This window comes from Hypanus sabinus, chromosome 4 (assembly GCF_030144855.1).
Source record: "Hypanus sabinus isolate sHypSab1 chromosome 4, sHypSab1.hap1, whole genome shotgun sequence".
NCBI lineage: Eukaryota > Metazoa > Chordata > Chondrichthyes > Myliobatiformes > Dasyatidae > Hypanus > Hypanus sabinus.
In genome coordinates this window covers 79,956,530-80,028,618 of record NC_082709.1, presented here as the reverse complement: position 1 = coordinate 80,028,618, position 72,089 = coordinate 79,956,530, and the positions used below count along the sequence as shown (strand labels likewise).

Here is a 72,089-nt window from a genome sequence, read left to right as displayed (position 1 = left end):
GCCGCTTCTGTCTGTGGGACTGGGTAGAGTGGACGATGGCGAGGTAACGGTCAACACTGATGCAGGCCAGCAACAGGATGCCACTGTAAAAGTTCACCTCCTGGAGCATGCTGACAACCTTACACATGGCATCGCCAAACACCCACCCAAACATGGCATCCACTGCCCAGAAGGGCAGAGAGACGGCAAAGAGCAGGTCAGCCGTGGCCAGATGGAGCAGGTAGATGTCCGTGGATGATGTTGAGCGCCGATTGTGAAGAATGACGATCATCACCACCAGGTTCCCTGTCACGGCGAGGAAACACACCAGGATGCAGACAATGGCCAACATGACATTGACCCAGTTTCCAAAATTTACAGTGCGGCAAGGACTGGAGTTCTGATCAGTAAGTACAGGTTCTGCGTTTGTGTAATTATCAAACACATCCGCAAAGTCTATATAATCAAAATCAAAGTTCAGGACATCCATCCCTGAAAGAAACACAGAAATACATCATAAATACAAGCGATTCTGCAGAGGCTGGAAATCTTGGGCAACAACACACAAAATGATTGAGGAACTCAGTAGTTCAGGCAACATCTACAGAAGGGAATAAACAGTCAATGATTTGGGCTGAGCCCATTCGTCTGACTGGAAAGGAATGTGTTGAACAAGTATTAGAAGGTGGTGGGGGGAAGGGAGAGGAGTACAAGCTGAGAGCAAGTGAGGGGGAAGCTGAGGGAGATAGGTGAGACCAGGTGAGGGGGAAGCTGAGGGAGATAGGTGAGAGCAGGTGAGGAGGAAGCTGGGTGGTAGGGGATGGGAGATGAAGTAAGAGCTAGCAGGTGATAATGTGAAAGAGGTAAGGAGCTGAAAATGAGGAAGATATCTGATAGGAGAGGAGAGAAGTGAGAAAGGGAAAGAGGAGGGCCACCCATGGGAGATGATGAGCAGCTGAGGAGAAGAGAAGAGGTAAGAGGGGAGCTAGAAAGGGGACTGGAAAGATAGAGATAGGAGTGGGGGAGAAATTAGTGAAATCAATGCTTTTGTTCCAGTTGCTACCATCTGGGAAATAATACTGCAGCATAAAAGCCAGGACCAACAGGACAGCTTCTTCCACCAGGCCAACACGCTGTTCAGCTCATGCTGACACAACTGTGTTTCTATGTTATATTGACTATCCTGTTGTACATACTATTTATTATAAATTACTATAAATCGCACATTTAGATGGAAACATAACGTAAAGATATTTACTCCTCATGTATATGAAGGACGTAAGTAATAAAGTCAATTCAATTCAATTGTGCTATCAGGTTGGAGGTTACCCATATAGACTGAGAGTTGTTGGTCCTCCAACAAGAAAGGGTGAGAAGATGGCATAACTGCGTAATGGTTAGCACAACACTTTACAGTACCAGCGACCCAGGTTCAATTCATGCCGCTTCCCATCAGGAGCTTGTGTGCTCACTGTGTGGGTTTCCTCTGGGTGCTCCAGTTACCTCTCACAGTCCAAAGACATTCTGCTTGGCAGGTTAGTTGGTCATTGTAAATTTTTCCATGATTAGGCTAGGATTAAATTGGTGGGTTGCTGGGTGATGTGGCTTGAAGGGCCTATTCTGAGCCGAATCTCAATAAATAAGTAAACAAACTTGTCTTATCTTGGTAGTAGAGGAGGTTGTGGACCAACATGTCAGAATGGGAATGGGAAGTCAATTTGAAACGGGTAGCTACTGGGAAATCCTGCCTTGCGATCCTGCAATTGACATTGGATCTCATTGAGGTAGAAGAGACCTCACCAAGAGCACTGGATACAGTCGATGACCCTGACAGGCTCGTAGGTGAGGTGTCTCCTCACCTAGAAGGAATGTTTGGGGCTCTGAGTTGTAGTGAAGGAGGAACTAGAGGAGCAGGTGTAGCCTTTCAGAATCAGAATGAGAATCAGGTTTATTATTATTTACTTGTCGGGGAATTTGTTATTTTGCGGCAGCAGGACAGTGCAACACATAAAAAAAATTACTGTAAATTATAAACACTAGAGGTTCTGTAGATGCTGGATATCTAGAGTAGCACACGTCTGCGGAGAGGAATAAAAAATCGACATTTCAGGCTGAGACTGGAAAGTAAGGGGCAGAAGCCAGAATAAGATGGTGGGGGAGGGGAATGAGTACAAGTTCTCAACACCTCGACTGTGGTCTGACCAGTGCCTTATAGAGCCTGGCTCTTCATTTCACTTTGACACTTTTCTCCTCTGCATAGATGCTGCCTGACCTGCTGAGTTCATCCAACAATTTGTGTGTTACCATAGGTTACAGTAAGAAATTCTGTACGAACAAAATGAATAGGTAGGGCAAAAAGAGAGAGCAAAATAGTGAGGAGGAAATCTGACGGCGGAGGGAAAGAAGCTCTTCCTAAAATGAGTGTGTGTGTGGATTCAGGCTCCTGTACCTCTTCTCTGATGGTAATAATGAGAAGAGGATATGCCCTGCATGGTGGGGGTGCTTAACGGTGGATGCTGCTAGTTTGAGGCATTGCCTCAGTAGTGGGGAGGCTACTGCCCATGATAGAGCTGGGGGACTCAACAACCGTCTGCAGATTTTTCTGATCTAGTGCATCTGAGCCTCCAAACTAGACAGTGATGCAACCAGTTTGATGCTCTCCAACGGTACATCTCTAGAAATTTGATGGAGTCTTTGGTAACATAATAAATTTCCTCAAACTTCTAATGAAACATAGATTCTCCCTGTGAACTGCATGATGATCTGGATTCCAAAGTCATGCGGGCAAGGGTTACTAGGTTGTGGGAGTGCTATGTTGGTGCCGGAGATGTGACAACATTACAATGTTACAACATTACAGCTAAATCTTCACTGATTTGATTTGACACATGTGATGCATTTCACTGTATATTTTGATGTGCGTGTTTTTAAATATTTTTTTTCCATGCTGGATAGGATAATAATGAGATGGAGTACAGAAAGAAGACAGAGTGCCCAGTGACAATGACCTTACCCCAATGACAGCAAAACAAAAGAGCTGGTCATCGACTTCAGGAAGGTGGGTGGGGGAGAGGTGGTCAGGGGCGCAGAATTTGCTCCACATTTACATCAACGGTACTGAAGTTAAGAAGGTTTAGAGTTTCTACTTATCTCATGCATCGCCGTCATTTACTGTAATATACTTTCTCCAAGTATAGGGAGTGGTGGGTGTGTGGAACGTGTGTGATGGGAGAGGCAGATACATTAGGGGACATTTAAGAGACTCTTAGATAGGCACATGGATGATTAAAAAAAATTGAGTGCTATGTGGGAGGGAAAGTTTAGATTGAACTTAGAGTAGGTTAAATAGTGGCTGAAGGGACTTTACTGCGCAGATATGTTTAATGAGCTATGTTCTTAAGAAAGTAATCAATTTAACTTTGACCGTAACTCTGCATCACAGTAACCTGGGGGAGTAAGCAAAGGGAGAGCACAGTGGAACAACAGGTAGATCCAGTGACCCAGGTTCGATCCCAATCTCTGATGCTCTCTCTGTGTGGAGTTTGCATGCTCTGTGAGGGCTCCTCCTATCCTGAGGGGTCTGATTTCCTCCCACATTCCAAAGCCATGCAGGGTAAATTGGCCACTGAAGTTTGCCCCCTAATGCATAGGTGAGGGGCAGAACTGATGGGAAGACTGGAAGCATTTGTGACATGGAAACTAATTGGAGAGTGGCTTGCTCTGTGAGCTAGCACAGCTTTGATGGGCCGAACAAGAATCCTACAGAAGCAAATCAAAAACCTTTATCACATTGCTTTACAAAACTCCATCTGCCTCTGACCTAAAAATTAAGGTTTAAGGTCTTTGCTTTAAAAAAATAACTTGATTTGTTACATGAACATCAAAACTTACGGTGAAATGTGTTGTTTTGTATCAATGACCAACACAGACCGAAAGCATGTTGGGGACAGCCTGCAATTGTCACCGTGATTCACGGGCCAACATAGCATGCCCACAAGTCACTAACCCTTACCCGTATGTCTTTGGAATGTGGGAGGAAACCAGAGCACTCAGGGGAAACCTTCATATTCATAGGGAGAATGAACAAACTCCTTACAGGCAGTGGCAAGAATCGAACCCAAATCAGTGATCGCTGGTGCTGTAAAGAGATTGTGCTAACCACGGCACTATTAGGAATTTGCTGAGGTGTGCTGGTCAGGGGACGAGATACAACAGATAACAACAACATTTGAAATGATAACAAATAAAGAAATGTTTTAAAATGAACAATAAAGTATTACATTAATAGAAAAGCTAAAAAAGTTAGAGGTTAAAGGTTGGATGTGGAATAACATGTGCATAAGTAACACACATTATAGGCAGGGGCTGAGGGGAGATCTGATTAGATTATGAGAGGCATTGATGGAGTAGATAGAGAGTAACTTTTCCCTACGGTTGAAATATCTAATAGCAAAGGGCAAGCATTTAAACAAAGTTGGAGTAATTTCAAAGGAGATGTGAGGGGCAAGTTTTTTTCACACAGAAAGTGATGGGTGCCTGGGGTGGAGGTAGACACATGAGAGTTTGAAGAGACATTGAGATAGGCGCATGAACGTGAGGAAAAATAAATGACATGGTCATCGTGTAGGCAGAAAGGATAAGTTAATTGTTTGATTACTCATTGAATTGGTTCAGCACAACATTGTTTCTGATGTACTGTTCTATGTTCTAAATGAATGCCAGCGTGTATTTACAATGTAAACAGCATTATAAAATCATTGCTTTATAGATTTCACAGAAACTCTCACAAATCTCTACAGAATGCTGAAGAGGTCTGTCAATGAGTGGGATGATTAAAATCTGCTTACCTTCGCGACAGGTATTTAATGTTTCCGACTTGCTGGTGTGAGGGTTAACTTATTCCTTTGCTCATCTCACCGGTAAGACACACACCGAGCCTTTGACGAGGTTCGTTTACAGGAATGTGTCAGTCGAATAGTAACGACCGTCTGTAAACTGGTGAGGTGTTGTAAGAAATGTTGAGAAGTGTCTACCTACGGGAAAAAAAACAGGCAAATTTCACAGACTGGGAACTGCAAGAACGTGTGTCATCTGTATGGGTGAAATCAGGTTGTGACAGAACCAACCCAATTTGCAACATTATCTGTCCTTCCTGTTGTGTTCCTGTTGAATTGGGGTCATTGGTCAAAGCTGTTCAAATGTAAGTTGTTTTTTTTATCAGAGACTCACATGCCCAGGGTGGAGCTGCATTACCACTGAAGAAAACAAACTTAAAATTGTTTATTTTATACATAAATTACATGTGTACAAAATAACCAACAAAGTAAATGACAAGTCTGGATAAGGTTCTTGATTAGTAAGGCCATCAAATGTTATGGGAAGAAGGCGGGAGAATGGGTTGAGAGGGATAGTAAATCAGTCTTGATGATGGAATGGTGGAGGAGAATCGATGGGCCAAATGTCCTAGTTCTACTCCTATGTTAAATAATCTTCTGTGCTTATGATCCATCAAGACCTGTGTGGATGAGCATGTGCCATCACGTACATACCCAAACCAAAAGCCATGGATGAACCAGGAGATTCATAGTCTGCCAAAAGCTAGACCTGTGTCATTCGAGATTGGTTATCCAGAACTACACAAGAAGTCCAGGCAAGACCTACAGAAGGCTATTTTCAAAAAGCATTTCTGATTGCGGTTAGGGACAGAATTGGACGCACGTTAGCTCTGGCAGGGTTTGTGGTGTATTACTTCCGAAAGAGTAAAAACTAACACCGTGAATGGCTGCGATGCTTCATTCCCAGGCGAGTTCAATGCTCTTTACACACACTTTGAAAGGGAGAATTAAAGTACACCTGCCTGATTCCCTGTAGCATCTGGTGACCTGTGATCTCCGTCTTGGAGGCTGACGTCAGATCTTTCAAGATGGTGATCCCTTGCAAAGCATCAGGACGCTGATGGTGTAACTGTGGGGCTCTGAGAACCTGAGTCAACCAGCTGACGTGAGTCTGCAAGGACGTCTTCAAACCATCACACTTATATATTGGTGAGACCTGATGCAGACTGGGAGACCATTTCGCTGAACACCAACGCTCGGTCCACCAGAGAAAGCAGCATCTCCCAGTGGCCACACATTTTAATTCCACGTCCCATTCCCATTCTGATATCTCTATCCATGGCCTCCTCTACTGTCAAAATGAATCCAAACTCAGGTTGGAGGAACAACTCCTTATATACCGGCTGGGTAGCCTCCAACCTGATGGCATGAACATTGACTTCCGTTAATGCCCCTCCTCCCCTTCTTACCCCATCCCTGACATATTTAGTTGTTTGCCTGTTCTCCATCTCCCTCTGGTGCTCCCCCCTCCCTCATTCTTTCTCCTGAGGCCTCCCCTCCCATGATCCTTTCCCTTCTCCAGCCCTGTATCACTTTCGCCAATCACCTTTCCAGCTCTTAGCTTCATCCCACCCCCTCCGGTCTTCTCCTATCATTTCGCATTTCCCCCTCCCCCCACTACTTTCAAATCTCTTACTAATTTTCCTTTCAGTTAGTCCTGACAAAGGGTCTCAGCCCGAAACGTCGACAGCGCTTCTCCCTATTGATGCTGCCTGGCCTGCTGTGTTCCACCAGCATTTTGTGTGTGTTGTTTGAATTTCCAGCATCTGCAGATTTCCTCATGTTTGCTCTTCAAACCATCACTGTTGTAGTCAGAGGCTCCCACCTGCTTCAAATGGGTGGTAACGTTTCCGTACCCAAGAAGACCACGGTGAGCTGCGATGGCTATCACCCTGTGGCACTCATCAACTGTGATGACGTACTTTGAGAGGTTAGCCATGACAAGAATCAACTCCTGCCTATGCAAGAAGCTGGACCCACTGCAATTTGTCTATCGCCACAATAGGTCTACAGTGGATACAATCTCACTGGCTCTCTACTTGGCCTTGTGTCACCCGGACAATAGTAATACTTACGTCAGGCTGCAATTTATGGACTACAGCTCAGTGTTCAACACAATCATACCCTCAGTTCTAATCAATAGGCTCCAGTACCTGGGCCTCTGTACGTCTCATTGTAACTGGGTCTTTGATTTCCTCACCAGAAGACTACAGTCCGTGTGAATTGGATGTAACATCTCCACCTCACTGATAATCAATACTGGTACATTAGGATATGTGCTTAACCTCCCTCCCTCAGTGCCACTCCCTCAGTGCCACTCCCTCGACACCCATGATCGTGTGGTTAGGCACAGCTTAAACGCCTTCTATAATTTCCCAATGACACAGCTGTTGAGTGGTGTCACAGCAATAAACTTGCACTCAATGTCAGTAAGACCAAGGAATTGACTGTGACTTCAGGAAGAGAAGTCAAGGGAACACACACCAGTCCTCATTGAGGGATCAGAAGTGGAAAGGGTGCGTAGTTTCTAGTTTCAGGGTGTCAACATCTCTGAGGAGCTATCCTGGGCCCAACATATTGATGCAATTACAGAGAAGCCTTGACAATGGCGATATTTCGTTAGAAGTTTGAGGAGAATTGATATGTCACCAACAACACTCACAAATTTCTACAGATGTTCTGTGGAGAGCAATCTGACTGGTTGCATCATTGTATAGGGAGTGGGGTACTGCACAGAATCTGAAAGAGCTTCAGGGGGTTGTAAACTCAGCCAGCTCCATCATGGCCACTAGCCTCACAGTCATCAAAGACAACTACAAAAGGCGATGGTGCAAAAAGGCGGCATCCGTCATTCAGGACCTCTTTCACCCAGGACATGTCCTCTTCTCATTGTTACCATCCTGGAGGAGGTACAGGAGCCTGAAGACTCACACTCAACATTTCAGGAACAGCTTCTTCCCAGCACCATCAGATTTCTGATTGAACACTGAACCCACGTCCACTGCTCCACTAATTTTGCTCCCTTTTTGCACTGCTTATTTAATTTTTCATTTTTAATACATATTTCTTATTGTCATTTACACTTTTTATTATTATGTATTGCTAAGTAGTGTTACTGCAAAATGACAAATTTCCTGACACGTGCCAGTGATATTATCTGATTCTGAATCCAATAGGAACCTACTCCCTGCAGTGTCGGAGAATGACGGGACATTCGATAGAGGTACGCACAACTATGAGGGGTATAGATAGGAAATGCGAACAGACTTTTTCCATTGAGGTTGGGTGAGACTGGAACCAGAGGTCATGGGGTTAGGGTGAAAGGTGTAATGTTTAAGGGGAACATGAGGGGGCACTTCTTCACTCAGAGGGTGATGAGAGTGTGGATTGAGCTGCCAGTGGAAGTTGTGGATGTGGGTTCAATTTCAGCATTGAGGAAAAGTTTGTATTAGTACATGGATGGGAGGGGTGTGAAGGGCTATAGTCCAGAAGCAGGTCGATGGGTCTCGGCATAATAACTTTATGTCACAGACTAGATAGGCCAGAGAGCCCGTTTCCATGGTATAACGCTCTCATACAAAGGCACGTCTAACCATTTGTGTATTCTAGTCTTCCACCTCCTCTCTGTAGGCTGTCTCATTATTGTTGGTTAAAAGCCCCACCACTCTCATGCCATCACCGAACTTGTTTATGCGTGCTTGGGTGTTTAGCCGTGCAGCCATGTGTGAGCAGAGAGTACAGCAGTGGGCTCAGCACATGGAACTGGGAGAGACCCATGTTGAGGACGATGGGGAGAAAGGAGACGTTGTATGTCCTGACTTTCTGAAGTCTGTTCAGTAGGAGGTCTAGCACCCAGTTGTATTGTGGTGTACTGAGACTGAGGAGCAGGAGCTTGTTCAGCAAGGTCTGTGGGACGATAGTGCTGAATGTGGAACTGAAATCCAGAAACAACATTCTGACATGTGTCCTTGTCCTTGTGTTTGGGACAGGTGGTATGCCAGCTGTTCTAAAGTGGTTCTGTCAGTAAGCATGTCCAACGCGGCAGGAAAAGACGTTGTGATAAGTGCCAGTCAAAGCCCTTCATGATGATTGGTGTCTGTGTCACTGGGCAGTAGTCATTTAATTTGGGATAATTGAGATCTTGGTGAAGTTTTGTGCAAGTATGTTTGGGGTGTTACAGACCAAGGAAATAGCATATGTTTTTATGGCCCTTCAGCCCAACTTGTCCAAGGTGATCTGACCTGTATTTCTCTAAATCTCCTCACAAACAGGTTTATTATCTCTGACACATTGTGAAATTTATTGTTTTGTGGCAGAAGCACAGTGCAATACATAAAATATACTAAAAATTACAATGCAAAATAACTACTATAGTTATGTGTAACCCTCTCATCATAGGCTAACAAAGCAAAAATGTTTGAGTGTTTTTTCTCAGGGAAAAAATAAGACTATTACTTGTATGAATACTGATACACCCATCAAAATTTACTTGATTGCCAGGAAGTTACAACTTAGTATAAACCTGGAGGTCATTGTCACATAATCAATCCAGCTTGCTTCACTTCATTTTCTCACGGTACTGAAACAGTTCTGAACCAATCCAATAAAAAAAAGTACCTATGCAACCCATCAAACTCCCTCCAATGTCGTGTGCAGGCTAGGCATTGTGAAACCAAAGTCTGCCTGAGGATTCTCTGGCATTGATGTCTGTCCTTCCAAATGGGATTCTGTGAGCATTTCACCATTTCCACTGTTCATTGTCCGGTTTCATTCTCCCTCTTTCTCCTTCTTCCCTGAAACTCCTTCGATCCCACGCTGTAGAAAAAAATGGCTCCCCATTCCTTTTCCCCTGCACTCTCTCTGGAATGTTCCCAAGACAAATGACCAAGCCTAACTTATTAATCAACTAAATTTTAAACAGCAAAAACTGAAATACCTGATTGTTTAATGTAATTAAAGAAACAATCATTGCATTTTGAGAAAATCTACAGAAAATAAAATACCCGAAAGCATAACTTTATTAATGAAATAAAGCATGGTCTGTAACTGGGGATTTTACACATGCGCACACGCACACGCACACGCGTACACACACACATACACACACATAAAATAAGCAGTGTAAAAAGAGCTTAAAACAAGTGAGGTAATGTACATGTCAGAAATCTAGTGGTGGAGGGAAAAAGCTGTTCCTAACATGTTGAGTGTGTGCCTTCAGGTTCCTTGACAGTAGCAATTCAAAGATGGCCTGTCCTGGGAGCACGGTCCTTAATGATCTTCTCAAGCTCCTAATATTGTACAGCCACTGGCATGTCTTCTTTGTAATCGCATTTGCCCATGTTTAGCCTGTATCTCTAAGCCTATCTGATCTATGTAACTCTCTAAATGTCTTTGAAACATTGTAAGTGTACCTGCCTCAACCACTTCCTCTGGCAGCTTGTTCCACATACCCAGCTGTGTGAAAAAATTTGCACCTTATGCTCCTTTAAAGCTTATCCTCTCTCATCCGATCTCTGTGCTCTCTGGTTCTGGGATCCTCTACCATGGGGAAAAAATTGCTGCAATCTACCTTCTCCATGCCTTTCATAATTTTTTGTATAAAGTCGCTCTGATTCTCTTACATTCCAAAGAATAAAGACCAGGTTTGCACAGCATCAAACTCTTAATGAAGTATAGCCACTGTCATACCTTCCTCGGTAATGAGGTTCCCCTCATCCTTCTTAACTTCAGTGAGCACCTCAGGGGTGTGTGCTTAGCCCACTGCTCCACTCCCTCTACACCCATGACTGTGAGGCTAGGCACAGCTCAGATGCCATCCATTGGTTTGCTGCTGATACAACCATTGTTGACAGAATCTCAGATGGTGACGACAGGGCGTACAGGAGTGAGAGATACCAGCTAGTTGAGAGGTGTCACAGCAACAAACATGCGCTCGAAGTCAGTAAGGTGAAAGAGCTGATTGTGGACTTCAGGAAGGGTAAGACGACGGAATACAAACTAAACCTCAGAGGGATCAGGGACGTTGAGCAATTTCAAGTTCTTAGATATCAAGATCTTTGAGGATTTAACCTGGTCCCAGCATATTGATGCAGCTATAAAGAAAGCAAGACAGTGTCTATACTTCATTAGGACTTTGAGGAGATTTGGTTTGTTACCTAAAACACATCTCCTCCTTGCCCTGCACCTATTAACACCTCCACACACAATCTTTTGTCCCAATCTTCACCTGCCCCGCATGCACCTTCCACCAACTCCCCAGTCATCATGGACTCACCTTCACTACTGAGCAGGTGAGAAGATCTCTGGGGAAACTCAGACACGGCAAAACATTGGGAACAGATGGTGTGAACCCTGAGGTCCTGAAGGAGTGTGCTGAGCAGCTGTGTGGAGTTCTCCAGCTCATTTTCAATCTGAGTCTCAGCCTGGAAAGGGTCCCGACTTTGTGGAAAACATCATGCATGGTCCCAGTACTCAAGAAGGGCTAAACAGCCGATCAAAAACCTTGAATGACTACCATCCAGTGGCCCTGACCTCACACATCATGAAGACCCTAGAGAGGCTGGTCCTGGCTCACTTCCAACCCCTGGTCAGATCAGCCCTCGATCCCCTGCAATTTGCCTACCAGCAGCCCATTGGAGTTGACGATGCTGTCATCTACCTACTGAACAGAGTCTACTCCCATTGGATAAACAGGGCAGCACTGTGAGAATTGTGTTGTTTGATTTCTCAAGTGCCTTCAATACCATACAGCCCTTGTACAGCTGGGGGAAAAGCAGGTTGGAGTTTCCATTGCGGATAATGGACTATCTGACTGTATCATCTGCAACTCAACATTAGTAAGATAAGGGAGATGGTGATGGACTTGAAGACTAAGCCTGCATTGCTCCCCGATACTGTTGATGGTGAGGACGTGGATGTGGGGAGGACCCACAAGTACCTGGGGGTGCACCTGGATGACAGACTTGAGTGAAGCACCAACACAGAAACTCTGTACAAGAAGGGCCAGAGTCACCTCTACTTCTGTAACAAGAGCGTAGGAAGCGAACCCAAGTGCAGGACACCGACACGAAGGTAGCATTAACAGAAGTGTGTTTATTAATCATTGCAAGGGAGGCTGGGGAGCGAGGGTTCGGCTGAGGGGAGCCAAGCTGGACCGGGGATCAAACCCGGGTCACTACAGCAGGACTCTGGTGTTTAGTGGTGGGACTTGGGCAGAGCAGGGATGTGGACCAGGGGATGAGCGTGGCTGGGAAAGAACAGAGGGCAGAATGCCCTACTCCTGTTAACACGGGGGGAAATTAGCACAGGCAACCAGCGTGGGAATGGAACTTAGAATATAGCACACGCAATTCGTATCTTGACTTGGAGTCGTGGCAAACGGCTGGCAATACTCAGCTGGACACAAGACGACAAAACCAAACAACGACAGACAATTTGTATTTTGACTCGGAGTAGCAGCAAAGGCGATCACTTAGCTGGACACGAAAGGCAGAATCCACCATTCTCGGCGGCCCGGAACATGCATTACCGCACTGGCTCAGGTGACAGTCCAGCGCTGAGTAGATGTAAGCCGGACACTTTATGCTGCCGGTTCAGATGAGAAACAGGCGCCTTAATCAAGGAGTCCGGTGGAACACGGGGAAAAGGGAATTAAAAGAAAATGAGGAGTCAACGGACCGGACCGTGATAGTACTCACCCCTCAAAGGGAGCCTCCAGGCTTGCCCGGATTGTCAATGACCCGGACGGGTGGAGGGGGTTTGGCAGGGGGGCACAACGACTGATGCAGGTCCCTCTTCTGTGGAAGTCAGTGAACGCTTTTCTTGCTCAATTACAGACAAATGTTCAGGACTGCTTAGCTGCACGAGTGGTTGACTTGTTCTGACTACTTACATCACTGGTCAGATTTCTTGTTTTAACTTCAGTAGAGAGTCATCGTATCGTGCCTATCACACTAGAGATTTACTTGATGACTGGGCCATTTCTTGTGATTGCGTTACTATTTAGGAAACGGCCAGAAACCGTATCTAAAGCAAAAAAACAAAAATCAGCATCATTGTTGAATGCTGACATCACTAATGCATTATACTTTTTATGACATTCAGAGTTGTCTGTACATACATTTTGGGATCATTCAGAGCAGTTTCTCTACACTTCTCAATGGTAGCCAAGCCCTGGTTATAGTTTTGTGTTTCTAGAAGTTTCTTCAGCTCCTATCAGCCATCTTGGATTTGACTCACTAAGTTATACATTTATCCAAGTCCTCATTTCTATCAGCATCCCAAGTTCTGGAATTTTGTATGAAAAATCTCTAGATGTTGCTCCATAAGTACTTGTTCATATTTACGAGCCAGCTCACCCTGAGTACTTTCATCACAGTCCCGGAGGCCCCAAGGTCGACTGAGGTAGGCAAAGATTCTGTTCAACACTTTCACCAGAAAACCGGTAATCTTTCCACTTGCTGGGCATAAAATTTTAAATCGCTTTCATCCTTCAACTCTTCACCATCCTTAAGAAGGTTTGCCAGTTCTCTGGTTTCAATAGCATGTTTTTCCAATCATTGTACAGCAGGGGATATGCCTCAGAAGTTCAGACCCTGAATTTGATGTGGTTCCACCCTGTGTGGTCACACAGACACAATTTTCTTAGTCATGACTATTTTCTGACCAATTGTAGAATTTCCTTGAAAAAATTCAACATCAATATCAAAGTTGCATGCTGTAATACAGCATGTCATATCATCCCCCACCTTGTCAATAACCCTAGCTCAGAAGTATAATTCAGTTCGTAACAACACATTGGCTTCTTCTATTTGTCATTGTAATTGCACAATTTTCTCATTTGATACCTGGGAGCTCTGAGTCACTCTCTTCAAACCTCCAAGTTGCTCTCTGGGCGGGATTCCAGTAGGGGACTGTGGTTAGTGAGAGTTTGTAAGACGGTGTTTGTGTCTGCTAGGTCCGTGTTTGGCTGGACCATTCTGTAACAAGAGCGTAGGAAGCGAACCCAAGTGCAGGACACCGACACGAAGGTAGCATTAACAGAAGTGTGTTTATTAATCATTGCAAGGGAGGCTGGGGAGCGAGGGTTCAGCTGAGGGGGGCCAAGCTGGACCGGGATCAAACCCGGGTCACTACAGCAGGACTCTGGTGTTTAGTGGTGGGACTTGGGCAGAGCAGGGATGTGGACCAGGGGATGAGCGTGGCTGGGAAAGAACAGAGGGCAGAATGCCCTACTCCTGTTAACACGGGGGGAAATTAGCACAGGCAACCAGCGTGGGAATGGAACTTAGAATATAGCACACACAATTTGTATCTTGACTCGGAGCAGCGGCAAACAGCCAGCTGGACACGAAGAGACAGAATTCCCGAAGCAACCCCAGGCACCGAAGCAACTTAGAATCCACCATTCTCGGCGGCCCGGAACTTGCGTTGCCGCACTGGCTCAGGTGTCGGTCCAGCGCTGAGTAGATGTAAGCCAGAGTCTTTATGCTGCCGGTTCAGATGAGAATCAGGTGCCTCAATCACGGAGCCCGGTAGAACACGGGGAAAAGGGAATTAAAAGAAAGTGAGGAGTCAACGTACTAGACTGTGACAACTTCCTGAGGAGCCTGAGGTCCTTTAGATTATTCAGGCCCCTCCTTCTCATGTTCCACCAGTCTGCTGTCACCAGTATGGTGGGGTGCTGGGGCAACAGTGTCAACATGGGTGATGCCAACAGGCTCAATAAACTGATTTGAAAGACTGTCTCTGTTCTAGGAGTCAAACTGGACACATTGGAGGTTGTGGTAGAACAAAGGACCCTATGGAAAATCCTGGCGATTCTGGACAATGTTCCTCACCCTCTGCGGGCCACCTTGGAGAAACAGAGTCTAAGACAACCGCGCTGCTCCAAAGAGAACTACATAAGGTCATTCTTACTCTTGGCTGTTGGACTTCATAATGAACAAGAGAAATCTGCAGATGCTGGAAATCTGAGCAACACACACAAATTGCTGGAGGAACTCGACAGGCCAGGCAGCATCTGTGGAAAAAGTACAGTCGACATTTTGGGCCGAGACCCTTCAGCAGGACAGGCTCTATAATGAGTCAACCTGCAGCCAGGGAAATGATGACTCCCTCCTGTTAGACTGTTTGAAGTAACTTATTTTCTGCTTTTCACTTCCCTTCTAATATTTGTGTATCTTTATACTTGTAATGCTCCTGTGACACTGTAATCCCTTTTGGGATCAGTAAAGTATCTATCTATCTACCTAGTCCTCATTTATGAATATCACACCACTAATCACAGACCTCCAGCTAAAATAAATCCCTTCAACCACCACCCCATTTCTTCAATGGGCAAATCCATCAGCCAATTCACCATGGATTCCCATGCACTTTAATCTTCTGGTTGAAACTTCCATAAGGGAACTTGTCAAATGCCTTACTAAAATCCTTGTAGCAGCTCTGCCTTCATCAATCACCCTCATCACTCATTAAAAAAATCAATCAAGTTCAAAGTAAAATATTTTCAAAATACACGTATGTCTCAGTGTGCCACCCAGGGAATTATTTTCCTACGGGTATACTCAATAAATTCATGCTAGAATCAATGGAAGATTGCACCAACTGAGTGTTCAACCAGTGTTAAAAAGACATCAAACTGAGCAAATAAAAAAGGAAGAAGTAATAATAATAATAAATAAATAAGCAATAAATATGGAGAACATGGCATGAAGTCGTCAAGTCAAGTCACTTTTTACTGTCATTTCAACCATAACTGCTGGTACAGTACACAGTAAAAACGAGACAACATTTTTCAGGACCATGGTGCTACATGAAACAATGCAAAAACTAGACTGAACTATGAAAAAACAACACAGAAAAAAACTACACTGGACTACAGACCTACCCAGGACTGCAGAAAGTGCACAAAACAGTGCAGACATTACAATAAATAATAAACAAGACAATAGGCACAGTAGAGGACAGTAAGTTGGTGTCAGTCCAGGCTCTGGGTATTGAGGAGTCTGATGGCTTGGGGGAAGAAACTGTTACATAGTCTGGTCGTGACAGACGGAATGCTCCAGTGCTTTTCCCAGATGGCAGGAGGGAGAAGAGTTTGTATGAGGGGTGCGTGGGGTCCTTCATAATGCTGTTTGCTTTACGGATGCAGTGTGTAGTGTAAATGTTTGTAATGGCAGGAAGAGGGACCCCGGTGATCTTCAAAGCTGACCTCACTATCCGCTGCAGGGTCTTGTGATCCGAGATGGTGCAATTTCCGAACCAGGCAGTGATGCAGTTGCTCAGGATGCTCTCAATACAACCCCTGCAGAATGTGATGAGGATGGGGGAGTGGGAGATGGACTTTCCTCAGCCTTCGCAGAAAGTAGAGACGCTGCTGGGCTTTCTTTGCTACGAAGCTGGTGTTGAGGGACCAGGTGAGATTCTCTGCCAGGTGAACACCAAGAAATTTGATGCTCTTAATGATCTCTACAGAGGAACCATCGATGTTCAGTGGAGAGTGGTCACTCCGTGCTCTCCTGAAGTCAACAACCATCTCCTTTGTTTTGTTCACATTCAGAGACAGGTTGTTGGCTCTGCACCAGTCCATTAGCCACTGCAGCTCATCTCTGTATGCTGACTCGCCATTCTTGCTGACGAGACCCACCACGGTCGTGTCACCAGCGAACTTGATGATGTGGTTCGAGCTGTGAGTTGCAGCACAGTCGTGGGTCAGCAGAGTGAACAGCAGTGGATTGAGCACACAGCCCTGGTGCTTAGTGTGATGGTGTTGGAGATGCTGCTCCCGATCCGGACTGACTGAGGTCCCCCAGTCAGGAAGTCTAGGATCCAGTTGCAGAGGGAGATGTTCAGGCCCAGTAGGCTCAGCTTTCCAATCAGTTTCTGAGGGATGATTGTGTTGAATGCTGAAATAAAGTCTATGAACAGCATTTGAACGTATGTGTCTTTTTCGTCTAGGTGGGTTAGGGCCAGGTTGAGGGTGGTGGCAATGGCGTCATCTGTTGAAGACTCCTTGAAAGTGAATCCATGGTTTGTGTAAACTTTTCAGTGATGGGAAAAGTGAAGGTGAGTGAAGTTATTCTCTTTGGTTCAAGAGCCTGATGGTTGAGGGGTGGTAACTGTTCCAGAACTTGGTGCTGTGAGTCCTGAGGCGTCTGGAACTTCTTCCCAGTGGCAGCAGCGAGAGGAGAGCATGACCTGGGTGGAGGAGGACTCTGATGATGAATGCTGCTCTTCTACGCCAATGTCGCATGGTTCTTAATGTTGCTCAATGGTGGGGAGGGCTTTACCTGTGATGGATTGGACCATATCCACTACTTTTTGTCAGATTTCCCATTCAAAGGCATTGGCGTTTCCATGCCAGGCTGTGATACAGCTAGTCAATATTCTCTCCACACATCTATAGAAGTTTATCACAGTTTTAGATGTCATGCTGAATCTTCACAAACTCCTATGAAAATGGAAGCACTGCTGTACTTACTTCATATTGGATACGTACTGGAACGAGGACAAGTCCTCTGAAATGACAAGTCCTCTGAATTTAAATTTGCTGATCCTCTTCACCTCTCATCCTCAAATGAGGACTGGCTCATGGACCTCTGGTTTCCAGCACCTGCAGTCAATAATCAGCTCCTTGGTATTGCTGACATTGAGTAAGAGGTTGTGGTTATGGCACCACTCAGTCAGATTTTCAATCTCTATTTGCTGATTCACCACCATCTTGATTCAGTGGTGTCATCTGCAAACTTGAATATTGGATTGGAGTTGTGTTTAGCCTGACAGTCATAAGTGTAAAGCGAATCGAGCAGGGGACTAAGCGCATAGCCTTGTGGTGCACTTGCGCTGATGGAGATTGTGGAGGAGATGGTGTTGGTAATCTGAATTGACTGGTGTCTGCAAGTGAGGAAATCAGGGATCCAATTGCACAAGGAGGTTCTGAGGCCAAGGTCTTGAAGCTTATTGATTAGTTTTGAGGGGAATGATAGTATTGAATGCCGAGCTGTAGTTAATAAAGAGCATCCTGATGTATGCATCTTTGCTGTCCAGATATACCAGGAATGAGCGACAAGCCAATGAGATGGTTCTGTTGAGAACCTGTTGCACTGGTAGGCAAAATGGAGCAGATATGAGTCACTTTTCAGGCAGGAGTTAATATTTTTCATCATCAAGCTCTCTCTCAAAACGTTTCACTACGGTGGATGCAAGTGCTACTGGATGATAGTCATTGAGGCAAGTTACCACGTTTTCAGTAAGTTAGTAAGACACAACTTGCCCCACACAAAGCCATGCTGGCTCTTTCTAATTAGACCATGGTTTTCCAAATGTTCATAAATCCTATCCCTAAGAATTCTCTCTGGTAACTTCCCTACCACTGTTGTGAGAGTCAACAATCAATAGTTTCCAAGATTATTCTTAGTTCCCTTCTTGAACAATATTGACGTGTTCTTTGGTAGGTCAAATGTAAAGAGATAGTACACTGTTGAAGGCAAAGCCTTGGAATTTCTGAAATTGGCTACACAGATTGAAGGGTTGGTTAAAAAGTCTTATGGCATGATTGCTTTTATTAATCAAGGCATTCATCAATAAAGAGTCAGCAGACAATTTGGTCAGCAGTGACGAGTTGGGTTGAAGGGACTCTCTCTCTCTCTCTCTCTCTCTCTCTCTCTCTCTCTCTCTCTCTCTCTCTCTCTCTCTCTCTCTCTCTCTCTCTCTCTCTCTCTCTCTCTCTCTCTCTCTCTCTCTCTCTCTCTCTCTCTCTCTCTCTCTCTCCTCTCTCTCTCCTCTCTCCTCTCTCCTCTCTCCTCTCTCCTCTCTCCTCTCTCTTTCAGGATCTATTACTCCATATCTCCCAAACTTACTTGCATGAAACTCCAATGGCAGGAATGTGTTCAGTCAAACACCGAACATCCAGAGCCCTGTGGAGAAATACTACATAGAAACATAGAAAACCTACAGCACAATACAGGCACTTCAGCCTGATGCCCAATCAATAACTCTCGGAGACGGGAGATGAATGATAGGCTTTTATTAGCAGCAAAAAGGGAGCACAACATCTTGGAGACTGAGGGAGGAGCAGTGCTCCAATCGCCTTTATACAGGGGTCTGTGGGAGGAGCCACAGGAGCAGTCAGCGGGGGGGGGGGGGGGCTTGTCCAGACAGGTATACATAGTTTACCACATTCACCCCCCTTTGTTTTAAAAGAGAGTCCCCACGGGGCGGAGTTTCTTACAAGTATATTTACAGGTTAAGTTTATCAGGCGGTCAAATCTGTTGCTGCGATCTACGTAGCACCGGCTATGATTGCACAGGAGCCGGTGGTTGTGCTGGCTCTGGCCTGACTTGAGGTGCCAGCCCGTTAGGCGTCAGTAATCCCTCATGCATGTGCGCCTGGTATGGGAGTGTCATGAGGAGTTTGTGTAGGGCTTGGTGTGCACAGTGTCTCGTGGGTATATACATCGGTGGGTACGGGGTTCATAGTCACCGTGGCGTGTTCGGGGTAGGGGTCTGGTGCTCCTGTGGGCGCCAGGTTGCGGACGGAGACCGTGTCCTCCTGCCCATCAGGTAGACCACGTAGGCATACTGGAGGTTCGCATGCGGGGAGTACTTATTGCTCCTCACATGTTTCTGGAGCAGCACTGGCCCTGGGAATGTCAGCCAAGCTGGTAGGGTGGTCCCAGTGGCAGACTTCCTGGGAAAAGAAAAGAGTTGCTCATGAGGGGTGGCATTGGTGGATGTACATAACAGGAAGCGGATGGAGTGGAACGCCTCGGGGAGGACCTCCTGCCAGCGAGAGACTGCCAATCCCTTTGACCAAAGGGCTAAGAGTGTGGCCTTCCACACAGTGGCATTCTCCCTCTCAAACTGTCCATTCCCCCGGGGATTATAGCTCGTGGTCCGACTAGTAGCAATGCCCCTAGCCAGCAGGTACCGGCGCAGCTCATCACTCATAAAGGAGGACCCTCTATCACTGTGGATATAGCAGGGATATCCGAACAGAGTGAAGAGCTGGCGAAGGGCCTTTATGATGGACGTGGCAGTGGTATCGGAGCAGGGGATAGCAAAGGGGAACTGTGAGTACTCGTCGATTATGTTGAGAAAGTAGACATTGCGGTTTGTGGAGGGAAGGGGGCTCTTAAAGTAGACACTCAGTCGCTCAAAGGCCTTGATAAGTTGTGCCTTTTCAGGACGGTAGAAGTGCGGTTTGCACTCAGCGCAGACTTGACAGTCCCTGGTCATCATCCTGATTTCCTCAAGGGAGTAAGGCAGGTTCCGGGCTTTCACAAAATGGTAAAATCGGGTGACCCCCGGGTGGCAAAGATCTGCATGGAGGGCATATAGCTGGTCGAGCTGTGCGCTGGCACACGCTCCCCGGGATAGGGCATCAGGGGGCTCATTGAGCCTTCCAGGCCGGTACAGGATGTCATAGTTGTAGGTGGAGAGTTCCATTCTCTACCTCAAAATGTTATCATTTTTGATTTTGCCCCGCTGTTGGTTGCTGATTATGAACGCAACTGAGCACTGGTTGGTCAGCAAGGTGAACCTTTTGCCGGCGAGATAGTGCCTCCAGTGCCTAATAGCTTCCACTATGGCCTGGGCTTCTTTCTCCACCGCAGAGTGCCGAATTTCAGAGCCTTGAAGGGTACGAGAAAAGAATGCTACTGGCCTGCCTGCCTGATTGAGGGTAGTAGCCAGCGCGAAGTCAGAGGCATCACTCTCTACTCGGAAGGGAACGGTCTCGTCCACCGCATGCATCGTTGCTTTGGCAATGTCCCCTTTAATGCGGCTGAAGGCCGTGCGGGCCTCGGCTGAGAGGGGAAATGCAGTGGACTTGACCGGGGGCAGGCCTTGTCTGCGTAGTGAGGGACCCATTGGGCGCAATAGGAAAAGAAGCCCAGGCACCGTTTGAGGGCTCTGAGGGTGGTGGGAAGAGGGAGTTCCAACAGGGGGCGCATACGGTCAGGGTCAGGGCCAATGACCCCGTTCTCCACAACATACCCAAGGATAGCAAGTCGGGTGGTTCTGAACACACACTTGTCCCTGTTATAGGTGAGGTTAAGAGCTTTGGCCGCTTGGAAAAATCGTTGGAGGTTGGTGTTATGATCCTTTCAGTCGTGACCGCAGATGGTGATGTTATCCAGATAGGGAAACGTGGCCTTCAGTTGGCACTGGTCCACCATCCGGTCCATTTCCCTCTGGAAGACAGAGACACCATTCGTGACACCGAAGGGGACACGCAGGAAGTGATAGAGCCTGCCGCCCGCCTCGAAGGCGATGTATGGGCGGTCCTTTGGGCGGATGGGGAGCTGATGGTAAGCGGATTTCAGGTCTATGGTCGAGTACACCTTGTACTGAGCTATCTGATTGACCATATCCGCGATGCGGGGTAGGGGGTATGCGTCAAGCTGCGTGAACCTATTGATGCTCTGGCTATAGTCCACGACCATCTTATTTTTCTGCCCGGTCCGAACAACAACCACCTGGGCCCTCCAAGGACCTGTGCTTGGCTCAATGATCCCCTCCCTGAGCAGCCGCTGCACCTCCGACTTAATGAAGGCCCTGTCCCCCGCGCTGTACCTCCTGCTTTTAGTTGCCACAGGTTTACAGTCGGGGGTCAGGTTGGCGAACAGTGGTGGGGGAGGGATCTTGAGGGTGGAGAGGCTGCAAGTGGTGTCAGTAGCGCAGCTGTCGGCATGGTGTTGGGTGGGATGTGCGGGTCGGTGTGTGTGGTCAGTAGCAGGTTATGTGACAAAGTCCCACAGGACTGAGGATTTCTGACAGTGATTGGTGGGAGGGGCCCATCATACTCCATAGTCACACTTTCGAGATGGCTCTGGAAGTCCAGCCCTAATAGCACAGGGGCACACAGTTGAGGCATGACCAGTAGCTCAAAGTTCCGATATTCTGTGCCCTGCACCACCAATGTCTCTACACAACCCCCCTGGATGTCTATGGAATGCGATCCAGAAGCCATTGTGACCCTCTGGCTTACCGGCCGTGTCATGAGTCTGCAGCGTTGCACTGTGTCCGGGTGAATAAAACTCTCAGTGCTGCCCGTGTCAAACAGGCAGCTAGTCCTGTGCCCCTCCACCAGGATGTCCATCATTGACCTTGCGAGCTGGTGTGGGGCTCTTTGGTCGAGGGTCATGGAGGCCAGAGTTGAACTGCCATCTTGGTGCCCATTAAGCACCCGTGGGTCAGAGGTGGGGCGAGGTGGCATCGACAAAGATGGCCGCCCCATGCGGGGACTTCATGGACTCGTGACTGGCAGCAGCCGAGGTTGATTCTCTGGCTGGTTGCGGGGACTTCACGGACTCACAACTGGCAGCAGCCGAGGTCGATTCACTGGTGGGTTGCGGGGTCTGCAGCGTCCATGAGGCCGGTGGGAGGTCGCGCACCTGGACAGCGTCAGCATTGTGCAGAGCAGCCTCCAGTGTGTCGGCCAGCTCGATCGCCGAAAATAAGGTAAGATCGGCATGTCCCAGCAGCTGCTGACGCACGTACACTGACCTTATCCCCGTAACGAAGGCGTCTCATATTAGCAGCTCCGCATGCTGTTCCGCCGTCAGTCCCCTGCAGTCGCAGGCCCGCAAGAGTGTCTGTAGGGCCCGGACAATCTCAGCGTTCAACTCTCTGGCCCGCTGCCGCCATGTCGCTAAGCGATGTCTTGCGTAGACGGTGTTCACTAGCCGCAGGTATTGTCTTTTGAGGGCGTCCAGTGCCCCTTGGTAGGTTGGCAGGTCCCTGATCAGGGAGTAGACCTGCGGACTGACCCTGGAGAGGAGAACTCTGTGCATCGTGGCAGGCTCGGTCACACAAATCTCCTCCAGGTACGATTCGAAGCATGCAAGCCAGAGTTCAAAAGCAATGCTGGCTTCTGGAGATTGAGGGTCAATATCCAATCTGGCAGGTCGTAAAATGCTCTCCATGTTTTAAAATTGCTGCTAATAAAATTGATGCACCATCAATAACTCTCGGAGACTGGAAGTGAACGATAGGCTTTTATTAGCAGCAAAATGGAGCACAACATCTCGGACACTGAGGGGGGAGCAGTGCCCCAATCGCCTTTATACCGGGGTCTGTGGGAGGAGCCACAGGAGCAGTCAGCAGAGGGGCGTGTCCAGACAGGTATACATAGTTTACCACATGGCCCACAAAGTTCTGCCAAATATGTCCTTACCTTAAAAATTACTAGGCTTACCCATAGTCCTCTAATTTTCTAAGCTCCATGTACCTATCCAAAAGTCTCTTGAAAGACCCTGTTGTATCCGCCTCCACCACTGTTGCCAGCAGCCCATTCCATGTACTCACCAATCACGGAGTAAAAAACTTACCCCTGACATCTCCTCTGTACCTACTCCCCAGCACCTTAAACCTGTGTCTTCTTGTGGCAACCATTTCAGCCCTTGGAAAAAGCCTCCGATTATCCACATGATCAATGCCTCTCATCATCTTGTACACCTCTATCAGGTCACCTCTCATCCTCCGTCACTCCAAGGAAAAAAGGCCGAGTTCACTCAACCTATTCTCATAAGGCATGCTCCCCAATCCAGGCAACATCCTTGTAAATCTCCTCTGCACCCTTTCTATGGCCTCCAATTCCTTCCTGTAGTGAGATGACCAGAACTGAGCACAGTACTCCAAGTGGGGTTTGACCAAGGTCCTACATAGCTGCGACATTACTTCTCGGCTCCTAAATTCAATTCCACTAATGATGAAGGCTAATACGTCGTATGCCCTCTTAACTACAGAATCAGCCTGCGTATCTACTTTGAGCTTCCTTTGGACGGACCCCAAGATCCCTCTGATTCCCCCACACTGTCATGATTCTTACCATTAGTACTATATTTTGCCATCATATTTGACTTACCAAAATGAGCCACTTCACACTTACCTGGGTACCTCCATTTGCCACTTCTCAGCCCAGTTTTGCATCCTATCAATATCCTGTTGTAACCTCTGACAGCCCTCCACACTATCCACAACCTTTGAGTCATCAGCAAATTTACTAACCCATCTTGCCACTTCCTCATCCAAGTCTTTATAAAAATCACAAAGAGTAGGGGTCCCAGAACAGATCCCTGAGGCACACCACTGGTCACTGACCTCCGTACAGAATATGACCCGTCTACAACCACTCTTTACCTTCTGTGGGCAAGCCAGTTTTGGATTCACAAATAAGGTCCCTTTGGATCCCATGCCTCCTTACTTTCTCAATAAGCCTTGCATGGGGTACCTTATCAAATGCCTTGCTGAAATCCATATACACTACATCTACTGCTCTTCCTTCATCAATGTGTTTAGTCACATCCTCAAAAAATTCAATCAGGATCTGCCCTTGAGAAAGCCATGCAGACTATTCCTAATCATGTTATACCTCTCGAATTGTTCATAAATCCTGCCTCCCAGGATCTTCTCCATCAATTTACCAACCACTGAGGTAAAACTCACGGGTCTATAATTTCCTGGGCTATCTCTACTCCCTTTCTTGAATAAAGGAACAATATCCGCAACCCTCCAATCCTCCGGAACCTCTCCTGTCCCTATTGATGATGCAAAGATCATTGTCTTAGGCTCAGCAATCTCCTCCCTCGCCTCCCACATAGCCTGGGGTACATCTCATCCGGTCACGGCCACTTAACCAACTTGATGCTTTCCAAAAACTCCAGCACATCCCCTTTCTTAACATCTACATGCTCAAGCTTTTCAGTCTGCTGCAAGTCATCACTACAATCACTAAGATCCTTTTCCATAGTGAATACTGAAGTCAAGTATTCATTAAGAACATTTGCTATTTCCTCTGGCTCCATGCACACTTTCCCACTTTCACACTCGATAGGTCCTATTCTTTCACGTCTTATCCTCTTGCTCTTTACGTACTCGTAGAATTCCTTGGGGTTTTCCTTAATCCTGTCCACCAAGGCCTTCTCATGGCCCCTTCTGGCTCTCCTAATTTCATTCTTAAAATCCCTCCTGCTAGCCTTATAATCTTCTCGATCTCTAACATGACCTAGCTCTCTGAACCTTTTGTAAGCTTTTCTCTTCTTGACTAGATTTACTACAGCCTTTGTACACCACGTTTCCTGTGCCCTAACATAACTTCACTAAATGATAGAGAATGCAGGACTCTGAGATCCTCATTGACATAAAACTCCTGAGTTCAGCATTCTAACAAGGAAATCCCTCTGAACAACTTCCAAAATCCAGAACTGAACACACCATCGCAAGAAGTTCAATGGCCTGGCCACAAAATGCAAGGCAATCTCAGTTTTTTTGTTATTGTTACACATCCTGATTGATCCCACATCCTTGGTTAAAGTGGGTGCCAGGGAAGCAAGCATGGCACTTAAGGCAATGCCATTACAGCTCAGGGCATTGGAGTTCAGAGCCCAATTCCAGAACCCTCTGTAAGAATGCTTATACCTTCCCATGAATGCACGAGTTTCCTCCAGGTGCTCTGATTTTCCACCGCAGTCCAAAGATATACCATTCAGTAGATTACTTGGTCATTCTAAATTGTCCTGTGATTAGGCTAGGGCTAAATTGGTCGGTTGCTGGGCAGTGTGGCTCGCTGGGCCAGAAGGGTCAGTTCTGCATCACATATCAAAAAACAAGTTATATTTACACACCACTCATGATGATGTTGCAGCTGAATAGAACTCTGGTTACAACTTTAAATCTAATCTTTGAAACACTCATCTTGAACATTGGACTTTGTTAGGCAAATACACTGGGGGGGGGTGAGCAGTGTATTACAAAGAAGACTGATGGACATAGGCTGAGTACAGACTCAATGGCACGATTCTTAGCACGTGGAGGAACGGTGGGATGCTGGGGTTCACGTCCACAGGTCCCTCGAAGTTGATGCTCAGGTTGATAGGGTTTGTTAAGAAGCTATATGGTGTGTTGGGCTTCATTAGCTCAAGAGTTGTGATGTAATGTTGCTGCTCAATAATCTGCCACCACCCAGGCAGTGCATTACACACACCCGAAACTTCCATTTGTAAAAAACTACTGCTGACACCCCCCTTATACTTTTCTCCAATCCCTTTAAAATTACTCATATTAGCCATTTCTGTCCTGAGAAAAAAGGCTCTTGTTATCCACCTCTTATCACCTTATACACCTCTATCAAGTCAATTCTCATCCTTTTTCTCCCTGTAGAAAAAAGCCCTAGTTTGTTCAACCTACCCTCATAAGACATACTCTCTAATCCAGAAAGCATCCTGGCAAATCTCTGCACCCTCTCAAGCTTCCACATTCTTCCTATAGTGAGGCAACCAATATTGGACTCAATATTCCAGCTGTGATTTAACCAAAATGGAAGTTTCGGGTGTGTGTAATGCACTGCCTGGGTGGTGGCAGAGAAAGATACACTAGGGACAATTAAGAGGTTCTATAGCTGGGCACATGATGATAGCAAAACAGAGGGCTATGTAGGAGGAAAGGGTTAGATTGATCTTAGAGTAGGTTAAGAGGTTGGCACAACTTCTGTGTTCTATGTTCTATAAATAGGTGTTTCTGCCGCCCATCCCCACACCACTTTCTGGAGTACCCTGTCCACTCTTGGTGGTAGAGTGAAGATACACCTCGACCAAAGGTGGCATAAGGTGCTTCTTCCCTCTGCTAAGGGAGGGTTTGAATTAATTTGGCAGGGGAATGGGAACCGGAGTGATAGGGTTGAGGATGAGCTAGTTGGTTTACAAACCGAGGCAGCGTGTGGTGAGACTCATAGTAAGATATTGATGATAGCACAAAATTGCAGTCAACAGGATGAACTGCAATGCAAGAAAGCGACAAAATCAAAAAGGGGGGTGAATGCAGAACTGAAGGTGTTATATTTGAATGCAGGCGGTATACAGAATAAAGTATATCAGAAACAGATCTTTTTCTACCTATAATGTCCTTTAATATCTCTTTTTTTTTCCTTTCAGGGTTCTTTTGCAGACCCTGACCTGGAGTTACACACTGACTTTGGTTCTTTACGGGAATGGGACCCGCTGTCAGGGTCTCATGACTGGCCGCTATTCGATAGGCCAAGGACGCGGCCTAGAAAACTAGTGCACCTTCAGGGTGCCGGATTTTCATAGCTCTGGAGGCGGGCAGACTCGAGGTTGGTGCCATCGCCTGATGCACCGGGGGAGATGGAAGATCGAAAGCAGTGAGCTGGCTGTGTGCCCAGAGACACGAGTTCCTTGCGCACAGAACTCGGGAAAAAGCGATGCAATGGACTTTTAACACCATAAATCAGTGAGTTGTAGGTTATGTCTCCGCTCTCGCTGTGGCATCTCTTCTTCCCTGGTTAGGGGGGAGGGAGAGAGAGGGAGAGGGAGAGGGAGAGGGAGAGGGAGAGAGAGAGGGAGAGGGAGAGGGAGAGGGAGAGAGAGAGAGAGAGAGAGAGAGGGAGAGGGAGAGGGAGAGAGAGAGAGAGAGAGAGAGAGAGAGAGAGAGGGGGAGAGGGAGAGAGAGAGAGAGAGAGAGAGAGAGAGGGAGAAGGAGAGGGAGAGGGAGAGGGAGAGAGAGAGAGAGAGAGAGAGAGAGAGAGGGGAGAGGGAGAGAGAGAGAGAGAGAGAGAGAGGGAGAGGGAGAGGGAGAGGGAGAGAGAGAGAGAGAGCCTGTGGTATGTCAGGTATTGGGTGAACGAGTAGTTTTTGGAGTACTGCAAGTCTATGATGCTTTGCTGAACACTTGAGTGCTCGGTGGGGGTTGCAGATGCTCTTTTGCTGGTGGGGAGGGGGTGTCATCACTTTGATGCTGTTTATATGTGGGGGGAGCTGGGAGGGGCTTTGGGGTTTGAATAGTTAATTGTCATTCATTCTTTGGGGCATTCTGTTTTTGTGGATGCTTGCGAAGAAAAGGAATTGCAGGATGCCACTGTATATTGTGTACATTTCTCTGAAATTAAATGTACCTATTGAAGTAGACGAACTTGTAGCACAGTTACAGATTGGCATGAATGATGCTGTAGGCTTCACTGAATCGTGGCTGAAAGAAGATTATAGGATGCAAGGATACACATTGACTCAAAAGGACAGGTAAATGGGTGGATGGGGATGTGGTGGCTCTATTGGTAAATATTGAACCTAGGATTGGAAGGTTTAGAATCATTGTGGGTAAAACTAAGAAACTACTAGGGTGAAAAGACCTTGATGGGAGTTATATACAGACCTCTGAACAATAGTAAAGATGTGGTCTAAAAATTAGAATGGTAGATATAAAATGTATATAAAAAGAGTAAGTGGTGTTATGCCCGCAGCCCCCTCCTTTGTGAGAGTCGCAAGAGCACTAGTTGGGGGGGAGTCAGTAGACCCAGGAAATGGGAGAGAGACGTGCCGGATGCCTCGTTCCCCGGCGATGCAAAATAACGCAATATTGACCATTGTCTCCTGGAGACCACGTTTGTGGATTGGGGACTATGCTACATGCAAGCCCTCGGGCAAAGTGGGCTGGTTGAGAGAGGGTTGCATCATCCCAACCTGATTGACATCTGAGACCCCGTGAAGAAGTATAAAAGAGGGTCTGGGGGAACAACCCCTTCAGACGCACCAGATGAAACGCTAACGATCCCATAGTAGCGGGAAGTCATTTGAAGGAAGCCACTTGTGTTCGGTTCCCCAGCCTGGGATCCGGTGGCAGGTACCACAGAAACGATTTTCTTGAACTAACAACGGGGAACCAACTTTCCCGATTCAACGGATTTGCTTCATCAAAGACCCGGGCAAGTTTCTTTTCTCCCAGATCTCTCTCTCTCTCCAAAGTGAAAACCCAGTGGTCCTCAAAGGCTGAAGCCTGCCGGAACTGAGTAACTTTTATATTTCCATCGGACAATATATTATCCCCTAGACAAACGATCGAGCTGTTTCTTATTGATGGTTATTATTATACCCATGCTTTTAGATTGAGTAGTGACGACGTATATTATCTGAATGTTTGTATTAATCTTATTTTTATGCCCCTTTATAAATAAAGACTTTTAAAGATAGTACCATCAGACTTCAACGGACCTCTCTATCTTTGCTGATAAGTGACCTAGTTACGGTGTACGTAACAACTTGGGGATCTCGTCTTATGATTTGATACCAAATTGGAGGGCCAGTGAATTGGGATTGTAAGTCCAAACTTGGATCTGGTACGCGGGTAGCCAGACGGGAAACCAGCAAAGATGGACGTGGATGAATTTATAGGAAACCTGACTCTGGGGGCACCAGAGGCGGCCACCAAATCAGACTTGGTAAATTTGGCGAAGGGGTTAAACCTCGCAGAGGTGAGGTCATCAATGAAAAAGCAGAAGGTGCGAAGGGCCATAACTCAGTATTACATTGAGAAGGATGTGTTTGCAGCTGAGGTATTGGAAAATATCCCTGAAAAGTTACCAGCTAGTGGGGCAGCTCAGTTAGAGTTGGCGAAATTAAGGTGGGAACATGAAATTAAGTTAAAACAGCTGGAAATAGCCGAGAAGGCGAAGGAAAGGGCTGAGAGAGAGAGAGAGAGAGAGAGGGCCGAGAAAGAAAGAGAGCATGAACTTCAGCTAAAAGAGCTGGAAGCAGCTGAGAAGGAGAAGGAGGCAGAGAGACAGAGGAAACATGACTTGGAGATGGAGAAGTTAAAGCAAGAGCAACAAAGTCAGGGGTCGGACCGAGAGGAGCGGTTTGATGTCAGTTGGGCGTTGAGGCTAGTACCCCCGTTCGAGGAGACGGATGTTGATAGTTATTTCTTGCTTTTTGAAAAGGTGGCAGTGAATCAGAAGTGGCCCAGAGAGCAGTTGGTGGCGGTGTTACAAAGTGTGTAAAGAGGGAAGGCCCAGCAGGCATATGCGGCGTTGTCCACGGAGGGGGAAGGGGAAGAGAAATATGACCAAGTAAAGGCGGCCATTCTCCGGGGTTACCAGCTAGTAGCTGAAGCATATAGACAAAAGTTCAGAAATTTACGAAAAGGGTGGAATCAGACGTATACTGAGTTTGTTTATGAGAAGGGTGTGCTCTTGGACCGTTGATGCACCACGGAAAAAGTGGACGAGGATTATGGGCATCTCAGGGAGTTACTTTTGATTGAGGAATTTAAAGGTTGTGTTTCGGAGGACATCCAGATGTATTTGAATGAGAAGCCGAATAAGTCTATTTCAGAATTTGCTAGGTTCGCGGATGAATATGCCCTAACCCACAAGACAAAGTTTTCCTTGAATAAAAGTTCCCAGAGAGACCGTGGGAACGATTGAGAAAGTCTGACGAGTGAGGCAGAGGTCCCACCGGGAGCTAGCGGTAAGGTTGAGGGGGAAAGGCAAGATGACCAGAGGTTTCCGGGCTTGACCTGTTTTAATTGTGGACAGGGAGGGCATATTGCATCTTGATGCTTTGCTCCGAGGAAAGAGATAGGAAAAAGGAAAGCCGCAGTCTCTATCGGGTGTGCCATGGTAATCAGTAAATCGACCAGAGAGCCCCGGGTAGACAGAGTACGAGAAGGGTCTGAGACTTGTCTGACACATGGAACCATGTCTTTGAGGAAGGGGGAACCACCAATTCCCATACGAATCTGGAGAGACACTGGGGCTGAGCTGTCGTTGATCAGCCGTAAGGTACTAGAATTTGGTCGAAAAACGGGCATGGTAGTGGTAGAGGGAATCAGTAAAAGGATAGAAATGGTGCCTTTACATGAGGTCATTATAGATTGTGAGCTGGTGTCTGGACCCATTGAAATAGGGGTGGCATCAGAGTTCCCGAGAACTGACGCGGACATCCTTCCCAGTAACGATTTAGCCGGTGGTAAGGTTAGGGCAGCCATGATGCCGACCCACCGGTCGGTGAGTGCGGTGGCCCCGCCCCTAGAGTCCCAGATCCATCCCGCATGCGCGGTCACTCGCAGCCTGTCGAGAAAGGCCGCTGAGAATGAGAGCAGTTTAAATCTGGCCAATTTTGATTTGGCCGAGATGTTTCTACCAACCCTGTACCACGAGGGTTTAGAGGGGGGTAAAATGAAGAATAGTAAAGTGAAAGAGGGTAAGGGAGCAGAGGTAGATCTGCCTTTAGCGAGGAGAAAGGTCCTAGAAGTAGAAAATAAAGATGAGGAACCGATAGAGCGGTTAAGAGGTCCAGAGTTGGACATGGATGATCTGTCTGGTTTGGCAGAACTGTTTGAGGAAGTTGAAACTTTTAAAGGTGTTCCTGATAATGAAATGAGGGCAGCCCTAGATGAAAAGGGTGTCCTTACCTCGAAGAAGTCTGCTGGGTTGGCAGATGAGGTTGTTTCAGCCCGCGGGGTTGAGTTTACTCCGGAAGGGAGTTGCCCAGAGAGTACCTGGGAGAAACAGGGGAACTTAGAATTTGAAAAGGGTACAGGTATTGAAAGCCTGGAAGAGGCCAATGTCCCATTTGAGTGTGTCCGAGATGGGGATGTACGTGGTACTGAACCTAGTAACGGAGCTCAGAAGAAGTCTGAGGTATTTGATTCAGTGGAACGGGGCGGCCGTCCTTGTGGGTCAGATAGACTTGGTTCAGTGGGAAAAGGGTTAACCTTGGTAACCGTAGGAAGTGAGAGTTCCCAGGTGTTTGTGCTCGAAGGTGTGTTCAAACTTAATGCCGAATTTAAGAATGGGGAGATGAGAATTATTATTGAAGGAAACGGAAAGTCTGTAGTTCCCAAGTCGAATGAAGAAATTTTAAACCCGGCAGATCGCTTACAGAGTGAGCCGGGAGATAGTGGAGCCCCCCACTCCATTGTTATGCCAGGATGGGGTGTGAAGAGGCCGAATTCGAAATGCTACTTGAACAAAGAGTTTGAATTAAAAACCAATAGCCTGAAGGGTCCTGACGAAAGGGCTAGCCACCTGGGTAAAATTAAAGAATTGGGTGGAAATGGTCTAAGTTTGGGACACGGTGTTGATAAAATAACCCCTATGAAAGAGGCGGGCAGGAGTTTACCACACCCAATTACTCAAGTTCCCCACGGGGGAACTCACTGGAAAAGAGGCGACGGTTAATGGGGATGCCATTTTAAACAGCAAAACAGGTTGTACGGGATTGCGCCAAAGCCTGTGAATAATAAAGACAACCCCTTTGGAAACCTGCTGGTTAAGTGAAAACAACCAAAACGATTAGTATTTGCATAAACTTTTGTAGATGCACATAAGCGAAGATCACAACTCCTTAGTTTTGTTGCTGAAAAAAAATAGGTGGTTATTAAGTTGAAGTCTGATGCTACAAGACTTTAGTAAGGTACAAGATGTTACAATATTAAAGGAAATGCCACTGTAATCGTTAACCGTTTGGATGCTGAATTAAATGTATACCTGTATTGCTCTGTCGTGAAAAGAAAAGCTTGTGTATTGTGTTAGATTCTAAAATCCTGTAAGACTCTGTACGACTCAGTTTTTAACCACTGGTAAAAAACGCTGTTAAGAGGGGAGGTGTTATGCCCGCAGCCCCCTCCTTTGTGAGAGTCGCAAGAGCACTAGTTGGGGGGGGGGGGTTAGTAGACCCAGGAAATGGGAGAGAGACGTGCCGGATGCTTCATTCCCCAGCGATGCAAAATAACACGATATTGACCATTGTCTCCTGGAGACCACGTTTGTGGATTGGGGACTATGCTACGTGCAAGCCCTCGGGCAAAGTGGGCTGGTTGAGAGAGAGATTGCATCATTCCAACCTGATTGACATCTGAGACCCCGTGAGGAAGTATAAAAGAGGGTCTGGGGGAACACCCCTTCAGACACACCAGAAGAAACGCTAACGATCCCGTAGTAGCGGGAAGCCATTTGAAGGAAGCCACGTGCGTTCGGTTCCCTAGCCTGGGATCCGGTGGCAGGTACCACAGAAACAATTTTCTTGAACTAACAACGGGGAACCAACTTTCCCGATTCAACGGATTTGCTTCATCAAAGACCTGGGCAAGTTTCTTTTCTCACAAATCTCTCTCTCTCTCCAACAAGTGAAAACCCAGCGGTCCCCAAAGGCTGAAGCCTGCCGGAACTGAGTAACTTTTATATTTCCATCGGACAATATATTATCCCCTAGACAAACGATCAAGCTGTTTCTTATTGATGGTTATTATTATACCCACGCTTTTAGATTGAGTAGTGATGACGTATATTATCTGAATGTTTGTATTAATCTTATTTTTGTGCCCCTTTATAAATAAAGACTTTTAAAGATAGTACCATCAGACTTCAATGGACCTCTCTATCTTTGCTGGTAAGTGACCCAGTTACTTTGTATGTAACGGTGGATGCTGCCCGACCTGCTGAGTTCATCCAGCTTGTTTGTACGTGTTGATTTGACCACAGAATCTGCAGTGTACTTTGTGTTTACCAAAGTTACAACAGTCCTGGGGGGGGGGCGATTTCAAAATGCAGGTAGATTGGAAATATCAGTTTGGTGCTGAATCCCAAGAGGGGGAATTGTAGAGTACCTACAAAGTGGCTTTTTGGAGCAGCTTATGGTTGATCCCGCTAGGGCAGGGGTCAGCAACCTTTACCACTGAAAGAGCCACTTGGACCCGTTTCCCACAGAAAAGAAAACACTGGGAGCCGCAAAACCCGTTTGACATTTAAAATGAAATAACACTGCATACAACGTTTTGTTTTGCCTTTATGCTATGTATAAACAAACTATAATGTGTTGCATTTATGAAATTGATGAACTCCTGCAGAGAAAACGAAATTACATTTCTGCATGCAACAAAAACATTTTGAACTCCGAAAAAAAGAGGTTGGGTTGAAGGTTAATTTTAAGTAAAATACTCAATGTCTATTTGAGTTCTTCTTGTATTTATGAAAAACGCCAAACTTAAATTTGCCGCCAGCAGCAAACCAAAAATAACGTCAGCCAGCTGTCAACCTGAAAAATAAAAGGACTATTTCACTGAACAATGAAAACATATGAATATACGTAAAATAATAGGCAATTAAAATATTTATCATACTTGTTCAGGTTGACTCACACCTGACAATGCAGTCGTATTCAGTAGGGATGGATCGATGCTTAGGGGAGTGACGGGGAAGGATAATGTGTTTTTTTCCTCTCTGAACTCACAGAAGCGTTTCCCAAACGATGTTTGCATTGCGATGATTGCAGAATGTAAATACTCCGAATTTATCATGTCGTGACATTGTTTGAACTCTCTCAAATTGGGGAAGTGAGACAATGTGCCTTTCTGTAAATCTCTGGCAAGCAACGTCAACTTGCGCTCGAATGCCAAAACATCCTTCAACATGTGCAGGGCTGTACGTCCTTACCCCGTTGAAGAGCTGTGTTCAGCGTGTTCAGGTGCGCTGTCATGTCTACCATGAAGTGTAGCTTTTCCAGCCACTCTGGCTGTTCCAGCTCAGGAAAGGTGAGTCCTTTGCTGCCCAGGAAAGCTGCCCTTTGCTGCCCTTTTCTTCCAGACACGCGACAAAGCGTTTCAGCACCTCCCCTCTGGACAGCCAGCGATAAAAACACGTTGTAGCGGTGTGCTACACGCAGTCAGTAAACTGCAGTCAAAGATAGCTTTATTCGAACTAAACAGCCTTGCTTTTAAGCCTCCCTCAACCCGCCCCCCATGGGCGCGGATGCTGCAAAAGACACGTACTCACAAACCCCCGTAGGCTATCTCCCTTAGCCTGAACGCTGGCTAATTGTGAGCCGGTTCGGATGTGTCAGGAAATGGGTCGCCACAACGTCTTATTTAGATTGTACAAGATCACCATAATCTTCAAATTTAGATTACATTTCAAAAACTAACAAACTAACATAAAATACATTTTAATTAAATACTGACCATGTAGCGGTGTGCTACACGCAGCGCTAAAATTACGACACGGAGTCGGTAACTGCAGTCGAAGGAAAAAACTTTATTCGAAATCTTCAGCCTCACTTTTAAGCCTCCCTCAACCTGCCCCCCCCCCCATGGCGCAGAGGCTCCAAAGCTCTGTGCTCGCAAACCCCCGTAGGCTATCTAATTGTGAGCCGGTTCGGATGTGCCAGGAAAAGGGTCACCACAACCAATTATTTCCCAAAGCAAAGGGAGCCGCAGCATAGACGTAAAAGAGCCACATGTGGCTCCAGAGCCGCGGGTTGCCGACCCCCGCGCTAGGGGATCAGCTATTCGGGATTGGGTGTTGTGCAATGAAGCGGAATTGATTAGAGAGCTAAAGGTAACATAACCTTTAGGGGAAGATATCATAAAATGATAGAATTCACCCTGAAGTGTGGGGGAGAAGCTAAAGTCAAATCTATCAGAAGATGCAGGATAGATACATCCCTTGGAAGAAGTATTCTAAAGGTAGGATGACATTGCTGTGGCTGACAAATGAAGTCAAAACCAACATAAAAGCATGTGAGGGACTGGGCTGTAATCATCATTTTCTGTTGCCTTTTCTATTCCTGGGAGTTGGTGTTTCTATACCAGGCCATGATGCAATCAGTCAGGATACTCTCTGCTGTGCATCTATCGAAGTTTGCCAAAGCTTTTGGTGGCACACTGAATCTATGCATTCTTCTAAGAAAGAAGAGGTGCTATTGTGACAGCACTTATGTGCTTTTCCTGGGACACGCCCTCTGATATGGTAACACAAATGAATTTAAAGTTACTGACCCTGTCATGATCCCAATCGTTAATTCCCTATCTTGCTCCTAATTTCTTTTGATTATGCTTTGATTCCGACCATTAATTTCCTAGATGCTTCTAATTCGCTTTGATGACAGCACATCTGGTTTCCATCAAGAACTGCAGTATAAGAACTCCGGCTTCACAACCACTAGTTGCCAGTTCATTGGTCTTCTTCCTGTGAGATAACTACATTCCCTGACCGCTTAGAACTGTTTGTTCTAGGTTTAGTTCAGGTTTCAAGGTTTACCTGTGAGACTCTGTCTCTCTGTGTCAAGGCTCCATATCAGGGCTCTGTGTCAAGATCCCTCCTGTTTGCTGTTCGGTGTTTACGCCCATGTAAACATCCAAACTCAATCTCTGTGCCTGTGTCCTGCACTTGGGTTTGCTTCCTTCGCTCATTGCAACAGAACAAACTGGCCAATATGGACCCAGAGACCCTGCAACAAGCCCTCGCCAGCCAGGGCTCCCTACTGGGTCTGCACGACAAACTTCTCTGGGATGTCGTGGAGAATCTCCATTCCCTATCTGCTAACATAATGAAGACTGGTGACCTGGTGGACCATGTATCCACTAATCTTATTCCATCCTCTCCTGGAACTCAGTCAAACCAGTCCAGACAGTCTGTAGTGGCAACCCCCTACGTGTCAACACCCCCGCCAAGAGAGCTGTACATAACTGAACCAGATCACTACGCTGGGAATTTGGAGAAGTACCGGGCTTTCCTTCTGCAATGCTCCTTGGTGTTCGATCAGCAGTCATCCAGGTACACCAAGGACAAATCAAAGGTAGCTTACATCATGGGGTTGTTGCAGGGAAGTGCCTTAGCTTGGGCTACAGCTGTTTGGGATAATCAGCCGAAAATCTGCTCTTTATTCCCCACCTTTATCAAAGAAATGAGAAAGATTTTTGACCACCCTGTCCATGGTAAAGATGCTGCTAAGCGCCTTCTCATTTTCCGTCAGGGTTCACGCAGTGTCGCCGAGAATTCTGTGGAGTTCCAGATGTTAGCGGCCGACTTGGGGTGGAATGATGTGGCACTCCAAGAGGTACTTCGGGATGGTCTCAGTGACAGGGTGAAAGACGAGTTGGCGACAAGAGACGCCACCAACAGCCTGGATTCTTTGATCTCTCTAGCCAACAGGTTGGACAATTGTCTCCGAGAACGCCACAGGGAGAGATCTGGTCATCCACCACCTTTGGCCACAACACGACACTCGTTTCCGCCATCTGCAAGAACAAGCCTCTCTCCTCCTCCTGCTGCAAGAGCGGCTCCCAGCCCAGCCATTTCCACCGCCCCAGGAGAGGAACTCATGCAGCTGGGTCGGACCTGCCTCTCTCCCGCTGAGCAAGTCTGGAGATTGAGAGCAGGTGAGTGTCTATATTGCAGTCCGTCCGCCCACTTCCGTGCTAGTTGCCCCCTTTGGCTACAGGAGGAAGGCTCACCAGTAGAAACGGGGATCCTGAGCCAGACAACATTCCCTTCCGTTCCCAGAACTGGGATGAAGATCCCAGCTACTTTATGTTGCAACAAACAAACCCTGCCTCTGTCAGCTCTAGTGGACTCCAGTGCCGAGGGCAATCTTCTGGATGAAGACATAGCTTCCTGGGCTGGAATCCTCGGGAGCCATTGAGTAGCCCTCTGGAAGCCCAGGCACTAGATGGTAGAGTGCTGGCTTGGGTCCCACGCTGCACACCACCCCTGTCTCTTATTCTCTCTGGGAACCATCGGGAACACGTACAATTTAACCTAATTTCCTCTCCTCAAGCTCCTATCGTTCTTGGGTACCCTGGTTAAGCTGCCACAATCCCCTCATTGATTGGTCCATTGGGAAGATAGCCAATTGGAGTCAGTTCTGTCGCTCCACATTTTCAATTGGCCCTTTCCCCTGTGAAAGTCACCGCGACCTCATCTGCCTCTGAAACCCCCGACCTATCCAAGGTTCCAGCAGAGTACTATGATCTGGGAGAAGTGTTCAGCAAACAACGGGCTCTTTCCCAGCCTCCACACCTCCCTTATTATTGTGCTTTTGACCTTCTCCCCGGAGCCCCTCTACCCACCAGTCGGCTGTATAACTTGTCCCGGCCAGAAAGGGAAGCAATGGAGGCTTTCTTAAATGAATCTCTCATGGCAGGAATGACCCCTCTTGGTCACTTTGAATACCTGGTCATGCCATTCGGCCTCACCAGTGCTCCCGCCGTTTTCCAAGCCCTGATAAATGATGTCCTTCAAGATTTTATTAACTGCTTTGTGTTTGTCTATTTGGATGACATCTTAATCTTCTTCAGCAATCTTCAGGAACACACCCATCATGTCTGTCAGGTCCTGCAGAGGCTTTGGGAGAACAAACTATTCGTAAAAGCTGAGAAGTGCAAGTTTCATGTTCCTTCAGTCAGTTTCTTGGGGTACATCATCGAGAGCGGACGAGTGAGACCAGACCCCGAAAAGACCCAGGCGGTGGCGGAGTGGCCTACACCCACGGTATTCAAGCGACTCCAGCGATTTCTGGGGTTTGTAAGCTTTTATCATCATTCCATCAGAGATTACAACTGGGTGGCAGTGCCCCTTACTTGACTCACCTCTCCTAAGACCCCTTTCCGCTGGGACCCCGAAGCAGATGCTGCCTTCTCGGAGCTGAAAATGCATTTCCCCTCTGCTCCCAAACTGGTGCAACCAGACCCCTCTTGTCAATTCATTGTGGAGGTCGACGCCTCTGACTCTGGGGTGGGAGCGGTCCTCTCCCAACGTTCAGGCCCTGACCAAAAACTTCATCCCTCTGCCTTCTTTTCTCCCCGGCTGTCCCCCGCCGATCAAAATTACAACGTAGGGAACTGGGAGTTACTGGCAATTGAACTTGCTTTGGAAGAGTGGAGGCACTGACTGGAGGGAGTGAAACATCCATTTATCATCTGGACCGATCACAAGAACCTTGCATACATCCAAATCGCCAATTGCTTGAATTCTTGCCAAGTCCGTTGGGCATTATTTTTTGGCCAGTTCAGATTTACACTCACCGTGGTGGACCGCTTCTCCAAAGCTGTGTATTTCGTAGCCCTTCCCAAACTCCCTACAGCTCGTGAAACAGCCGACCTTCTCGTCCATCACACCTTCCGCCTTCATGGGATCCCCTCGGACATTTTTCCTGACTGGGGTCCCCAGTTTGTCTCTCAAGTCTGGAGATCTATTTGTCAAGCCCTTGGAGCCTCAGTAAGTCTGTCGCCTGGCTTTCATCTGCAGACGAACGGGCAAACAGAGCGAGCTAACTGGCGATTACCGGATGTGCGCTGCCAAAGCAGGGGCCTCCAATATATGGTCAATTGGGAGGAATACGGCCTGGAGAAATGTTCCTGGATTCCCAGCTCTTTCGTCTTGGACCCTTCCCTCATCCGTGATTTCCATCGGGACAGTCCGGACAAGCCTGGTGAGTCGCCAGGTGGTTCCCATTGGAGGGGGTGGGTATTGTCATGGCCCCAATTGTTAATTCCGTATCTCGCTTCTAATTTCCTTTGATTGGGCCACAGTTCCGACCATTAATTTCCCAATTGCTTCTAATTCGCTTTGATGACAGCACACCTGGTTTCCATCAAGAACTGCAGTATAAGAACCCCCGGCGTCACAACCACTAGTCGCCAGTTTTTCCTGTGAAATAACTATGTTCCTTGGCTGGTTAGAACTGTTTGTTTTAACTTTAGCTCCACTTTCAAGGTTTAACTATGAGACACCATTTTTCTGAGTCAAGGCTCCATGTCAAGGTTCCATATCAGGGCTCATTGTCAAGATTCCTCCTGTTTGCTGTTGGGCGTTTACACCCGTGTAAACATCCAAACTCAATCTCTGTGCCTGTGTCCTGCACTTGAGTTCGCTTCCTTCGCTCAATGCAACAGACTCTTTCCATCTCCGATGCCCCAATGAGGATTGGCTGAGAATGTCAATGACTGGCACTGGTGTTACATAAGTGTTATTTGCCACCCCATAGCCCAGGCCTAGCGACTGCCCTAGTATTGCTGTGTTTGGTTCTGGATGGCTTCATTATCTGAGGAGCTATGAATGAATGGCACTGGTGGTGGCCCTGCTGTCCTTCTGGTTTGCTGTGCATTTGCTGGTTTGTGATGGATCTGCACGTTTAGAGGCATAGAGTTATAAAGTACTACAGCATACAGGACATTCAGCTGATCTAGTTTGTGCTGACCTGTTATTCTGTTTACTCCCATTGACCCACACCTGGACCATAGCCCTCCCTACCCTTCGTGTCCATGTACCTATCCAAATTGCAATGTCTACATCTAACCCACACAATCACTTCTGCTGAAAGCTCATTTCACACTATCACAGACCTCTGAGTGAAGAAATTCCCTCTTATGTTCCCCTTATAACTCAGTGGAAAAAGTCTGCTTTCATTTACCCCATCTGTATCCCTAACAATTTTGTAGATCTCTAGCAGATCTCCCCTTATTCTCCTGTGCTCCAGGGATTAAAATGTTAACCTATTCAACCTTTCTCTCTCCTCAGTCCCAGCAATATCCAAAGTAAATTTTCTTTGTACTCTTTGATATATCACTGAAGACATGTACACATTTCTACAGATGCGCTGTGGAGAGCATTCTAACTGGCTGCTTCACTGTCTGGTGTTAGGGAGGGAGGGCTACCACACAGGTTTGAAATAAGCTACAGAAAGTTGTGAATTCAGTCAGCTCCATCATGGGCACGAGCCTCCCAGCATCCAGAACATCTTCAAAAGCGATGCCCCAAAAAAGCAGCATCAGTTAAGGGCCCCTACCACCCAGAGCATGCGCTCTTCTCATGGAGACTATCAGGGAGGAGGTACAGGAGCCTGAAGACAAACCCTCAATAATTTAGGAACAGCTTCTACCCCTCCACCATCAGATTTCTGAATGGACAATGAACCCATGAACACAACCTCAGATTGATATTCTCTTTCATACTGATTTGCCAGGTAGATTGGAGCTGGAATAATAAGACAGAAGATGGGGCAGTTGGTATACAAGTCTAAAGCTAGAAATCAACTGGAGCGGATGGACTGCACCACAGGGTCCCGAAAGAGGTGGCTGAAGGGGTTGTGGAGGCATTAGTAAGTGAGCTTTCAAGAATGACTAGATACTGAAATGGTTCCAGAGGGCTGCAAAATCGGAAAAGTCACTCCACTCTTCAAGAAGTGAAGGAGGCAAGAAAGGAAATTATAGGCTAGTTAGCTTGACTTTAGTGGTTGGAAAAACTTTGGAGTCCATAACTAAGGAAGAAGTTTCGGGGTACTGGAAAGCACATGATAAAATAGACTGAAGTCAGCATGGCTTCCTTAAGGGGAAATCCTGCCTGACAAATCTGTTAGAGGAAATACCAGGCTGGATAGACAAAGAAGCATCAGTGGATGTTGTTTGCTTGAATTTTCAGAAGACCTTTGACATGGTGTTGTGTATGAGGCTGCTAAATAAGATATGAGCCCATGGTATTACAGGAAAGATACCAGCATGCATAAAAGATTGGTGAACAGGTAAGAGGCAAAAAGTGGGCATAAAGGGGGGCTTTAGTGATTGGCTGCCAATCACTAGTGGTTTCTACAGTGTTGGGACTGCTTCTTTTCACATTATATGTCAATGATTTGGATGACAGAAATTATGGCATTGAGGCCAAGTCTGCAGATGATACAAAGATAGGTGGCGGGGCAGGTAGTGTTGAGAAAGCAGGGAATCTGAAGAAGGACTTGGACAGATTGAGAAAATGGGTGAAGAAGTGGCAGATGGAATATACACTTATATAGAAGGAATAAGGGTATAGACTATTTTCTAAACAGGAAAAAAATTCAATAATTAGAGGCACTGTGGAGAAAAGTTAGAGAACACAGAAGTTCCATATCCTCATTGATATAAACTTCCTGGTGTCAGCAATCTAACAAGGAAGTGTCTTTGCTAACTCAACATGCATGCCTCAGCTTTCAAAAACCACAGCTGAAAATTGGCTGATCCAGCTTACTACATTATCACCCAGATCATTGACACAGATGAGAAACGACAACGGACCCAGCACTGTTCCCTGCTGCACGCCACTTGTCACAGGCAACCATCTACTCCCACTGTCTGGCTTCTCTACAAAGCCAATGTTTAATCCAGCTCACTACCTTATACTGAATGCCAAGCAACAGAACCTTCTTGACCAAGCTCCCATGCAGGACCTTTTCAAATGCACCACTGCTTTGTGGTGTTTCTGCTAGACCTATAAGACCATAAGGTTTGGCCCATCAAGTCTGCTCCATCATTCCAACATGGCTAATTTATTTTCCCTCTCAACCCCATTCTCCTGCCTTTTCCCCTTCGATGCTCTGAGTAATCAAGAACTTATCAACCCCTGCTTTAAATAGACTCCATGACTTGTCCTCCACAGCCATCCATAGCAATGAATTCCACAGATTCACTTACCTCTGGCTAAAGAAATTCATCCTCATCTCTGTTCTAAAGAATACAGACAAGGAATAATGAGGATGTGCTTTCTGATCCTAGATTCCCCCAACTTGTCCACAGCTGCTCTATCATTCGATAGGTTTGAATGAGATCCTCTTCATTCTTGTGGTCCTCAGCGAGTACAGGCACAGAGCCATCAAACACTTCTCATATGATAACCCTTTCATTCCTGGAATCATTCTCCTGAATCCCCTCTGGACCCTCCTTAATGAACATTTTTTTTTGAGATAAGGGGCCCAAAACTGCTTCCAGCACTCCAAGTGTGGTTTGACCAATGCCTTATCAAGCTTCAGCCTTACATCCTTGATTTTATATTCCAATCCTCTTGGAATGTCAATAGACAATACATAATAGACAATAGGTGCAGGAGTAGGCCATTTGGCCCCTTGAGCCAGCACCGCCGTTCACTGTGATCATGGCTGATCATCCACAATCAGTTCCCTGTTCCTGCCTTCTCCCCATATCCCTTGACTCCACTATCTCTAAGAGCTCTATCTAACTCTTTCTTGAAAGCATCTGGAGAATTGATCTCCACTGCCTTCTGAGGCAGAGCATTCCATAGATCCACAACTCTCTGGGTGAAAAAGTTTTTCCTGAACTCCGTTCTGAATGGCCTATCCCTTCTTCTTAAACTGTGGCCTCTGGTTCTGGACTCCCACAACATCGGGAATATGTTTCCTGCCTCTAGCATGTCCAATCCCTTCATAATCTTATATGTTTCAATCAGATCCCCTCTCATCCTTCTAAATTCCAGTGTATACAAGCCCAGTTGCTCCAATCTTTCAACATATGACAGTCCCGCCATTCCGGGAATTAGCCTCGTGAACCTACACAGCATTTCCTCAACAGCAAGGATGTCCTTCCTCAAATTTGGAGACCAAAACTGCACACAATACTCCAGGTGGGGTCTCACCAGGACCCTGTACAGCTGCAGAAGGACCTCTTTACTCCTATACTCAACTCCCCTTGTTATGAAGGCCAACATGCCATTAGCTTTCTTCACTGCCTGCTGTACCTGAATGCTTACTTTCAGTGACTGATGAACAAGGACGCCTAGATCTCATTGTACTTCCCCTTTTCCTAACTTGACTCCATTTAGATAGTAATCTGCCTTCCTGTTCTTACCACCAAAGTGGATAACCTCACATTTATCCACCTTAAACTGCATCTACCATGCATCTGCCCACTCACCCAACCTGTCCTAGCCACTCTACATTCTCATAACATCCTCCTCACATTTCACACTGCCACCCAGCTTTGTGTCATCTGCAAATTTTCTAATGTTACTTTTAATCCCTTTTTCATCATTCATGTATATTGTAAATAGCTGTGGTCCCAGCACCAAGCCTTGCAGTATCCCAGTAGTCACCGCCTGCCATTCTGAAAGGGACCCATTAATCTCTACTCTTTGTTTCCTGTCTGCCAATCAATTTTCTATCCATGTCAGTACCCTATCCCCAATACCATGTGCTCAAATTTTGCCCACTAATCACCTATGTGGGACCCTATCAAAAGCTTTCTGGAAGTCCAGGTACACTACATCCACTGGCTCTCCCTTGTCCATTTTCCTAGTTACATCCTCAAAAAACTCCAGAAGATTAGTCAAGCATGATTTCCCCTTCGTAACTCCATCCTGTTACTGCTATCCAAATGTGCCGTTATTTCATCTTTTATAATTGACTCCAGCATCTGCCCCTCCACTGATGTCAGGTTAACTGGTCTATAATTCCCTGTTTTCTCTCTCCCTCCTTTCTTAAAAAGTAACATTAGTTACCCTCCACTCTACAGGAACTGAACATGAATCTATAGAACACTGGAAAATGATTACCAATGTGTCCATGATTTCTAGAGCCACCTCCTTAAGTATCCTGGGATGCAGACCATCAGGTCCCGGGGACTTATCAGCCTTCAGTCCCATCATTCTATCCAACACCATTTTCTGCCTAATGTGAATTTCCTTCAGTTCCTCTGTTACCCTAGGTCCTCTGGCCACTATTACATCTGGGAGATTGTTTGTGTCTTCCCTAGTGAAGACAGATCCAAAGTACCTATTCAACTCGTCTGCGATTTCCTTGTTCCCCATAATAAATTCACCCGTTTCTGTCTTCAAGGGCCCAACTTTGGTCTGAACTAATTTTTTTCCTCTTCACATACCTAAAGAATCTTTTACTATCCTCCTTTATATTCTTGGCTAGCTTACCTTTGTACCTCATCTTTTCTCCCCGTATTGCCTTTTTAGTAATCTTCTGTTGCTCTTTAAAAGTTTCCCAATCCTCTGGCCTCCTGCTCATCTTTGCTATGTAATACTTCTCCTTTATTTTTATACTGTCCTTGACTTCCCTTGTCATCTACAGTCGCCCCTTACTCCCCTTAGAATCTTTCTTCCTCTTTGGAATGAACTGATCCTGCACCTTCTGTATTATTCCCAGAAATACCTGCCATTGTTGCTCCACTGTCATCCCTGCTAGGGTATCTTTCCAGTCAACTTTGGCCAGCTCCTCCCTCATGGCTCCATTTGTTCAACTGTAATACTGACACTTCTGATTTTCCCTTCTCCCTCTCAAATTGTAGATTAAAATTTATCATATTATGATCACTACCTCCTAATGGCTCCTTTACCTCGAGTTCCCTTATCAAATCCGGTTCATTACTCAACACTAGATCCAGAATTGCCTTCTCCCTGGTGGGCTCCAGTACAAGCTGCTCCAATAATTCATCTCAAAGGCACTCCACAAACTCCCTTTCTTGGGGTCCAGTACCAACCTGATTTTCCCGGTCTACCTGCATGTTGAAATCTTCCATAACAACCGTTATGAATGAATGCTAACTTTGCATTTGCCTTCCTTACCACCAACTCAACCTGCAAGTTTACCTTCCTGGAATCCTGCATGATGACTTCTAAGTCCCCTTGTATCTCTGATTTCTGATTTTGTCCCCACTCAGAAATAATCTGTACCTTTGTTCCTTCTACCAAAGTGCATGACCATGCAGTTCCCTACACAATATGTCATCTGCCTTTTTTTTTGCCCGAACTCCAAACCTGTCCAAGTCCTTCTGCAAACTCTTTGCTTCCTGAACACTATTTACCCCTCCACCTAACTTCATATCATCCACAAATCTGGCCACAAAACTACCAGGTTTGTCATTCAAATCATTGACGTATAACTGTGAAATGAAAGGGTCTCTACATTGCTTTCTGCTAAACGTCATTAGATGCCTCCTGCCAGTTGGCCAATCCATGTTAGTATCTTTCCTGTAAGTTCATAGGCTTTTCTCAGTCCACAAACATCGGAGGTTTGTGCCACTTACCAATAAATACCGAGTCACACCAAATCATGGAATCCGCCTGTGGTTTAGAATTCTATGCAACCTGCATGAGTCAATTTTTGTGCAACTGTTCACATCACATTTTGTAACATCCTTCCCATTTCACAAGCTTTACTTGCTAGCAGATTTGCACTGAAGAGACCTCACTTCTCAGGTATACACATTACCAGGAATTGTGGAGGGCTCCTGATCAGCCGCCCTGCTTGTGGTTTGCACATTGGATGGTCTAGGCAATCATTACAGTAGCTGATACACTGGGCACAAAGCACCAGGTGATGTTTGAAAAGGTATGTAGACTTTAATCGATGATTGAATTATGTTGAACCTGTATTTGTAATAAAGGAGAAGTGATAGTGCCTGGATCATCCTCCCTGCTTGTGCGCACATTGGATGACCTAGAAAATCACTGTAATCTCATTGAAGCACAAAAGATACTGCAGATGCTGGAAATCCAGAGCAACACACGCACACACACCCACAAAGTGCTGGAGGAGCTCAGCAGGAATAAACTGTCAGCGTTTTGAGCCGCAACCCTTCATCAGGACTGGCAAGGAAGGGGGGAGAGACCTGGGAAAGTGGGAGGAGGGGAAGGAGACCAAGCTGACAGTTGCATGGTGAGACCAGGTGAGGTAGCAGGTGGGATAATGTGAGAGGCAGGGAAGGGACAGATGGAAAAGACAAAGGGCTGAAGAAAGAATATGAGAAAGGACAGTGGACCATGTGAGAAATGGAAATAGGGGGTGCATCAGAGGGAGGTGATGGGCAGGTGAGGAGAAGTGAATGGGTAAGAGGGGAACCAGAATGAGGAATGGAAAAAGAAAGGAGGGGGAGGGGTGGAATTGCAGTGTAGAGAGACTGAGGTCCATGCCATCAGGTTGGAGGCTATCCAGACAGTGATTTCATTCCTATTTCAGAATCACAGTCAGAATTATTATCACTGACTTAGATGATGTGGAATTTGTTATTTTCTGGCAGCAGTACAGGGCAAAGATCAGCACAGTGTCTGTCCCAGGGCAACTTCTGTCTCCACAATCACCACCAGCCCACCTGTTCTTCCATTGCTGAATCTGACCTCTCCGCTTGAGTCAGAGAGTCAGAATCAGGTCTGTTGTCACTCACTGAAGATAATTTGAAACTTGTAGTTTTGCAGAAAAGTAACTTGCAAAGATACAAAATCCCTATCAATTACAAATCAAATAAGTAGTGCAGAAAGAAGGAATAATAAGGTTGTTTTCAGGGATTGACAGACTATTGAGAAATATGATGGCAGGGGGAAAGAAGCTGTTCCTGAATCATTGAGTGTGAGTCCACCTCCTTGCTGATGGTGGTAAGAAGAAGAGGGCATGTCCTGGGTGGCGAGAGTCCTTCATGATGTATGCTGCCTTCTTGAGGCACAGCCTCTTGAAAGTGTGCTTGATGCTGGGGAGGTGAGTGCCCACGATGGAGCTGGCTGAGTCTAGGGCCCTGTGCAACCTCTTGATGCTGGGGAGGTGAGTGCCCACGATGGAGCTGGCTGAGTCTAGGGCCCTGTGCAACCTCTTTCAATCCTGTGGTGGCCCCTCAAATCTCACAACACAGGGGGCATCATGGTAGTGTAGCGGGTAATGCTATGTGATTATAGCTTGGGGTATTCCAGAGTTTGGAGTTCAATTCCGGTGCTGTCCTGTAAGGATTCTCTGTATATCCTCCCCTTGGAATGTGTGAATTTTCCTCAGGTAAGACATGGGAGCATATTAAGGCCATTTGGCCCATCGAGTCTGCTCCACTATTCCATCATGGCTGATTTATTATTCCTCTCAACCCCATTCTCTTGACTTCTCCCTATAGCCTTTTATACCCTCACTAATCAAGAACCTATCAACTTCTGCTTTAAATATGCCCATTGTCTTGGCCTCCACAGCTGTCTGGGGCAATGAATTCCAAAGATTTACCACCTTTTGGCTAAAGAAATTCCTCCCATTCTCTATTCTAGAGGGAGGTCCTTATATTCTGAGGCTGTGTCCTACAACACCCCCACTATAGCAAACACCTTCTTCATGTCTACTCTATCTAGTCCTTTCAGTATTTCCAAAATAGGTATATAGAGCAGCCAGGGCACCTTGAGTGGTGACTTGCATGGCAGCAGGACTCTCAATTGCTGCTTAAAACTGATGGAAACAAAGCCCATTGTGGACGTACTCTTCACTGGGCTCCACATAGGAAACATGGCTGCAAGTCAGGGGTACAAGTGAAACAGGGTTTTAGACTCCCAGTACTGACTATCTTGCAGGCAAATGTGCAGTGTCTGGTGAATAAAATTGATATTCTCAGAGCTAGGGTGCTGAATCGGAGGGACATTAGGACTGTTTATGTCATTTGGTTCACGGAATCCTGGTTAACCCCTTCCGTTCTGGATGCAGCAATGCAGATCGACAGGGTCACTATACACCATCAGGATAGATCTGTAGAGTCTCTCAAAAGCAGAGGTGGAGGAATATGCCTCGTGATCAACTCTCCTTGGTGCACAGATATATCAGTGCTGTCCCAATTCTGCTCACCAGACCTGGCATTTCTCACAGCTGAGTGCCATCCATTTTACCTACCATGAGAGATTTCCACAATCATTTTGGTAGTGGTATATATTCCACCTTAGGCCAATGTCAATCAGGCCTTAGATAATCTGAGCAATGGGATCATCATGCATGAACAGCACATCCTAACGCCTTCACCATTATTTTGGAAGATTTTAACCAGGCCAGTCTGAAAATCAGTGAACAATTACCATCAACAGATCACTTGCAATACCAGAGGAAACAACAGACTGGATCACTCTTACAAGACAATCAAGAATGCCTACCGTGCTTTGTCACGCCCTCACTTCAGGAAGTCTGATTACTTGGCTGTACTTCTACTCCCTGAGTACAGGCAGAGACTGAAGACTGCAACACCAGCAGTGAGGACCAAGAAGGTTTGGACAAGGGAAGCACAGGAGCACCTACGGGACTGCTTTGAATCAATGGACTGGACTGTATTCAGGGATTCATCTTCGATTGAAACATTTAAGATAATTAAAGGATTTGATAGGATTGAGGCAGGGAATTTGTTCCAGATGTTGGGAGAGTCCAGTACCAGAGGGCATGGATTGAGAATAAGAGGTCAGTTATTTAAAACAGAGTTGAGGAAGAACTTCTTCTCCCAGAGAGTTGTGGAGGTGTGGAATGCACTGCCTCGGAAGACGGTGGAGGCCAATTCTCTGGATGCTTTCAAGAAGGAGCTAGATAGATATCTGATGGATAGGGGAATCAAGGGATATGGGGACAAGGCAGGGACTGGGTATTGATAGTGAATGATCAGCCATGATCTCAGAATGGCGGTGCAGACTTGAAGGGCCAAATGGTCTACTTCTGCACCAATTGTCTATTGTCTATTGATTCTATATGCGGATGCTGCAGTTGTTACCGACTTCATTAAAACCCATGTGGATGAATGTGTGCCTACAAAGACTTGCTGTACACTCCTAAACATTTCTTAATGTGTGCATGCATTTCTAAATGACAATAAATGAGGACTGAATGTCCTCAATCTAATCTAATCTAAAAGCTGCGGATGAACCAGGAGGTACATTGTCTCCTGAAGGCCAGGTCTGTGGCATTCAAGTCTGGCAACCCAGATCTATACCAGAAAACCAGGTATGATTTGCGGAAGGCTATTTCAAGGCAAAAAGACAATTTCGAATGAGATTGGAGGTGACATCTGATGTACGACAACTCTGGCAGGGTTTGCAAGGCATTACTTCTACAAAGCGAAGCTCAATAGCATGAATGGCAGCAATACTTTACTACCAGATGAACACAATGGCTTCTATGCCTGCTTTGAAAGTGAGAATATAACTGCCGTAAAGACCCCTGCGGCACCCAGTGATACTGTAATCTCTGTCTCGGAGGCTGATGTTAGGCTGTCTCTGAAGAGGATGAACCTTTACAAGGCGGAAGAACCCGACAGAATATCTGGTTAAGGCTCTGAAAACTTGCGCCTAACTAACTGGTGGGAATATTCAAGGACATTTTCAATCTCTCACTACTACTGGTGAAAGTTCCCTTTCGCTTCAAAACGGCAACAATTATACCAGTACCTTAGAAGAATAATGTGAACTGCCTTAATGACTGCAGTATTGTCCGGTAGCACCTACATCTTAGAGTGATGAAATGCTTTGAGAGGTTGGTCATGACTAGACCAAATTCCACAACTCCCACAGCAAGGACCTGGACCCACTGGAATTTGCCTATCGCCACAATAGGTCAACAGCAGACGCAATCTCAATGGCTCTTCACATGGCCTTAGACCACCTGGACGACACAAACGCCTACGTCAGGATGCTGTTTATCGACTATAGCTCAGCATTTAATACCATTATTCCCACAATCCTGATTGAGAAGTTACCAAACCTGGGCCTCTGTACCTCCCTCTGCAATTGGATCCTCAACTTCCTAACCGGAAGACCACAATCTGTGTGGATTGGTGATAATGTCTCCTCCTCGCTGACAATGAACACTGGTGCACCTCAAAAGTGTGTGCTTAGCCCACTACTCTACTCTCTATATACCCTTGACTGTGTGGCTAGGCATAGCTCAAGTACCATCTATAAATTGGCTGATATACAAACATTGTTGGTAGAATCTCAGTTGGTGACGAGAGGACGTACAGGAACAAGATATACCAATTAGTGAAGTGGTGTTGCAACAACAAACTTGCACTCACTGTCAGTAAGATGAAAGAGCTGACTGTGGACTTCAGGAAGGGTAAGACGAAGGAACACAAATCAATCCTCATTGAGGGATCAGAAGTGGAAAGAGCTGATGCAGTTATAAAGAAGGCAAGACAGTGGCTATACTTCATTAGGAGTTTGAAGAGATTTGGTATTTCAACAAAAATGTTCAAAAACTACTATAGATGAATTGTGGGGAGCATTCTGACAGGCTGCATCACAGGACCAAAAGAAGATGCAGAGGGTTGTAAATTTAGTCAGCTCCATCTTGGGTACTAGTCTACAAAATTAGTACCCAGCTTTGAGGAATACTAACCACACTTTAAGGAGCAGTGTCTCAGAAAGGCAGCATCCATTATTAAGGACCTCCAGCACCCAGGGCATGCCCTTTTCTCACTGTTACCAGAAGCCTGAAGGTACACACACAACGATCCAGGAACAACTTCTTCCCCTCTGCCATCCAATTCCTAAATGGACATTGAACTCATGAACACTAGCTCACATTTTTAATATATATTTTTTCTGTTTTTGCATGATTTCTAATCCATTCAATATACATATAGTGTAATTGACTTTTTTTCTATATTATGTATTGCATTGAACTGCTGCTGCTAAGTTAACAAATTTCATGATGTATGCCGGTGATAATAAACCTGATTCTGAATCTGTCCCTGAATCTTTGAACCTGAACTGGGCTTTGCACCTTCTTCTGAAACCAAACTTGGATAAACAGACATAAAATGTTGGAGGAACTCAGAAGGTCAAACTGTGAACATAAATCAGTCATAATGAAACGGTGAAGAAGACATGATTTCTGCTAATTTCTGCTAATTTCTGTCTAATTCTGCTCCTATGTCTAATGGTCTAGCATTCCAAGTGTGGTCTAACCAGCATTTTATGGAGCTGCAACATTACCTCATGGCTCCCAAACTCAGTTCTCTGATTAGCAAAGGTCAACACACCTTCCCAACACTTTATCAATTTACAACTATGAGGGATTTATAAACGATCTACACATTGAACTATTTGAAGTTCCACTGCCTATTTGTAACATTTTCTGCTTTATTTCATATTATATATATATTTTTAATTGATCTCCATATATTTATATATATACACAATGATCCCTTCATTCTTGTACCTGATGAAGTGGCCACTGGGTTTACGGTTGTGGTCTTCTGCTGTTGCTGTAGCTCATCCACTCCAAGGTTCAACATGTTGTGCATTTGGAAATGCTCTTCTGCACACCATTGCAGTGACTCATGCTTAATTTGAGTTACTGTTGCCTCCCTGAACGAGGCTGGCCATTCTCCTCTGACCTCTGTCATTATCGAGGCATTTTTGCCCACGGACTCACTGCTCACTGGAAGTTCTTTAGCTTTTGACTCCATTCTCTGTACACTCCAGAGACTGCTGTGCATGAGAATCACAGTGGATCAGCAGTTTCTGAGATTCTCAAACAACCCCGTTGTGCTTGATCAATCTTTACACAGTCAATATCACTCGGATCTCATTTCTTTTCCAATCTGATGCTAGGCCTGCACAAGAGCTGAATCTGCAAGCTTTTATGCATAGAGTTGTTGAAACAAGATTGGCTGAGTAGGGCAGTATGTTGCTGTAGTGGTTAGCACAACACTTCACAGTACCAGCGACCTGGGTTCAATTCCCGACATTGCCTGTAAGGAGTTTGTACGTTCTCCCCGTGACCGCATGGGTTTCCTCCCTCAGTCCAAAGATGTCCTGGTTGGTAAGTTAATTGGTCATTATAAATCTATCCATGATTAGGCTTGGATTGAATGAGGGGATTACTGGGTGGCATGGTTTGAAGGAATGGAAGGGCCTATTCTGCACTGTATCTCAATAAATAAATATTTGAAGTATTGAGCAGGTGTACAAATGTACCTAATAAAATGGCCACTGAGTGTGTATTTTCTCTTCTACCTTTTGTTTCAGAAAATGGCTCCCATTAAAATAAATCCTGATGACATCAATATCTATGATCTGTTTGGAAACTCTACCATCCCTGAATACTACAGTCCTGATCCAAGATTGTCACCCTGTCCACAGATAATTATCAGTAGTTCTGTAAATGTTGTGTTGGCCATTGTCTACAGCCTGGTGTGTTTCCTCGCCGTGACAGGGAACCTGGTAGTGATGATCGTCATTCTTCACAATCGGCGCTCAACATCATCCACGGACATCTACCTGCTCCATCTGGCCACGGCTGACCTGCTCTTTGCCATCTCTCTGCCCTTCTGGGCAGTGGATGCCACATCTGGGTGGGTGTTTGGAGATGCCATGTGTAAGGTTGTCAGCATGCTCCAGGAGGTGAACTTTTACAGCGGCATCCTGTTGCTGACCTGCATCAGTGTTGACCGTTACCTCGCCATCGTCCACTCTGCCCGATCCCACAGGCAGAAGTGGCCATTCCTGATCAAACTGGTCTGTGTTGTCGTGTGGGTGCTGGCTGTTCTCCTGTCTTTACCCATCCTCTACAAGGGCAAGTTCGACTTCTATGGAAGAGTCCTGTGTTACGAGTTACTGGAGGGTGAATCCATCGCAATCTGGAAAAACAGCACCAGGTTCTTGCGTCACATCATTGGGTTCCTCATCCCACTGGATGTCATGGTCTTCTGCTACAGCGTCACCATCCTCAGACTGTGTCAGACAAAGGGTTTCCAGAAGCAGAAAGCCATGAAGGTCATTATCGCCGTGGTGCTTGCATTTCTCATTTGCTGGCTGCCCCACAATATCACCGTGTTTGTTGACACTCTGATGAGAAGCAAGCTCATCGCTGAGACTTGTGACAGGCGTAAACACATCACCATTGGTCTGAATGTGACCCAGTGTTTGGGATCCCTACACAGTTGTGTGAACCCAATCTTGTATGGCTTTATCGGGATAAAATTTCGGAAGAACCTGGTCAGACTCCTGGCTAATAAAGGACTCGTGAATCCAAGTGATGAATTTCAGTTTCAGAGGTCTGTCCAGTCCTCAGTCACTGGAACAACATCAACTGCTATTTAGATGCAGTGTGAGAAGTTCTGCCATCTTTCAATGTGAGGTTGGATGCATAATAAAGGACTGCTACTACTATTGATCAAACTCTATCCTATTCTGCCTGGGGAAAGTCACTTGTAGTTCCATCAAGGTATAATTAAAGATTAAAGATTAGTTGTAATTGTCACATATACATCAGAAAATACAGATGAATCTGTCCTGTTCTGCCAAGGAAATAGGACATAGAGTATGGACCACAGCCTGTAGTGGGCTGTAATGCTCTATGTTCTATGTAGATTCTATGACCATCAATAAAAATCTTAATGAGCAGATGTCCCTGAACATATCTACACAGAACACCACTGGTCACTGATGTCCGTGTCGAATACACTTCATTGATGATCATCCCTGCCTTCAATATGCAAAGCAATTCTGTATCCACACATCCTGGTTTTCCAAGATCCCATGCATCCTGACTTTCTGAACGAGCCTACCATGGGGAACCTTACCAAATGGCTTACTAAAATCCATATACACCACATCCACTGCTCCACCTTCATCAATGTGTTTTGTCATATCCTCAAATGATCCAGTCAGACTTGTGAGGCAAAACTTACCACTCACAAAGCCATGCTGACTATCCCTAATCAGACTATGCTTCTCCAAATGCTCATAACCCCCATCTTTAAGACTGCTCCCCAATAATTTGCCCACCACCCTAGAAAGTCTCACTGGTCTCTAATTCCCAGTATTATCCCAACTTCCTTTCTGGAATAACATTTCCCACCCTTCAATCATCTATTACTACTCCAATGGGTAGTGAGGATGCAATGATCATCACCAGGGGCATAGCAATCTCTTCCCTCACTTCCTGTAGTAATCTGGGGTGTATTCTGACTTTCTGAAAGAGTCTCCCATGGTTAATAGATAAAATCACTTGTGAAAAGTGATTTTAAATTGCTTCCAGATAATATCAAGTGAAGAGAGAATATCAAGAGAAACAAATTTTGAACATAACCGTGTTACAAATGTGCCACAACTCTGAGGGGCCGAAGGGTACAAAGTAGCCCCCTCCTTTTCTAGAATCGCAAGATCGCTATTAATTCGGGTCTGGGACCCAGGAAATGAGAGAGAGAGACATCCAGAATACACAGGCTTGGAACAGGTCCTGGCCTCAGCAAGGCGGAACCATTGATAATGGCTTTTGTCTCTTGGGGATGGACTTGTGTATTGAGTACTGAACTATTCATTGAAGCCCTCAGGGAATGAGCAGAGTGGGCTGGTTGAGGGATTGCATCATCCCAACCTGATTGACATCTGAGACCCTGTGAGTAAGGATAAAAGATGGTCTGGGGAACAACCCCTTCAGACACACCAGGAGAAACATATGAGACCGGTGGAGGCTTGTGTGTGTGGCCATCCTTGCCCGGATGACAAGTCCTCTACGGAACGGCCTCACTAAAGGACGAATACGGATCAAGAGCGGATAAAGGAAAGCTGGCAAGTTTCTATTCTCAAAACCCCTCTCTCTCTCCAACAATTGAAAATCCAGCGGTCCCCAAAGGCTGAAGCCTGTGTGAACTGAGTGAACTAAGTGACTCTTATATTTCCATCGGACAATACGTTATCCCCTAGACAACAATAGAGCTTATTTCTTATTGATTATTATTATACCCGCACTTTTAGATTTAGTACTGATGACGTATATTATCTGTATGTTTGCATTGATATTACTTTTGTGTATTTTTACTAATAAATACTGTTAAAAATAATACCATCAGACTTCAATAGACCTCTCTATCTTTGCTGGTAAGTGACCCAGTTATGGGGTTCATAACAACCGCAAGTGCCTGAGACTGTAAATAAAACCAGAAAATGCTGTGAATTCTCAACAGATCAGTTGGGATCTGTGGAGAGACGAAGCTGATGAAATGACATTGACCTGAATTTCTACCTGCTTTTTCCTCCAAAGATGCTGATTTTTACTTTTGAATAAATGCTATTGCTTCTCTGGACTGACGTGTTTATAAAATAAACTGGCTTGGTTTTCCCATGTGATATGTTTGTACATTGGAGATCTTTATTAAATAAAACTGCACTTATGATGATAACTGGCTGAAATATGGGAGTCAGAGCATAACACTGTAAGGCATAGGATTAGGGTTAGGCCATTCTATCCATTGAGTCTGCACTGTTACTCGATTGTGGCTGATTTATTAACCCTCTCAACCCCATTCTCCTGTCTTTCCACAAACATTTGATGCCCTTATTAATCAAGAACCTCTGCCTTAAATATACCCAATGATTTCCATCTGTGCAAAAAATTCCTCTGACTAAAGAAATTTCTTCTCATCTCTGTTCTAAATGGATGTCCTTGCATTCTCAGGTTAGACTGCTCAGCTATAGGAAACAACCTCTCCAGATCCACTCTGTCTAGACCTTTCATAACCACATGGCCTTTGCCATAGTCACACACTCAAAGATGAAGGATAAACTAATTTTTTGCTAGATATACATTTAAATGTACTAAGCGTTTGCTGTGGCGTGTTGGTCAGGGCACAATACACACTGTAACCTGCAAGGGGTGTAACACCTGTCTGTACATCCCCTCTCTCACCACCATCCCGTGCTCTCAAGAGCCTTTCTAGGTGAGGTTAGCATTCACATGTAAGACATGGTAAAGAGCACTACAGTGCAAGACAGGCTCTTCAGCCCATAACGTGCCAACATTTTATCCTACTCCAAGATCAACCTAACCCTTCACTCCTGCATAGCTCCCATTTTTCTATCATCCATGTGTCTATCAAAGAGTCCCTTAATGTCCCTCATATATCTGTCTCTCCTGCCACCCCGGGCACACACTCACCCCACTCTCTGTATACCTTCCTTCCTATTTGCTGTAACTGAAGTTATAGAAACATTAGGAGGCAAGGTGGTGTAACGCTGTCACAGTGCCAGCAACTGGGCTTCAATTCTGCCGCCTTCAGTAAGTAGTTGGCACGTTCTCCCTGTGACCCTGTGGGTGCCTTGCTTTCCTCCCACGTTCCAAGAACGTATGGGTCAGTAGGTTAATCGGTCATGGTAGTGTAATTTGGCAGCACGGACTTGTTGGTTTGAAAGGGCCTGTTGCCTTGCTGTAGCTCAAGTTAGCTAAGACCAATGGAGCAATACAACTGACCCAAATAGCCATGCTGACCACAGTGCCCTCCCGGATTGTCCCAATTCCCTGGGTTCAGCTATAGCCAAGACCCACCCCTCCAACCAAGAAGCACTTAGAAGTATCTGTCCAAGGGCTTCATAAGTGATACTATTGTACCTGCCTTGGACAATTCTGCAGGAGGCTTGTCCATATCCTCACCACCCTCTGTCTGAAAAAGTTGCTGGGGTGTTAACTTTGAAGCACATTCAATGTCCACATTCTATAAACAAATAATAATTTTAACCATATAACCATATAACAATTACAGCATGGAAACAGGCTATCTCGGCCCTTCTAGTCTGTGCTGAACACTTACTCTCACCTAGTCGCATCTACCTGCACTCAGCCCACAACCCTCCATTCCTTTCCTGTCCATATACCTATCCAATTTTTTTTTAAATGACAAAATTGAACCTGCCTCTATCGCTTCTACTGGAAGCTTGTTCCACACAGCCACCACTCTCTGAGTAAAAAAGTTCCCTCTCATGTTGCCCCTAAACTTTTGCCCCTTAACTCTCAACTCATGTCCTTTTGTTTGAATCTCCCCTACTCTCAATGGAAAAAGCCTATCCACGTCTAATCTATCTATCTCCCTCATAATTTTAAATACCTCTATCAAGTCCTCCCAACCTTCTATGCTCCTAAGAATAAAGACCTAATTTGTTCAACCTTTCTCTGTAACTTAGGTGTTGAAACCCAGGTAACATTCTAGTAAATCTCCTCTGTACTCTCTCTATTTTGTTAATGTCTTTCCTATGATTCGGTGACCAGAACTGTACACAATACTCCAAATTTGGCCTCACAAATGCCTTGTACAATTTTAACATTACATCTCAACTCCTATACACAATGCTCTGATTTACAAAGGCCAACATACCAAAAGATTTCTTCACCACCCTATTCCACCTTCAGGGAACTATGCACCACTATTCCTAGATCACTCTGTTCTATTGCATTCCTCAATGCCCTACCATTTACCATGTATGTCCTATTTTGATTAGTCCCACCAAAAAGTAGTACCTCACACTTATCAGCATTAAACTCCATCTGCCATCTTTCAGCCCACTCTTCTAACGGGCCTAAATCTCTCTGCAAGCTTTGAAAATCTACTTCATTATCCACAATGCCACCTATCTTAGTATCATCTGCATACTTACTAATCCAATTTACCACCCCATCATCCAGATCATTAATGTATATGACAAACAACATTGGACCCAGTACAGACCCCTGAGGCACACCACTAGTCACCGGCCTCCAAACTGACAAACAGTTATCCACCACTACTCTCTGGCATCTCCCATCCAACCACTGTTGAATCCATTTCACTACTTCAATATTAATACCTAACGATTGAACCTTCCTAACTAATCTTCCATGCAGAACCTTGTCAAAGGCCTTACTGAAGTCCATATAGACAACATCCACTGCTTTACCCTCGTCAACTTTCCTAGTAACCTCTTCAAAAATTCAATAAGATTTGTCAAACATGACTTTCCACGTACCAATCCATGTTGACTGTTCTTAATCAGACCTTCTCTATCCAGATAATTATATACACCATCTCTAAGAATACTTTCCATTAATTTACCTACCACTGACACCAAACTTACAGGCTGATAATTGCTAGGTTTATTCTTAAAACCCTTTTTAAACAATGGAACCACATGAGCAATACGCCAATCCTCCGGCACCATCCCCATTTCTAATGACATTTGAAATATTTCTGTCAGAGCCCCTGCTATTTATCCACTAACTTCCCTCAAGGTCCTAGGGAATATCCTGTCAGGATCTGGAGACTTATCCACTTTTATATTCTTTAAAAGCTCTAGTACCCTCTTCTTTAATCCTCATAGTTTTCATAACTACTCTACTTGCTTCCCTTACCTTACACAATTCAATATCCTTCTCTTTAGTGAATATGGAAGAAAATAAATTGTTCAAAATCTCCCCCATCTCTTTTGGCTCCACACATAGCTGTCCACTCTGATTCTCTAAGGGACCAATTTTATCCTTCACTATCCTTTTGCTATTAATATAACTGTAGAAACCCTTTGGATTTATTTTCACCGTATTTGCCAAAGCAACCTCATATCTTCTTTTAGCTTTTCTAATTTCTTTCTTAAGATTCTTTTTACATTCTTTATATTCCTCGAGCACCTCATTTTCTCCATGCTGCCTATATTTATTGTAGATCTCTCTCTTTTTCCGAACCAAGTTTCCAATATCCCTTGAAAACCATGGCTCTCTCAAACCTTTCCTTTCAACCTAACAGGAACATAAAGATTCTGTACCCTCAAAATTTCACCTTTAAATGACCTCCATTTCTCTATTACATCCTTCCCATAAAACAAATTGTCCCAATCCACTCCTTCTAATTCCTTTCTCATCTCCTCAAAGTTAGCTTTTCTACAATCAAAAATCTCTACCCTGGGTCCAGTCCTGCCCTTCTCCATAATTATATTGAAACTTAATGGTATTGTGATCACTGGACCCGAAGTGCTCCCCAACACATACCTCTGTCACCTGACCTATCTCATTCCCTAACAGGAGATCCAACACTGCCCCTTCTCTAGTCGGTACCTCTATGTATTGCTGCAAAAAACTATCCTGCACACATTTTACAAACTCCAAACCATCTAGCCCTTTTTCAGAATGGGCTTCCCAGTCAATCTCCCACAATCACAACCTTGTGCTTACTACAAATATCTGCTATCCCCTTACAAATTTGCTCCTCCAATTCTCGCTCCCCATTAGGTGGTCTATAATACACCCCTATAAGTGTTACTACACCTTTCCCATTCCTCAATTCCACCCAAATAGTCTCCCTAGACAAGCCCTCTAATCTATCCTGCCAAAGCACCGCTGTAATATTTTCTCGGTCAAGCAATGCAACACCTCCTCCTCTTGCCTCTCCGATTCTATCACACCTGAAGCAACGAAACCCAGGAATATTTAGTTGCCAATCATATCCCTGCTGCAATCATGTTTCACTAATAGCTACAATATCATATTTCCAGGTATCAATCCATGCTCTAAGCTCATCCACCTTTCTTACAACGCTGCTAGTATTAAAATAGATGAATTTAAGAAACTCCCCACCTCTTCCTCTGTTTATCCCTAACAGTGCGAACGACTTTATTATCTTTTTTTTCCTTCTCCCCTACATCTTCGGTCTGAGCGCTCCCCTTCTCTGTCACCTGCCTATCCTCCTTCACACGCTGTCTGCTAGCTTTCTCTATTTGTGAACTAACCTCCTCTCCCTAGTTTCTTCAAATTGATTCCCACCCCCCCCAACCATTCTAGTCCAAAGTCTCCCCAGTAGCCTTAGCAAATCTCCCCGCCAGGATATTGGTCCCCCTAGGATTCAAGTGTAACCTATCCTTTTTGTGCAGGTCACACCTGCCCCAAAAGAGGTCACAATGATCCAGAAACTTGAATCCCTGCCCCTTGCTCCAATCCCTCAGCCACGCATTTATCCTCCACCTCATTCCATTCTTACTCTCACTGTCGCGTGGCACAGGCAGTAATCCTGAGATTCTTCTTAACTGCCATCCTAACTCCCTATATTCTCCTTTCAGGACCTCTTCCCTTTTCCTACCTATGTCATTGGTACCTATATGTACCACGACCTCTGGCTCCTCACCCTCCCACTTCAGGATATCTTGGACACGATCAGAAACATCCCGGACCCTGGCACCCGGGAGACAAACTACCATCTGGGTCTCCTGATTGCATCCACAGTATCACCTGACTATAGAGTCTCCTATCACTACTGTCTTCCTCGTCCTTTCCCTACCCTTCTGAGCTACAGGGCCAGACTCTGTGCTGGAGGCACAGCCACTGTTGCTTCCCCCATGTAGGCTGTCCCCCCCAACAGTACTCAAACAGGAGTACTTATTGTCAAGGGGTACAGCCACTGGGGTACTCTCTTGTACCTGACTCTTCCCCTTCCCCCCCCCAACCGTGACCCACCTGTCTGCCTCCCGTGGTCCTGGTGTGACCACCTGCCTGTAACTATCAACTCCTCACTCTCCCTGACCAGGTGAAGGTCATCGAGCTGCAGCTCCAGTTCCCCAACACGGTCCCTTAGGAGCTGCAGCTCGGCGCACCTGGCGCAGATGTGGACTTCCGGGAGGCTAGGAGACTCCAGAACCTCCCACATCCGACACCGAGAACAACAAGCTGCCCTCACACTCATACCTCCCCTTTCCTCAAATAACAGGAAAATCTGAAACCTAAACCTATCCTGCTTTGCCCGTTGAGCCCAAGCCCAATTTTGGATATAATTGCCTTTGCATCTTTTACCTCAATGCCACTTTACCACATTACTCACTTCCCCAGTGCTTAATGTTTCCCATACAAAAAAAAAAGCTATGTCTGATCAAAATCAGACGTCTGCAAGTCCGGACCGATTGGCTGGAGCCCCAAGTCTGCGAATTTCCGTGCGTACGCTGGAGAAGTCGAAGGCCCTTTGTCTGTGGGACTGATTCTGAGTCTGCTGAGGGTGGAGGAGGAGGAAGAAGGTGGCCTGTCCTGCTGTTCAAGGACTCTGTGTGGTGAGGGGTGGGTGGGACGAATGGCACTTGCTTTGCTGTTGTTTTGTTGCTTATTGTGTTCTGTCGAGCATTTTGGGCTTGCCATGTTGGCACCGGAATGTGTGGTGACACTTGGGGTTTGTCCTCAGCATAATCTTAGATTGCATTGGTTGTTACCACAAGTGACACATTCCACAGTGTGTTTTGATGTAGATGTGATAAATAAACTTGAATCTCGAATCTTGCAGTGGGTCTGAAAATCAATGACCACACAGTCTTTTGGAGGAAGTGTTCTTTCTCAGTTTATCCCTGTGGTTTTTGAAATTTGTTATTTTAAGAGCTCCAAGTATGACGACACACTCTCATGTGTGTTAGTTACAAGATAGGTCTCAGAGGACTTGCAATAATATTCTCCAAACAGTATTTCTTTTTCCAAGGTTGTGGCTTGTACTTAACGTAAGTTCATTAGGAGTGGTTTTGGGGATAGAGAGGGAGGTTAGAGGTTAGATTAGAGTTTAGTGAGGAGTAAGAAAGCGTGCCTCCGCTCCAGGCTCGAAGGCCATGCGAGCAGAAGGAACAAGGATCAGTCCACTGGCGTGCCTGGAGTTCATCTCAAATTCGGGGGAAAGCTTGAGAAGATTGGACGTGTTACCTTTGGAGCTGAGAAGAATCAGGGCTGAAGCTTGGAGTCCTGTCCTAAAGATGGAGAATTGTCCATGCATGTAGGAGTGAGGAAAGGGGCTTGCTTCGCTGCTGTTTCATTGCTTGTCGTGTTCTGTGCTGTTCTGCTGAACACTTTGGGCCGGAATGTGGCCCAGCACATCCTTGGGTCTGCTGGTTATTAATGCAGATGACACATCTCACTGTAGGTTTTGATGTACACGAGTAAAAGAAATACATCTGAACCTGACGAGTCTCAACTCACTAAGTTGGTCTCTGGAAAGAAATACATTTAAAAATATTATTCTTATTTTAGTTTGGACATTCAGCATGGGACAGGCCTTTCCTGTCCAATGAGACCACACTGGCCAGTAATCCACCTATTTAACCCTAGCCTCATCACAAGACAATTTACAATGACCAATTATCCTACCAACTGGTATATGCATGGAACATGATAGAAAACTGGAGCAGCCGGTGGAAACTAGCACGCACACAGGAAGAATGTACAAACCTCTTACAGACAGCTCCGGAACTGAATTCCAAACTCCAATGTCCCATGTCCCGAGCTATAATAACATCACGCTTACCATTACGCTGTTGCGGATGATTGGATGTATTATCTCTGGAGCTGAGAAGAATCAGTGATGATCTGAACGATCAAGGATCAATTTTATTCACCATATTGATTTGCATGTGTTAAGAATTTCCTGTGGTGTGTTGGTCAGGGTGTAACTTGCAGCAAAAAAACCCACCATTCACCAGTTACAAAGAATAAATAATTATATAAAGAACTATATGTAAATATAGAACCTAATTAACTTAGAGGTTAGAAAGGGGATATGGAATAAAATGTGCATAAATACATGAATACCAGTGTGTATTTGTAATGTAAACAGTATTTTTAAAAGAGGCTTGAAGTGTTTAAAATGCAGAGCAGTGAAGGCAGTAATTGAGGAGTGCTAGCTAGAATGGTTGATCAGATTAACTGTCCCCGGAAGAACCTTTTAAGATGGTGCGAAGATTTTGTTGTAATATTCCAAAAGTGCTTTCCAGAAGGGAGGTTTTGGAAAAGGCAGTTAGCAGGGTGGGTAGTGTCTGCAATGAGCTTTCAGCACACTTCTTTGTCCTGGACACATGCAAGCCCCTCAGTGATTTTAGACGAGCTAAAGATCTTTTGTTTTGACCCATCTGTAGTTTTTTTGTATATTGCGAGAGGATGCTGCACCAACGCAGACAGTAATGGCTGATATTTTGATTTTTAAATTTAATTTGTATCTGATGGATTTGAAGATGCCTAGTATAAGACGGGGTAACAAGCAAACTGCTAGAGAACTCAATGGGCCGAGCAGCTTCTGTGGAGGGGGGAGTGGGGAATTCTGCGGAAGGGTTGATGTTTGTGTTGAACCCTTTAGGAATATATAAGATCAAGACTGTGAAACGATTGCCAAAACAGGTCCATATAGGGACGCAGACTGCAGAATCTGGTCCTGATTGGTCTGCTGGAGGAAGAGAAGATATGATGGAAATTCATTTTCTGGAGCCCAAGGTTGTGGTCGATATTCACTGTCCAGGGCCCAAGGATGTGCTAGATATTCACTGTCCAGGGCCCAAGGAGTGACAAATATTCACTGTCCAGGGCCCAAGAATCAGAATCAGATTTAGCATCATTGGCATACATTGTGAAATTTGTTAACATAGTGGTAGCAGTACAATGCAATACAATAATATAGAAATAAATCAATATGTAAGTCAATTACAGTTTGTACATATATTCATATTAGATAGCTACATTAAATATAGTGTAAAACTGAAATAATAAAAGCAAGTGGTGTTCATAGGTTCAATGTCCATTTAGGAATCGGATGACAGAGGGGTTGAAGCTGCTCCTGAATCACTGAATGTGTTCCTTCAGGTTTCAGTACCTCCTTCCTGATGGTAACAATGAGAAGAGGGTATGTTCTAGGTGGTGGGGTCCTTAATGATGGATGCTGCCTTTCTGAGACACTGCTCCCTGAAGATGTCTTGGGTAATACAGAGGCTAGTACCAAGATGGAGCTGAGTAATTTTACAACTTTCTGTAGCTTCCTTCAGTCCTGTGCAGTGTCTCTCCCACCCCCCACCCCCAATCCAGATAGTGATACAACCTGTCATAATGCTGTTCACGGTACATCTGAAGCAGTTTTTGAATGTTTTAGGTTACAAACTAAATCTCCTTAAACTCCTAATGAAATATAACCACTGTCTTGCTTTCTTTATAGCTGCATCGATGTGTTGGGACCAGTTTAGATCCTCAGAGATCTTGACACCCAGGAACTTGAAATTGCTCACTCTCTCCACTTCTGATCCCTCTTTGAGGATTCCCTCATCTTACCCTTCCTGAAGTCCACAATCAGAGCTTTTGTCTTACTGACGTCAAGTGCAAGGTCACCACGCAACTACTTATCTTGCTCCTGTACGCCCTCTTGTCTCCATCTGAGATTCTGCCAATGATGGTTGTATCAACAGCAAATTTATAGATGGCTTTTGAGGTATGTCTCGCAACGTGGTTATTGATATACAGGGAGTCGAGCTGCGGGCTAAGTATACCCCTCTGAGGTGCGCCAGTGTTGATCGTCAGTGAGGAGGATTTATTCATTCCAACCTGCTCAGATTGTGATCTGCCAGTTCGGAAGTTGAGGATCCAATTGCAGAAGGAGAGTGCAAAGAAACAGGTTCTGTGGCTTATTGTTCAGGAGTGTAGGAATGATGGTGTTAAACACTGAACTATAGTCAACGAACAGCATCCTGACATCGGTATTTGTATTGTCCGGGTGATCTAAGGCTGTGTAAAGAGCCTTTGAGATTGCATTCTCCATTGATCTGTTGTGGCGATTGGCAAATTGCAGTGGGTCCAGATCCTTGCTAAGGCGGATGATGATACTGGCCATGACCAACCTCTCAGGGTTACTGGATGATAGTAATTAAGGCACCTCATGCTATTCTTCTTGGGCAGTGGTATAACTATTGCCCTTTTAAAGCAGGTGGGGACTTCCAACCATAGCAGTGAGAGGTTGAAAATGTCTTTGAATACTCCTGCCTGTTGGTTGGCACAAGTCTTCAGATCCTTTCCAGGTACTTCATTGGGGCCTGTTAAGTCCATGAAGTCCCGTGGTGAGCAGCAAGTGATGAAGGGGACAGGATTGTGAAACCTGGAAGCCTTTAGTCTAGAATACGTGGATCCCAGATCAGCCTCTATTGGAGGAGCCAGCAATAGACAAGACCCGAGGAGAACATCATACACAACTCAAGTGATTGCACCAGTACTACTATCTTAACTCTGTTCTGATGAAGGGTTTCAACACAAAGTATTGACAATTCCCTTCCTGTCCTGATAAACTGGAGAAATTGTTTTAGGTTAATTAACAACTTGACAGCATGGTAATGTTATGAACCTTTACTACAACACCACTGAGGATTTCTAGACAGCAGGTGGCGCCATGGTAGCACAGTACAGGCCCATTAAGCTGAGCTTTTAACCTACTCTAAGATCAATCGACAATTCCATCCCAAATGTCCCTTCTATCATCCATGAGCCTACAGAAGAGTTTCATATCTGCCTCTATCACACCCCGACAGGCATCCCATGTACCCATCGCTATCTGTACAAAAAAAGACTACCTCCGATATCCCCTGTATTCTTTCGTCCAACCACCTTAAAATGAGGAAGTGGAGGGATGGGTTAGTAATTTTGCTGATGACACAGAGGTTGGGAGTGTTGTGGATAGTGTGGAGGGCTGTCAAAGGTTACAACAGGACATTGATAGGATGCAAATCTGGGCTGACAAGTGGCAGTTGGAGTTCAACCCAGATAAATGTGAGGTGGTTCATTTTGGTAGGTCAAATACGATGGCAGAATATAGTATTAATGGTAAGACTCTTGGCAGAGTGAAGGATCAGAGGGATCTTGGGGTCTGTGTCCATAGGACACTCAAAGCAGCTGCGCAGGTTGACTCTGTGGTTAAGAAAGCATACAGTGCATTGGTCTTCAATAGTGGAATTGAATTTAGGAGTCGAGAGGTAATGTTACCCTGGTCAGACCCCATTTCGAATACTGTGCTCAATTCTGATCACCTCACTACAGGAAGGATGTGGAATCCATAGAAAGGGTGCAGAGGAGATTCACAAGGATGTTGCCTGGATCGAGGAGCATGCCCTATGAGCATAAGTTGAACGAACTTGGCCTTTTCTCATTGGAGTGACGGAGGATGGGAAATGACCTATTAGAGGTGTATAAGATGATGAGAAGCATTGATCATGTGGATAGTCAGAGGCCTTTTCCCCAGGGCTGAAATGGCTAACACGAGAGGGTACAGATATAAGGTGCTGGGGATTAGGTACAGAGGAGATGTCAGGGACAAGTTTTTAATGCAGTGAGTGCTGAGTGTGTGGAATGGGCTGCCAGCGGTGGTGGTGGAGACAGATATAACAGGGCCTTTTAAGAGGTTAGGTACAGGGAGCTTAGAAAAATAGAGGGTGAGAGGTAACCCTAGGAAGTTTCTAAACTAAGTACATGTTCCGAACAGCATTGTGGGCTGAAGGGCCTGTATTGTGCTGTAGGCTTTCTATGTGTCTGTGCCCCCTCGTATTAGCCTTTTCTACCCTGAGAAATAGTCTCTGGGTATCCCTGTTGCAATGATAGTAAGACATATTTATGTTCCACTGCAACACAGATATATTTCCACTCCTTCATTGTTGCTATGATTAGATTGGGAAAGTTGTGGGAGTCATCTCTCCAGAAGAATTGAAATAGTTCTATTCCATGCTGAACTGTTATTTTGCCCAAATCCCATTGAACAACACCTGGACCATAGCCTCCCATACCATACTTAAATCCCAAAATCCCCCAAATGTCAAACTTAAACCCAGAACCACCACTTCCACTGGCAGCTTCTTTTACACGCTCACCACCTTCTGAGTGAAGAAGATTCCTCCTTATCTTCTTTTTAAACATTTCACCTTTCACTCTCAACCTGTGATCTCTAGTTGTCGTCTCATCCAACCCTCTAGAAAAGTCCCTCTATCAAATGTGCCCTCATTCTCCTATGTCCTATGCTCCAGGGAATAAAGTCTAACCTATTCAACCCTTCCCTAAGCAACACCTTTGTTAATTTTCTTTGCATTCTTCCAGTCTTATTGCCATCTTTCCTGCAGGTAGGTAAGCAGAACTGCACACAATGCTCCAAATTAGACTTCAGGAATGTCTTATACAACTTCAACATAACATCCTAATTCCTGTACTCAAACATCACAACTCCTGTACTCAAATCAGATTATTTTTCAGATTTCCAGAATCTTCTGATTTTCACTTCTGTGTAGCTGCTTTCCTTTGAACTAAATGATAAGCAGCCCAGGGTGTAACTGAGGGATCACCCTCTGCTCTGCCCTGGATAATCCGATTTTGTGCTGTAAGGAAGACAGACAGAATAAGCAGGAGAGGTGAGGCCGGGCATGAATCAAAGCAGTTTTATTCCACAGACAGTCAGTGTATGTACAGAGTAGTTGTCAAAGCAAATTCCATTACACACTTACACAAATTACACAGTTCATACAATTCTATTTACACCTCCAACCAAAAGTAGGAATATAAACTACACAGTCTTTGCTTTCTTGGTCAAAAGTACTTGCTTTTGGCATAAATACACTTGCAAGAAACGTCTTTCAGTGAGATATAATATGTCCTCCTGTAGTTTTAGAATGGGATAATGGATGGGAGATGTTTAACTATTTAGCCATTTAGAATGTGGATCAATTCCTGGGTCCAGATGGAATATATCCTTGGCTGTTAAAACAGCAAGCCAGAAAATGTATTTATTTTCAATTTTTATTTAGAGTTATAGCACAATAACAGGCCCTTCTGGTCCAATATGTCTTCAAGACTCAAAAGAGGTGTACAAGATGATAAGAGGCAAAAATTGAGTGGACAGTGAGAGACTTTTTACCAGGGCAGATGTGACTAATGCAAGTGGGCATAATATTAAGGTGACTGGGGGACAGTATAGGTGGTGGGGGATGCCAGAGGTAAGTTTTATACACAGGGAGTACAACACTACTAATCTTCGCAGCATCTACAAAAGCCTTACTGACCCACCCGTCTACATGTTCATCCAATTCATTTACATACATCACAAAGAGCAGAGATCCCTGTGGTTCAAAAAATTTTTGTAAATTTTGCAGATATTTTCTTTTCCAAGAGTAAACAGGATAGTCGATCATCATTTCCATGATTAGTCATCCCCTTGAATTTGATCTTGCAATTGTGTCCTCCAAGAAGCGGAGCCCATCTCTGCATTCTTGTTGCTGCTGTTCGTGAGACACCCTTCTGTGGATTGAGCATGGACCCTAGTGGTTGATGATCAGTAATGTGGGTAAACTCTCTCCTTTACAAGTACTGGTTGAAATGTTTGACAGCCCAAACCAGACTCAAGATCTCTCTGTCAATCTTTTCATAACTTATTTTCTGTAGTAGTAGAGGAATGTGATGGGGTGTTCACTTCTGGCGTAAGCCATATTTTTTGTCATTTGTTAGTCTTCACATTGTAAATCTTAAGTCCTGTGTCACTCACATCATTATCAGAATTTTCATCAACAGCATGCAAATTGGTGTTCTTCTTGAAACTGAAACTTGACCCTTTAAAAAAAATCTTTTTCTCTTCCCTGCACAGTCTATTTATTTTGTGTTTTCAACAGGCTAGTTTCACCTTTAAACCTGCATTGGTCTGGTATATGTGAGCCCCTGCCACAATGGTAACACAGTTTGTTCAGCCAGGCAGGTTTCTGTTTAGATATTGCAATTTTATTCAAACTGACTTTCATTCCTGACTGCGCTCAGTTGCGTCTCTGCTATTTCCATTGATACAGCTATTTCAACTGTTCTTTTAAATGTGAGTTGTACTTTAGTTGGGAGCCGTTTTGAATGCTTTCTTGTAATATTCCAAAGCTAAGCAATCTCGCAGTGCATCATTAAGTCCATTACTGAACTGGCAAAGTTTAGACAAATTCCTCAGTTCAGCCTTTTGACTCCACTTATGAAACCAAAAGCATTCTGCAATCAACAATGTGTTCAGTTGTAAATATTCCTGCATTACATTTATGATATCAGCAAAGCTCATTTCGCTGGCTTGGTTGGAGCAGTCAAACTTTGAAGCAAACTGCATGTTCTTCCATCAATTGCACTCCACAAGACTGGCACTCATTTCTGATCAGCTATTCTATTTGCTTTGAAATACTGGTCAATTCACACAGTATACAGGATCCAGTTATCTGTGGTGCAATTGAATGCATCTGTCTTTCCAATATAGCTAGTATTTCTGCTTTTAAGAAAATCATTGTTATCACCCGATACTCATTGTTTATAAACCCACAAATTTCATTTGTTTTCAGTCTTTTTTTAAACTTGACTGTCTTTACGTCCTCCTTTTGAAAAAAATGTGCAGCTCTTCAGCAGGTAAGCGTTGTCATCTCAGGTTTATTTCAAAACTTCCTCATCACCACCTTTATGCTTTGTACTCCAAACATAAAATGAAGTGAAAGAAAAGCATGGGAGCTGGGAATAACTCCTGTACATTTAGCTTTACTTTAGCGAGGCGTGCACATAAGACGTGGTGGCATGATGACATATGCTATTTATGTACTTTTACAAATATTCCATGATGAATTATGTAAACAAACAAAGAATGCCTTCTGAAAGTATATATTTACAATATTACTCAAATAATATCTGAGGGGCAACTTTCTCACTCAGAGGATGCTGAGTATATGAAACGAGTTTCCAGAGGCAGTGGTTGAGGCAGGTACAATAGTATCTTTTGAGAAGAACTTGGACAGGTACATGGAGAGGTGGAAATTCGGGAGACATGGCAAAACACAGGAAATAGTGATTAGTTGGCTGAGCACCATGGTCTGGATGGGCCAAAGAGCCTGTATCCATTCTGTGTTGATCTGAGAAGCTATGCTAAGTGCATCCTTTTGATTCTGATTATTGTGGTTTGTTGGACTCCAGATCCGCCATGTTCAGCTGGAAGGTTCTATTGTTGAAGCAGTTCTTAGAGCAATGATCCTGAAATCTGACACCCTGACCCCTACACCAGTTCCTCAGCCACATGTTCATCCTCCAGAGCATCCTACTCTTACCCTCACTGGCACGTGGCACAGGTAGCAATCCTGAGATTACCACCCTCGAGGTCCTGCTTTTTGACTTCCTACCAAGCTCTCTATACTCACTCTTCAGGACCTCCTCACTCTTTCTTCCTACGTCATTGGTACCGATGTTTACCCTGACATATGGCTGCTCCCCCTCCCCCTTCAGAATGCTGTGCACACGATCAGAGACATCCCTGACCCTGGCACCCGGGAGGCAACAAACCATCCGGGAGTCTCTGTCGCGACCACAGAACCTCCTGCTTGTACCTCTAACTATCGAGTCCCCTATCACTACCACTCTCCTCTTCTTCCCCCCTCCCTTCTGCACTGCAGAACCAGACTCAGTGCCAGAGATCCGTCTTCCGAAGCTTGTCCCAGGTAAGTCATCCCTCCCAACATTATCCAAAACTTGTTGTTGAGAGGAATGGCCACAGGGGAGCCCTGCTCTGCCTGCCCTTTCCCCTTCCCTCTCCTGACCGTAACCCAATTACCTGTGCCCTGCTCCTTTAGCGTAACTCCCTGAAACTACTATCTATAAACACCTCATTCTCCCGAAAGATCCGGAGGTCATCCAGCTCCTGCTCCAGTTCCCTAACGTGGTTTGTTAGGAGCTGCAGCTGGATGCACTTCCTGCAGGTGTCGTTGTCAGCGACACTGGAGGTCTCCCTGGCTTCCCACATCCTGCAAGAGGAGCATTCCAACATCCTGTCTGGCATTCTCTCTACTCTAAACGAACAAAACAAAACTTACTGGAACCTACCCTCGCCTCTGGCTGTTCATGCTGAAGCCTGTTGAGTCAAAGCTGTCCCACTCTGACTCAGTCCACTCCGATTATGGCCGCTGTATGTGGCTGCCTTTTTCTTAAACCTTTGATGAGCTACGTCACGCGCCTGTGCAGTCTAGCCTTTACTCCCCGATCAGTTTAAAAAAATGGCTTCTCTCTGAGATGTCTTTAGTCCTTCATTCTCCGCCTCTTGCTTTGATTTTGTCAAAGAACAGAAGACTGATGGCTGAAGTCATTTATTTAAGTGTAAATGAATCGTCTATCCAAAACTCACTCTAACAGTCGTGAGAATACAGTGAGAATGCCGATTTCACCAGATTGCAGATTGCAAGTATTTAGTGCGGGCGGTACCCTCGAAAATGCGGGGAACACACATTTTAAGATGTCCCCAAAATTTACTTTTGGTTATGTTACAACCAGTAGCATGGTACACGGGGTGCATCAATCAGCTGTGAACATAACACAGTTGCTGAAGGCACCAGGACTTACAGGGAGAGAGGGAGGCAGGGTGGCATTGGTGCAAGGGCCAACAGCGATTGCATTGAAGGTTTGCCAGCATTCACTCCAGCTGAGAGGTATGATCACAAAGGCTACAGATGGACTGAATGTAGAACATAGAAAAGTCCACAGTGTTGTGCTGAATCAGTTTAAATTAATAATCAATTGGTCAACTAGTCTAACTGAACTAAACTAGTCTCTTCTGCCTTAATATCCACATCTTTCCATTTTCTTCACATTCACGTGCCTTTCTAAATGTCTCTTAGAAGTCCCTAATGTACCTGCCTCTATCACAACCCCGGACAGTGCATTGCAGGCTCCCACTACTCTCTTTGTAAAAAACCGGCTCCTCACATCTGCTTTGGAAAGTAATACCCCTCACCCTAAATTAATTCCCGCTGATAGTAAACATTTCAACCCTGGGAAAAAGAAATTATCTGTCCATGCCATCTATGCTTTTCATAATCATATAAACCTGTATCAGATCTCCCCCCACCCTCCGCTGCTCCAGAGAAAACAACCCAAGTTTGTCCAGCCTCTTGTTATATCAAATGCCCCCTAATCCAGGCAGCATCCTGGCAAACCTATTCAACATCCTCTCCAAAGCTCCACATCCTTCCTACAATGTACGCAATACTCCCGATGCAGCCGAACTAGAGTATTATAAAGCTGCAATATAACTTCCTGATTTCTGAACTCAATGTCCTTAATTCTGTGTTGCTCTGAGAATCTATGCTAAGTGCATCCTTTGATTCTGATTATTGTGGTTTGTTGGATTCCAGATCCTCCATGTTCAGCTAGAAGGTTCTATTGTTGAAGCAGTTCTTAGCGCGATCAACACACACTCAGCGGGCCAGGCAGCATCTATGTAAATGAATAAACAGTCGATATTTTGGGCTTCATCAGGACGGGAAAGGAAGGGGGAAGATGGTGTGGGGAGGGGAAGGAGTACAAGATGGCGGGTGAGGGCAGGTGGGTGGGGGAGGGGTGGAGAATGAAGTAAGAAGCTGGGAAGTGACAGGTGGAAAAGGTTAAAGGCTGAAGAAGAAGAAGAGGAAGAAATCTGATTGGGGAGTACTATAGAACATGGGAAAAAAGGAAGGGGGTGGGGCACACGGGGAGGGTGAGAAGCAGATGAGAAGAGGTTAGAAGGGGGCCAGAATGGGGAATGTAAAAGGAGAGAAGGAGAGGGGGAACAATTGCTGGAAGTTGGAGAAATCCATATTCATGC

The 72,089-nt window shown here is 45.4% G+C and overlaps 3 protein-coding genes across 3 annotated transcripts in view; 1 reads left to right on the top strand and 2 right to left on the bottom strand.

Annotated features, from left to right (window-relative positions):
• The window catches only part of LOC132392924 (C-X-C chemokine receptor type 2-like), an 8,947-nt gene extending 3,821 nt beyond the window's left edge, over positions 1 to 5,126 (bottom strand). The window contains exons 1-2 of the mRNA XM_059967514.1: positions 4,827 to 5,126; positions 1 to 471 (exon numbers count right to left, since the gene is read on the bottom strand). The exon at positions 1 to 471 is cut by the window's left edge and continues 3,821 nt beyond it. Of these exons, the coding sequence (XP_059823497.1) occupies positions 1 to 469 (469 nt within the window). The 5' untranslated portion in view covers positions 470 to 471; positions 4,827 to 5,126. The remainder of the gene's footprint in view (positions 472 to 4,826) is intronic.
• A 40,305-nt stretch (positions 5,127 to 45,431) lies between these two features.
• LOC132392291 (C-X-C chemokine receptor type 2-like) lies at positions 45,432 to 54,968 on the top strand. Its single transcript, XM_059966113.1, has 2 exons — positions 45,432 to 45,541; positions 51,952 to 54,968. Exons 1-2 carry the CDS (start codon positions 45,530 to 45,532, stop codon positions 53,023 to 53,025), a joined length of 1,086 nt encoding a protein of 361 aa, XP_059822096.1. The 5' UTR covers positions 45,432 to 45,529; the 3' UTR covers positions 53,026 to 54,968.
• An 11,927-nt stretch (positions 54,969 to 66,895) lies between these two features.
• Positions 66,896 to 72,089, bottom strand: part of LOC132392923 (C-X-C chemokine receptor type 1-like) — a 13,049-nt gene continuing 7,855 nt past the window's right edge. The window contains exon 2 of the mRNA XM_059967512.1: positions 66,896 to 72,089. This exon is cut by the window's right edge and continues 1,227 nt beyond it. The gene's annotated coding sequence lies outside the window, so the exon portion shown is untranslated.